The sequence below is a fragment of the Medicago sativa genome, chromosome 7 (genome assembly GCF_051527215.1).
Source record: "Medicago sativa cultivar Bolivia chromosome 7, Bolivia_mono, whole genome shotgun sequence".
NCBI lineage: Eukaryota > Viridiplantae > Streptophyta > Magnoliopsida > Fabales > Fabaceae > Medicago > Medicago sativa.
Window position 1 is genome coordinate 35,090,690 of NC_140755.1, and position 59,482 is coordinate 35,150,171.

At 32.5% G+C, this 59,482-nt stretch overlaps 1 protein-coding gene and 1 pseudogene across 1 annotated transcript; both read right to left on the bottom strand.

The window, feature by feature from the left end:
• Positions 1-42,843: 42,843 nt before the first annotated feature.
• LOC146905898 (uncharacterized) lies at positions 42,844-44,166 on the bottom strand (annotated as a pseudogene).
• A 2,104-nt stretch (positions 44,167-46,270) lies between these two features.
• On the bottom strand, positions 46,271-46,732 carry LOC146905899 (uncharacterized). The gene has a single exon (XM_085728673.1). The coding sequence runs from the start codon at positions 46,730-46,732 to the stop codon at positions 46,271-46,273; it is 462 nt and encodes a 153-aa protein (XP_085584799.1).
• Positions 46,733-59,482: the final 12,750 nt, after the last annotated feature.

Below are 59,482 nucleotides of genomic sequence, written 5' to 3' on the forward strand. Positions count from 1 at the left end.
CCCTAGGGGCAAAACTGGCATAAGAATGACTTCAAATGCAATTTTTAAAATGGATTTTGACATAGAATGAAACAGAGACTCATTCAAATCAAATGAAAAGACTCAAACAAATTTTTTAAAAGACTGAAAGAAATTTTAACATGGGAAATGACTAAAATGCCCCTAGGGGCTAAACTGACTAAAAAAATGACTCAACTGATATTTTTTGAAATGAATTTTGACATGAGATTGAAACAAGGACTTATACAAACCAATTTAAAAGACTCAAACAATTTTCAAAGATTAAAATGAGTTGAATGCAGGAAATGACTAAAATACCCTTTTATGTGAATTTTGCAAATAACATTGAAATAAAATGCAGGGAAAGATGCAATTGATCAGAGACAGTTCAAATGACTTATAATGCAAGAAAAAAAAAGAATTGAATAAGTATTTTTAGGTCCAAAATTAGGGTATAACAATAGTTGATGTATTATTTGACTAAGTGTAATTTGTGAATTATTTGATGATATGAAATTGATGTGTTAATTGATGATGTATAACTGAAGTGCTATTTAATGATGTGTATTTGATAATGATGCTATTTAAAGATGTGTTATATAATGAAGTGCTATTTGGAAGATGTGTGATTTAAATATGTGTTATTTATGATGCTTATGTTGATGCGATGTTTAAGATGTTGATGTTTATCGTTTGATGTTGTTGACCATTAATGTCATAAAGTTGTAAGTGTCGGTCTAAGTTGTGAAGTCGTAAGAAGTTGTCCAAATTATTGGAATCATATAAGTTGTTTAAGAAGTTCAAGATGTCTAAGTTGTAGGAGTTGAGTCCATTGCATACTCATTAAAGATGGGGGCTTTAGGCCCGGCAGCTTTATGCTCAAATTACGTTGGGGGCTTTAAGCCCGGCAGCTTTATGCTCACTTGTTGAAGAGCCTAATTACGCTCATATATGTTGCTGAATGGTACCACATGCATTTGCATATCAAGAAGTTTCACGATGATTTGAGTCGTTAAGTTGTTAAGAGTTGCATTGTCAAGTTGAGTCGCATTGTCGAGTCAAGTATCAAGTTGTATATGATGTTTGATGTTGATTTAAAAGATGTTTGAGTATGATTTAATGATGATATTTTATGGTGATATGTGACGATGAATGTGACTGCTATATGATGATATATTGCTAAGATGAAATGATGATGTCTATGTATTTGATTATAATTGTTAAATTATAAGATGTTTATATTGTTAAATATAATTTATGATTTATAAGCTTAATATCATTGTTTGAGAAATCTCACCCCTTCTGCTTGAAAATGTTGCTCTTCGTATGAGTAACTTGCAGGTAATCATGATTAGATGCAGTCGTGGGTGACTATCTCTCACTGTGTCCTTAGGTGCTCTGATACGTAACAGGATGGGGATTTTAATACTATTTTCCGTTCCTTTACGTATTGCTTTTGAAGTTTAAGGATTATTATTGAACTAAGATTTATGAGACTTTTATGATGAGGCCTGCGTGCCGAGACTATTTCTATTGTTAAACTAAATCCGCTGCGAAGTTTTTTAAATATTATGTTGATGAATTTTTGAAGGATATATTATTATCTATTTTGTTAAGATTTTATGATAAAGAGACATAGCATTCCGTTTTTGTGAATTACTCTGATAATTTATTATGAAATTTTCACGTTGGGAAAACGGGGTGTTACAATTGGTATCAGAGCAGGTCGGTCCGTCCAGCCAAGTAGATGAGTCGTTGTGTCGTGTTGTCATGTTTTCTAGTTAGTAGTTATGTTTTATTATGTGATCATGTTTAACTGACTAACTTTGATGTGGTTTTGTGTTTTGTTTGAAGAAGCAATAACTAAATTTATTTTTTCTTGTGCTTTGAATTTCGAGGACGAAATTCTTTTAAGTTGGGGAGAGTTGTAACGCCCTCCTTTTATTTAATTATTTTTTTATTAAGTTAGAATCTATTTATGTGATTTATTTATATATATGAGGTGTTAGTATTTTATTATGTGGCATTATTCTATTATTTATTAGAATATGAGAATTATTAGTGTAAGTAGAATTGGAGGTTAGAATAGAAATAAGAATAAGTTATTGGGCCTAAATAGATTTAGGAAGAGTGATTAGTATTATAAATAAGAAAGCTTTAGGTTAGAAAGAGTTTTTACGTTAAACCGCTTTTTGGAGAAAGAGGAGAACTCAGAGAGAGAGAACCTCAGGAACGAAGAACGCTGCTTTTGATTTCAGAAAAACAATCTAAGGTAAGGGTGAGACTATCTTTCACTAATATTAGGTCTTTGAATCATTAGATTGCATCTAACATGTTTTAGGATGAGTTTGTAAGGGGGAGTCTCTATTCACCATAAGGGTTGTGTAATCATGTGGATAGTGTAGGGTTGTTAATTTTCGTTGTTTTCTTATTCCTTTGATGAATCTCGGATTAAATTTGTGTTTTTATTCAGATTTGGATTTAATTATTTCCTGGTTATACTATGCGATGAAGTAAATATTTGATCTTTTGACTGTTCACATTTTTTTTTTGAAACTGATCGGTTGTTACTCTTTTTAGACTTTTTTGTTTTAATTAAAATTGCTTATTCCATTCGATCTAGTTGTCCAACTGCTTTCAGATAATATACAAATTGATTCACATACAGTGGACTCACATTTTAGTTTATCATCAATTTGTTACTTTTCATATACCTTGCTTGCTTAATGGCTAGTGTGTTCCTAAACTACAGTACAGAACCGATAGCTCATTGAAATCACTTTGTGTTATATATTTGATATATATATATATGTTGCTTATTTTAATATTGCTAATAGCTTTTTCGGTTGGTGCATGTTATATGTAGTTGTTGAGCTTTTTTTTATAGACAAATAAAATAAATTATAAGATGATGAAAGATGAAATTATTTGATAATGTGTGATTTAACGATGTGAATTAAATGTATTATTTGACTATATGTTATATAAAGATGTGTTATTTGAAGATGTATATGATTTAAAGATGTGGTATGTAAAGATGTGATATTTAAGAAGTATAGTTGATGTATTATTTGACTAAGTGTAATTTGTGAATTATTTGATGATATGAAATTGATGTGTTAATTGATGATGTATAACTGAAGTGCTATTTAATGATGTGTATTTGATAATGATGCTATTTAAAGATGTGTTATATAATGAAGTGCTATTTGGAAGATGTGTGATTTAAATATGTGTTATTTATGATGCTTATGTTGATGCGATGTTTAAGATGTTGATGTTTATCGTTTGATGTTGTTGACCATTAATGTCATAAAGTTGTAAGTGTCGGTCTAAGTTGTGAAGTCGTAAGAAGTTGTCCAAATTATTGGAATCATATAAGTTGTTTAAGAAGTTCAAGATGTCTAAGTTGTAGGAGTTGAGTCCATTGCATACTCATTAAAGATGGGGGCTTTAGGCCCGGCAGCTTTATGCTCAAATTACGTTGGGGGCTTTAAGCCCGGCAGCTTTATGCTCACTTGTTGAAGAGCCTAATTACGCTCATATATGTTGCTGAATGGTACCACATGCATTTGCATATCAAGAAGTTTCACGATGATTTGAGTCGTTAAGTTGTTAAGAGTTGCATTGTCAAGTTGAGTCGCATTGTCGAGTCAAGTATCAAGTTGTATATGATGTTTGATGTTGATTTAAAAGATGTTTGAGTATGATTTAATGATGATATTTTATGGTGATATGTGACGATGAATGTGACTGCTATATGATGATATATTGCTAAGATGAAATGATGATGTCTATGTATTTGATTATAATTGTTAAATTATAAGATGTTTATATTGTTAAATATAATTTATGATTTATAAGCTTAATATCATTGTTTGAGAAATCTCACCCCTTCTGCTTGAAAATGTTGCTCTTCGTATGAGTAACTTGCAGGTAATCATGATTAGATGCAGTCGTGGGTGACTATCTCTCACTGTGTCCTTAGGTGCTCTGATACGTAACAGGATGGGGATTTTAATACTATTTTCCGTTCCTTTACGTATTGCTTTTGAAGTTTAAGGATTATTATTGAACTAAGATTTATGAGACTTTTATGATGAGGCCTGCGTGCCGAGACTATTTCTATTGTTAAACTAAATCCGCTGCGAAGTTTTTTAAATATTATGTTGATGAATTTTTGAAGGATATATTATTATCTATTTTGTTAAGATTTTATGATAAAGAGACATAGCATTCCGTTTTTGTGAATTACTCTGATAATTTATTATGAAATTTTCACGTTGGGAAAACGGGGTGTTACAATTGGTATCAGAGCAGGTCGGTCCGTCCAGCCAAGTAGATGAGTCGTTGTGTCGTGTCGTCATGTTTTCTAGTTAGTAGTTATGTTTTATTATGTGATCATGTTTAACTGACTAACTTTGATGTGGTTTTGTGTTTTGTTTGAAGAAGCAATAACTAAATTTATTTTTTCTTGTGCTTTGAATTTCGAGGACGAAATTCTTTTAAGTTGGGGAGAGTTGTAACGCCCTCCTTTTATTTAATTATTTTTTTATTAAGTTAGAATCTATTTATGTGATTTATTTATATATATGAGGTGTTAGTATTTTATTATGTGGCATTATTCTATTATTTATTAGAATATGAGAATTATTAGTGTAAATAGAATTGGAGGTTAGAATAGAAATAAGAATAAGTTATTGGGCCTAAATAGATTTAGGAAGAGTGATTAGTATTATAAATAAGAAAGCTTTAGGTTAGAAAGAGTTTTTACGTTAAACCGCTTTTTGGAGAAAGAGGAGAACTCAGAGAGAGAGAACCTCAGGAACGAAGAACGCTGCTTTTGATTTCAGAAAAACAATCTAAGGTAAGGGTGAGACTATCTTTCACTAATATTAGGTCTTTGAATCATTAGATTGCATCTAACATGTTTTAGGATGAGTTTGTAAGGGGGAGTCTCTATTCACCATAAGGGTTGTGTAATCATGTGGATAGTGTAGGGTTGTTAATTTTCGTTGTTTTCTTATTCCTTTGATGAATCTCGGATTAAATTTGTGTTTTTATTCAGATTTGGATTTAATTATTTCCTGGTTATACTATGCGATGAAGTAAATATTTGATCTTTTGACTGTTCACATTTTTTTTTTGAAACTGATCGGTTGTTACTCTTTTTAGACTTTTTTGTTTTAATTAAAATTGCTTATTCCATTCGATCTAGTTGTCCAACTGCTTTCAGATAATATACAAATTGATTCACATACAGTGGACTCACATTTTAGTTTATCATGAATTTGTTACTTTTCATATACCTTGCTTGCTTAATGGCTAGTGTGTTCCTAAACTACAGTACAGAACCGATAGCTCATTGAAATCACTTTGTGTTATATATTTGATATATATATATATGTTGCTTATTTTAATATTGCTAATAGCTTTTTCGGTTGGTGCATGTTATATGTAGTTGTTGAGCTTTTTTTTATAGACAAATAAAATAAATTATAAGATGATGAAAGATGAAATTATTTGATAATGTGTGATTTAACGATGTGAATTAAATGTATTATTTGACTATATGTTATATAAAGATGTGTTATTTGAAGATGTATATGATTTAAAGATGTGGTATGTAAAGATGTGATATTTAAGAAGTATAGTTGATGTATTATTTGACTAAGTGTAATTTGTGAATTATTTGATGATATGAAATTGATGTGTTAATTGATGATGTATAACTGAAGTGCTATTTAATGATGTGTATTTGATAATGATGCTATTTAAAGATGTGTTATATAATGAAGTGCTATTTGGAAGATGTGTGATTTAAATATGTGTTATTTATGATGCTTATGTTGATGCGATGTTTAAGATGTTGATGTTTATCGTTTGATGTTGTTGACCATTAATGTCATAAAGTTGTAAGTGTCGGTCTAAGTTGTGAAGTCGTAAGAAGTTGTCCAAATTATTGGAATCATATAAGTTGTTTAAGAAGTTCAAGATGTCTAAGTTGTAGGAGTTGAGTCCATTGCATACTCATTAAAGATGGGGGCTTTAGGCCCGGCAGCTTTATGCTCAAATTACGTTGGGGGCTTTAAGCCCGGCAGCTTTATGCTCACTTGTTGAAGAGCCTAATTACGCTCATATATGTTGCTGAATGGTACCACATGCATTTGCATATCAAGAAGTTTCACGATGATTTGAGTCGTTAAGTTGTTAAGAGTTGCATTGTCAAGTTGAGTCGCATTGTCGAGTCAAGTATCAAGTTGTATATGATGTTTGATGTTGATTTAAAAGATGTTTGAGTATGATTTAATGATGATATTTTATGGTGATATGTGACGATGAATGTGACTGCTATATGATGATATATTGCTAAGATGAAATGATGATGTCTATGTATTTGATTATAATTGTTAAATTATAAGATGTTTATATTGTTAAATATAATTTATGATTTATAAGCTTAATATCATTGTTTGAGAAATCTCACCCCTTCTGCTTGAAAATGTTGCTCTTCGTATGAGTAACTTGCAGGTAATCATGATTAGCTGCAGTCGTGGGTGACTATCTCTCACTGTGTCCTTAGGTGCTCTGATACGTAACAGGATGAAGATTTTAATACTATTTTCTGTTCCTTTACGTATTGCTTTTGAAGTTTAAGGATTATTATTGAACTAAGATTTATGAGACTTTTATGATGAGGCCTACGTGCCGAGACTATTTCTATCGTTAAACTAATTCCGCTGCGAAGTTTTTTAAATATTATGTTGATGAATTTTTGAAGGATATATTATTATCTATTTTGTTAAGATTTTATGATAAAGAGACGTAGCATTCCGTTTTTGTGAATTACTCTGATAATTTATTATGAAATTTTCACGTTGGGAAAACGGGGTGTTACAATTGGTATCAGAGCAGGTCGGTCCGTCCAGCCAAGTAGATGAGTCGTTGTGTCGTGTCGTCATGTTTTCTAGTTAGTAGTTATGTTTTATTATGTGATCATGTTTAACTGACTAACTTTGATGTGGTTTTGTGTTTTGTTTGAAGAAGCAATAACTAAATTTATTTTTTCTTGTGCTTTGAATTTCGAGGACGAAATTCTTTTAAGTTGGGGAGAGTTGTAACGCCCTCCTTTTATTTAATTATTTTTTTATTAAGTTAGAATCTATTTATGTGATTTATTTATATATATGAGGTGTTAGTATTTTATTATGTGGCATTATTCTATTATTTATTAGAATATGAGAATTATTAGTGTAAGTAGAATTGGAGGTTAGAATAGAAATAAGAATAAGTTATTGGGCCTAAATAGATTTAGGAAGAGTGATTAGTATTATAAATAAGAAAGCTTAGGTTAGAAAGAGTTTTTACGTTAAACCGCTTTTTGGAGAAAGAGGAGAACTCAGAGAGAGAGAACCTCAGGAACGAAGAACGCTGCTTTTGATTTCAGAAAAACAATCTAAGGTAAGGGTGAGACTATCTTTCACTAATATTAGGTCTTTGAATCATTAGATTGCATCTAACATGTTTTAGGATGAGTTTGTAAGGGGGAGTCTCTATTCACCATAAGGGTTGTGTAATCATGTGGATAGTGTAGGGTTGTTAATTTTCGTTGTTTTCTTATTCCTTTGATGAATCTCGGATTAAATTTATGTTTTTATTCAGATTTGGATTTAATTATTTCCTGGTTATACTATGCGATGAAGTAAATATTTGGTCTTTTGACTGTTCACATTTTTTTTTTGAAACTAATCGGTTGTTACTCTTTTTAGACTTTTCTGTTTTAATTAAAATTGCTTATTCCATTCGATCTAGTTGTCCAACTGCTTTCAGATAATATACAAATTGATTCACATACAGTGGACTCACATTTTAGTTTATCATGAATTTGTTACTTTTCATATACCTTGCTTGCTTAATGGCTAGTGTGTTCCTAAACTACAGTACAGAACCGATAGCTCATTGAAATCACTTTGTGTTATATATTTGATATATATATATGTTGCTTATTTTAATATTGCTAATAGCTTTTTCGGTTGGTGCATGTTATATGTAGTTGTTGAGCTTTTTTTTATAGACAAATAAAATAAATTATAAGATGATGAAAGATGAAATTATTTGATAATGTGTGATTTAACGATGTGAATTAAATGTATTATTTGACTATGTGTTATATAAAGATGTGTTATTAGAAGATGTATATGATTTAAAGATGTGGTATGTAAAGATGTGATATTTAAGAAGTATAGTTGATGTATTATTTGACTAAGTGTAATTTGTGAATTATTTGATGATATGAAATTGATGTGTTAATTGATGATGTATAACTGAAGTGCTATTTAATGATGTGTATTTGATAATGATGCTATTTAAAGATGTGTTATATAATGAAGTGCTATTTGGAAGATGTGTGATTTAAATATGTGTTATTTATGATGCTTATGTTGATGCGATGTTTAAGATGTTGATGTTTATCGTTTGATGTTGTTGACCATTAATGTCATAAAGTTGTAAGTGTCGGTCTAAGTTGTGAAGTCGTAAGAAGTTGTCCAAATTATTGGAATCATATAAGTTGTTTAAGAAGTTCAAGATGTCTAAGTTGTAGGAGTTGAGTCCATTGCATACTCATTAAAGATGGGGGCTTTAGGCCCGGCAGCTTTATGCTTAAATTACGTTGGGGGCTTTAAGCCCGGCATCTTTATGCTCACTTGTTGAAGAGCCTAATTACGCTCATATATGTTGCTGAATGGTACCACATGCATTTGCATATCAAGAAGTTTCACGATGATTTGAGTCGTTAAGTTGTTAAGAGTTGCATTGTCAAGTTGAGTCGCATTGTCGAGTCAAGTATCAAGTTGTATATGATGTTTGATGTTGATTTAAAAGATGTTTGAGTATGATTTAATGATGATATTTTATGATGATATGTGACGATGAATGTGACTGCTATATGATGATATATTGCTAAGATGAAATGATGATGTCTATGTATTTGATTATAATTGTTAAATTATAAGATGTTTATATTGTTAAATATAATTTATGATTTATAAGCTTAATATCATTGTTTGAGAAATCTCACCCCTTCTGCTTGAAAATGTTGCTCTTCGTATGAGTAACTTGCAGGTAATCATGATTAGCTGCAGTTGTGGGTGACTATCTCTCACTGTGTCCTTAGGTGCTCTGATACGTAACAGGATGAAGATTTTAATACTATTTTCTGTTCCTTTACGTATTGCTTTTGAAGTTTAAGGATTATTATTGAACTAAGATTTATGAGACTTTTATGATGAGGCCTACGTGCCGAGACTATTTCTATCGTTAAACTAATTCCGCTGCGAAGTTTTTTAAATATTATGTTGATGAATTTTTGAAGGATATATTATTATCTATTTTGTTAAGATTTTATGATAAAGAGACGTAGCATTCCGTTTTTGTGAATTACTCTGATAATTTATTATGAAATTTTCACGTTGGGAAAACGGGGTGTTACAATTGGTATCAGAGCAGGTCGGTCCGTCCAGCCAAGTAGATGAGTCGTTGTGTCGTGTCGTCATGTTTTCTAGTTAGTAGTTATGTTTTATTATGTGATCATGTTTAACTGACTAACTTTGATGTGGTTTTGTGTTTTGTTTGAAGAAGCAATAACTAAATTTATTTTTTCTTGTGCTTTGAATTTCGAGGACGAAATTCTTTTAAGTTGGGGAGAGTTGTAACGCCCTCCTTTTATTTAATTATTTTTTTATTAAGTTAGAATCTATTTATGTGATTTATTTATATATATGAGGTGTTAGTATTTTATTATGTGGCATTATTCTATTATTTATTAGAATATGAGAATTATTAGTGTAAGTAGAATTGGAGGTTAGAATAGAAATAAGAATAAGTTATTGGGCCTAAATAGATTTAGGAAGAGTGATTAGTATTATAAATAAGAAAGCTTAGGTTAGAAAGAGTTTTTACGTTAAACCGCTTTTTGGAGAAAGAGGAGAACTCAGAGAGAGAGAACCTCAGGAACGAAGAACGCTGCTTTTGATTTCAGAAAAACAATCTAAGGTAAGGGTGAGACTATCTTTCACTAATATTAGGTCTTTGAATCATTAGATTGCATCTAACATGTTTTAGGATGAGTTTGTAAGGGGGAGTCTCTATTCACCATAAGGGTTGTGTAATCATGTGGATAGTGTAGGGTTGTTAATTTTCGTTGTTTTCTTATTCCTTTGATGAATCTCGGATTAAATTTATGTTTTTATTCAGATTTGGATTTAATTATTTCCTGGTTATACTATGCGATGAAGTAAATATTTGGTCTTTTGACTGTTCACATTTTTTTTTTGAAACTAATCGGTTGTTACTCTTTTTAGACTTTTCTGTTTTAATTAAAATTGCTTATTCCATTCGATCTAGTTGTCCAACTGCTTTCAGATAATATACAAATTGATTCACATACAGTGGACTCACATTTTAGTTTATCATGAATTTGTTACTTTTCATATACCTTGCTTGCTTAATGGCTAGTGTGTTCCTAAACTACAGTACAGAACCGATAGCTCATTGAAATCACTTTGTGTTATATATTTGATATATATATATGTTGCTTATTTTAATATTGCTAATAGCTTTTTCGGTTGGTGCATGTTATATGTAGTTGTTGAGCTTTTTTTTATAGACAAATAAAATAAATTATAAGATGATGAAAGATGAAATTATTTGATAATGTGTGATTTAACGATGTGAATTAAATGTATTATTTGACTATGTGTTATATAAAGATGTGTTATTAGAAGATGTATATGATTTAAAGATGTGGTATGTAAAGATGTGATATTTAAGAAGTATAGTTGATGTATTATTTGACTAAGTGTAATTTGTGAATTATTTGATGATATGAAATTGATGTGTTAATTGATGATGTATAACTGAAGTGCTATTTAATGATGTGTATTTGATAATGATGCTATTTAAAGATGTGTTATATAATGAAGTGCTATTTGGAAGATGTGTGATTTAAATATGTGTTATTTATGATGCTTATGTTGATGCGATGTTTAAGATGTTGATGTTTATCGTTTGATGTTGTTGACCATTAATGTCATAAAGTTGTAAGTGTCGGTCTAAGTTGTGAAGTCGTAAGAAGTTGTCCAAATTATTGGAATCATATAAGTTGTTTAAGAAGTTCAAGATGTCTAAGTTGTAGGAGTTGAGTCCATTGCATACTCATTAAAGATGGGGGCTTTAGGCCCGGCAGCTTTATGCTCAAATTACGTTGGGGGCTTTAAGCCCGGCATCTTTATGCTCACTTGTTGAAGAGCCTAATTACGCTCATATATGTTGCTGAATGGTACCACATGCATTTGCATATCAAGAAGTTTCACGATGATTTGAGTCGTTAAGTTGTTAAGAGTTGCATTGTCAAGTTGAGTCGCATTGTCGAGTCAAGTATCAAGTTGTATATGATGTTTGATGTTGATTTAAAAGATGTTTGAGTATGATTTAATGATGATATTTTATGATGATATGTGACGATGAATGTGACTGCTATATGATGATATATTGCTAAGATGAAATGATGATGTCTATGTATTTGATTATAATTGTTAAATTATAAGATGTTTATATTGTTAAATATAATTTATGATTTATAAGCTTAATATCATTGTTTGAGAAATCTCACCCCTTCTGCTTGAAAATGTTGCTCTTCGTATGAGTAACTTGCAGGTAATCATGATTAGCTGCAGTTGTGGGTGACTATCTCTCACTGTGTCCTTAGGTGCTCTGATACGTAACAGGATGAAGATTTTAATACTATTTTCTGTTCCTTTACGTATTGCTTTTGAAGTTTAAGGATTATTATTGAACTAAGATTTATGAGACTTTTATGATGAGGCCTACGTGCCGAGACTATTTCTATCGTTAAACTAATTCCGCTGCGAAGTTTTTTAAATATTATGTTGATGAATTTTTGAAGGATATATTATTATCTATTTTGTTAAGATTTTATGATAAAGAGACGTAGCATTCCGTTTTTGTGAATTACTCTGATAATTTATTATGAAATTTTCACGTTGGGAAAACGGGGTGTTACAATTGGTATCAGAGCAGGTCGGTCCGTCCAGCCAAGTAGATGAGTCGTTGTGTCGTGTCGTCATGTTTTCTAGTTAGTAGTTATGTTTTATTATGTGATCATGTTTAACTGACTAACTTTGATGTGGTTTTGTGTTTTGTTTGAAGAAGCAATAACTAAATTTATTTTTTCTTGTGCTTTGAATTTCGAGGACGAAATTCTTTTAAGTTGGGGAGAGTTGTAACGCCCTCCTTTTATTTAATTATTTTTTTATTAAGTTAGAATCTATTTATGTGATTTATTTATATATATGAGGTGTTAGTATTTTATTATGTGGCATTATTCTATTATTTATTAGAATATGAGAATTATTAGTGTAAGTAGAATTGGAGGTTAGAATAGAAATAAGAATAAGTTATTGGGCCTAAATAGATTTAGGAAGAGTGATTAGTATTATAAATAAGAAAGCTTTAGGTTAGAAAGAGTTTTTACGTTAAACCGCTTTTTGGAGAAAGAGGAGAACTCAGAGAGAGAGAACCTCAGGAACGAAGAACGCTGCTTTTGATTTCAGAAAAACAATCTAAGGTAAGGGTGAGACTATCTTTCACTAATATTAGGTCTTTGAATCATTAGATTGCATCTAACATGTTTTAGGATGAGTTTGTAAGGGGGAGTCTCTATTCACCATAAGGGTTGTGTAATCATGTGGATAGTGTAGGGTTGTTAATTTTCGTTGTTTTCTTATTCCTTTGATGAATCTCGGATTAAATTTGTGTTTTTATTCAGATTTGGATTTAATTATTTCCTGGTTATACTATGCGATGAAGTAAATATTTGATCTTTTGACTGTTCACATTTTTTTTTTGAAACTGATCGGTTGTTACTCTTTTTAGACTTTTTTGTTTTAATTAAAATTGCTTATTCCATTCGATCTAGTTGTCCAACTGCTTTCAGATAATATACAAATTGATTCACATACAGTGGACTCACATTTTAGTTTATCATGAATTTGTTACTTTTCATATACCTTGCTTGCTTAATGGCTAGTGTGTTCCTAAACTACAGTACAGAACCGATAGCTCATTGAAATCACTTTGTGTTATATATTTGCTATATATATATGTTGCTTATTTTAATATTGCTAATAGCTTTTTCGGTTGGTGCATGTTATATGTAGTTGTTGAGCTTTTTTTTATAGACAAATAAAATAAATTATAAGATGATGAAAGATGAAATTATTTGATAATGTGTGATTTAACGATGTGAATTAAATGTATTATTTGACTATGTGTTATATAAAGATGTGTTATTAGAAGATGTATATGATTTAAAGATGTGGTATGTAAAGATGTGATATTTAAGAAGTATAGTTGATGTATTATTTGACTAAGTGTAATTTGTGAATTATTTGATGATATGAAATTGATGTGTTAATTGATGATGTATAACTGAAGTGCTATTTAATGATGTGTATTTGATAATGATGCTATTTAAAGATGTGTTATATAATGAAGTGCTATTTGGAAGATGTGTGATTTAAATATGTGTTATTTATGATGCTTATGTTGATGCGATGTTTAAGATGTTGATGTTTATCGTTTGATGTTGATGACCATTAATGTCATAAAGTTGTAAGTGTCGGTCTAAGTTGTGAAGTCGTAAGAAGTTGTCCAAATTATTGGAATCATATAAGTTGTTTAAGAAGTTCAAGATGTCTAAGTTGTAGGAGTTGAGTCCATTGCATACTCATTAAAGATGGGGGCTTTAGGCCCGACAACTTTATGCTCAAATTACGTTGGGGGCTTTAAGCCCGGCATCTTTATGCTCACTTGTTGAAGAGCCTAATTACGCTCATATATGTTGCTGAATGGGACCACATGCATTTGCATATCAAGAAGTTTCACGATGATTTGAGTCGTTAAGTTGTTAAGAGTTGCATTGTCAAGTTGAGTCGCATTGTCGAGTCAAGTATCAAGTTGTATATGATGTTTGATGTTGATTTAAAAGATGTTTGAGTATGATTTAATGATGATATTTTATGATGATATGTGACGATGAATGTGACTGCTATATGATGATATATTGCTAAGATGAAATGATGATGTCTATGTATTTGATTATAATTGTTAAATTATAAGATGTTTATATTGTTAAATATAATTTATGATTTATAAGCTTAATATCATTGTTTGAGAAATCTCACCCCTTCTGCTTGAAAATGTTGCTCTTCGTATGAGTAACTTGCAGGTAATCATGATTAGCTGCGGTCGTGGGTGACTATCTCTCACTGTGTCCTTAGGTGCTCTGATACGTAACAGGATGGGGATTTTAATACTATTTTCTGTTCCTTTACGTATTGCTTTTGAAGTTTAAGGATTATTATTGAACTAAGATTTATGAGACTTTTATGATGAGGCCTGCGTGCCGAGACTATTTCTATTGTTAAACTAAATCCGCTGCGAAGTTTTTTAAATATTATGTTGATGAATTTTTGAAGGATATATTATTATCTATTTTGTTAAGATTTTATGATAAAGAGACGTAGCATTCCGTTTTTGTGAATTACTCTGATAATTTATTATGAAATTTTCACGTTGGGAAAACGGGGTGTTACAATTGGTATCAGAGCAGGTCGGTCCGTCCAGCCAAGTAGATGAGTCGTTGTGTCGTGTCGTCATGTTTTCTAGTTAGTAGTTATGTTTTATTATGTGATCATGTTTAACTGACTAACTTTGATGTGGTTTTGTGTTTTGTTTGAAGAAGCAATAACTAAATTTATTTTTTCTTGTGCTTTGAATTTCGAGGACGAAATTCTTTTAAGTTGGGGAGAGTTGTAACGCCCTCCTTTTATTTAATTATTTTTTTATTAAGTTAGAATCTATTTATGTGATTTATTTATATATATGAGGTGTTAGTATTTTATTATGTGGCATTATTCTATTATTTATTAGAATATGAGAATTATTAGTGTAAGTAGAATTGGAGGTTAGAATAGAAATAAGAATAAGTTATTGGGCCTAAATAGATTTAGGAAGAGTGATTAGTATTATAAATAAGAAAGCTTTAGGTTAGAAAGAGTTTTTACGTTAAACCGCTTTTTGGAGAAAGAGGAGAACTCAGAGAGAGAGAACCTCAGGAACGAAGAACGCTGCTTTTGATTTCAGAAAAACAATCTAAGGTAAGGGTGAGACTATCTTTCACTAATATTAGGTCTTTGAATCATTAGATTGCATCTAACATGTTTTAGGATGAGTTTGTAAGGGGGAGTCTCTATTCACCATAAGGGTTGTGTAATCATGTGGATAGTGTAGGGTTGTTAATTTTCGTTGTTTTCTTATTCCTTTGATGAATCTCGGATTAAATTTGTGTTTTTATTCAGATTTGGATTTAATTATTTCCTGGTTATACTATGCGATGAAGTAAATATTTGATCTTTTGACTGTTCACATTTTTTTTTTGAAACTGATCGGTTGTTACTCTTTTTAGACTTTTTTGTTTTAATTAAAATTGCTTATTCCATTCGATCTAGTTGTCCAACTGCTTTCAGATAATATACAAATTGATTCACATACAGTGGACTCACATTTTAGTTTATCATGAATTTGTTACTTTTCATATACCTTGCTTGCTTAATGGCTAGTGTGTTCCTAAACTACAGTACAGAACCGATAGCTCATTGAAATCACTTTGTGTTATATATTTGATATATATATATATATGTTGCTTATTTTAATATTGCTAATAGTTTTTTCGGTTGGTGCATGTTATATGTAGTTGTTGAGCTTTTTTTTATAGACAAATAAAATAAATTATAAGATGATGAAAGATGAAATTATTTGATAATGTGTGATTTAACGATGTGAATTAAATGTATTATTTGACTATATGTTATATAAAGATGTGTTATTTGAAGATGTATATGATTTAAAGATGTGGTATGTAAAGATGTGATATTTAAGAAGTATAGTTGATGTATTATTTGACTAAGTGTAATTTGTGAATTATTTGATGATATGAAATTGATGTGTTAATTGATGATGTATAACTGAAGTGCTATTTAATGATGTGTATTTGATAATGATGCTATTTAAAGATGTGTTATATAATGAAGTGCTATTTGGAAGATGTGTGATTTAAATATGTGTTATTTATGATGCTTATGTTGATGCGATGTTTAAGATGTTGATGTTTATCGTTTGATGTTGTTGACCATTAATGTCATAAAGTTGTAAGTGTCGGTCTAAGTTGTGAAGTCGTAAGAAGTTGTCCAAATTATTGGAATCATATAAGTTGTTTAAGAAGTTCAAGATGTCTAAGTTGTAGGAGTTGAGTCCATTGCATACTCATTAAAGATGGGGGCTTTAGGCCCGGCAGCTTTATGCTCAAATTACGTTGGGGGCTTTAAGCCCGGCAGCTTTATGCTCACTTGTTGAAGAGCCTAATTACGCTCATATATGTTGCTGAATGGTACCACATGCATTTGCATATCAAGAAGTTTCACGATGATTTGAGTCGTTAAGTTGTTAAGAGTTGCATTGTCAAGTTGAGTCGCATTGTCGAGTCAAGTATCAAGTTGTATATGATGTTTGATGTTGATTTAAAAGATGTTTGAGTATGATTTAATGATGATATTTTATGGTGATATGTGACGATGAATGTGACTGCTATATGATGATATATTGCTAAGATGAAATGATGATGTCTATGTATTTGATTATAATTGTTAAATTATAAGATGTTTATATTGTTAAATATAATTTATGATTTATAAGCTTAATATCATTGTTTGAGAAATCTCACCCCTTCTGCTTGAAAATGTTGCTCTTCGTATGAGTAACTTGCAGGTAATCATGATTAGCTGCAGTCGTGGGTGACTATCTCTCACTGTGTCCTTAGGTGCTCTGATACGTAACAGGATGGGGATTTTAATACTATTTTCTGTTCCTTTACGTATTGCTTTTGAAGTTTAAGGATTATTATTGAACTAAGATTTATGAGACTTTTATGATGAGGCCTGCGTGCCGAGACTATTTCTATTGTTAAACTAAATCCGCTGCGAAGTTTTTTAAATATTATGTTGATGAATTTTTGAAGGATATATTATTATCTATTTTGTTAAGATTTTATGATAAAGAGACGTAGCATTCCGTTTTTGTGAATTACTCTGATAATTTATTATGAAATTTTCACGTTGGGAAAACGGGGTGTTACAATTGGTATCAGAGCAGGTCGGTCCGTCCAGCCAAGTAGATGAGTCGTTGTGTCGTGTCGTCATGTTTTCTAGTTAGTAGTTATGTTTTATTATGTGATCATGTTTAACTGACTAACTTTGATGTGGTTTTGTGTTTTGTTTGAAGAAGCAATAACTAAATTTATTTTTTCTTGTGCTTTGAATTTCGAGGACGAAATTCTTTTAAGTTGGGGAGAGTTGTAACGCCCTCCTTTTATTTAATTATTTTTTTATTAAGTTAGAATCTATTTATGTGATTTATTTATATATATGAGGTGTTAGTATTTTATTATGTGGCATTATTCTATTATTTATTAGAATATGAGAATTATTAGTGTAAGTAGAATTGGAGGTTAGAATAGAAATAAGAATAAGTTATTGGGCCTAAATAGATTTAGGAAGAGTGATTAGTATTATAAATAAGAAAGCTTAGGTTAGAAAGAGTTTTTACGTTAAACCGCTTTTTGGAGAAAAAGGAGAACTCAGAGAGAGAGAACCTCAGGAACGAAGAACACTGCTTTTGATTTCAGAAAAACAATCTAAGGTAAGGGTGAGACTATCTTTCACTAATATTAGGTCTTTGAATCATTAGATTGCATCTAACATGTTTTAGGATGAGTTTGTAAGGGGGAGTCTCTATTCACCATAAGGGTTGTGTAATCATGTGGATAGTGTAGGGTTGTTAATTTTCGTTGTTTTCTTATTCCTTTGATGAATCTCGGATTAAATTTATGTTTTTATTCAGATTTGGATTTAATTATTTCCTGGTTATACTATGCGATGAAGTAAATATTTGGTCTTTTGACTGTTCACATTTTTTTTTTGAAACTAATCGGTTGTTACTCTTTTTAGACTTTTCTGTTTTAATTAAAATTGCTTATTCCATTCGATCTAGTTGTCCAACTGCTTTCAGATAATATACAAATTGATTCACATACAGTGGACTCACATTTTAGTTTATCATGAATTTGTTACTTTTCATATACCTTGCTTGCTTAATGGCTAGTGTGTTCCTAAACTACAGTACAGAACCGATAGCTCATTGAAATCACTTTGTGTTATATATTTGATATATATATATGTTGCTTATTTTAATATTGCTAATAGCTTTTTCGGTTGGTGCATGTTATATGTAGTTGTTGAGCTTTTTTTTATAGACAAATAAAATAAATTATAAGATGATGAAAGATGAAATTATTTGATAATGTGTGATTTAACGATGTGAATTAAATGTATTATTTGACTATGTGTTATATAAAGATGTGTTATTAGAAGATGTATATGATTTAAAGATGTGGTATGTAAAGATGTGATATTTAAGAAGTATAGTTGATGTATTATTTGACTAAGTGTAATTTGTGAATTATTTGATGATATGAAATTGATGTGTTAATTGATGATGTATAACTGAAGTGCTATTTAATGATGTGTATTTGATAATGATGCTATTTAAAGATGTGTTATATAATGAAGTGCTATTTGGAAGATGTGTGATTTAAATATGTGTTATTTATGATGCTTATGTTGATGCGATGTTTAAGATGTTGATGTTTATCGTTTGATGTTGTTGACCATTAATGTCATAAAGTTGTAAGTGTCGGTCTAAGTTGTGAAGTCGTAAGAAGTTGTCCAAATTATTGGAATCATATAAGTTGTTTAAGAAGTTCAAGATGTCTAAGTTGTAGGAGTTGAGTCCATTGCATACTCATTAAAGATGGGGGCTTTAGGCCCGGCAGCTTTATGCTCAAATTACGCTGGGGGCTTTAAGCCCGGCAGCTTTATGCTCACTTGTTGAAGAGCCTAATTACGCTCATATATGTTGCTGAATGGTACCACATGCATTTGCATATCAAGAAGTTTCACGATGATTTGAGTCGTTAAGTTGTTAAGAGTTGCATTGTCAAGTTGAGTCGCATTGTCGAGTCAAGTATCAAGTTGTATATGATGTTTGATGTTGATTTAAAAGATGTTTGAGTATGATTTAATGATGATATTTTATGATGATATGTGACGATGAATGTGACTGCTATATGATGATATATTGCTAAGATGAAATGATGATGTCTATGTATTTGATTATAATTGTTAAATTATAAGATGTTTATATTGTTAAATATAATTTATGATTTATAAGCTTAATATCATTGTTTGAGAAATCTCACCCCTTCTGCTTGAAAATGTTGCTCTTCGTATGAGTAACTTGCAGGTAATCATGATTAGCTGCGGTCGTGGGTGACTATCTCTCACTGTGTCCTTAGGTGCTCTGATACGTAACAGGATGGGGATTTTAATACTATTTTCTGTTCCTTTACGTATTGCTTTTGAAGTTTAAGGATTATTATTGAACTAAGATTTATGAGACTTTTATGATGAGGCCTGCGTGCCGAGACTATTTCTATTGTTAAACTAAATCCGCTGCGAAGTTTTTTAAATATTATGTTGATGAATTTTTGAAGGATATATTATTATCTATTTTGTTAAGATTTTATGATAAAGAGACGTAGCATTCCGTTTTTGTGAATTACTCTGATAATTTATTATGAAATTTTCACGTTGGGAAAACGGGGTGTTACAATTGGTATCAGAGCAGGTCGGTCCGTCCAGCCAAGTAGATGAGTCGTTGTGTCGTGTCGTCATGTTTTCTAGTTAGTAGTTATGTTTTATTATGTGATAATGTTTAACTGACTAACTTTGATGTGGTTTTGTGTTTTGTTTGAAGAAGCAATAACTAAATTTATTTTTTCTTGTGCTTTGAATTTCGAGGACGAAATTCTTTTAAGTTGGGGAGAGTTGTAACGCCCTCCTTTTATTTAATTATTTTTTTATTAAGTTAGAATCTATTTATGTGATTTATTTATATATATGAGGTGTTAGTATTTTATTATGTGGCATTATTCTATTATTTATTAGAATATGAGAATTATTAGTGTAAGTAGAATTGGAGGTTAGAATAGAAATAAGAATAAGTTATTGGGCCTAAATAGATTTAGGAAGAGTGATTAGTATTATAAATAAGAAAGCTTTAGGTTAGAAAGAGTTTTTACGTTAAACCGCTTTTTGGAGAAAGAGGAGAACTCAGAGAGAGAGAACCTCAGGAACGAAGAACGCTGCTTTTGATTTCAGAAAAACAATCTAAGGTAAGGGTGAGACTATCTTTCACTAATATTAGGTCTTTGAATCATTAGATTGCATCTAACATGTTTTAGGATGAGTTTGTAAGGGGAGTCTCTATTCACCATAAGGGTTGTGTAATCATGTGGATAGTGTAGGGTTGTTAATTTTCGTTGTTTTCTTATTCCTTTGATGAATCTCGGATTAAATTTGTGTTTTTATTCAGATTTGGATTTAATTATTTCCTGGTTATACTATGCGATGAAGTAAATATTTGATCTTTTGACTGTTCACATTTTTTTTTTGAAACTGATCGGTTGTTACTCGTTTTAGACTTTTTTGTTTTAATTAAAATTGCTTATTCCATTCGATCTAGTTGTCCAACTGCTTTCAGATAATATACAAATTGATTCACATACAGTGGACTCACATTTTAGTTTATCATGAATTTGTTACTTTTCATATACCTTGCTTGCTTAATGGCTAGTGTGTTCCTAAACTACAGTACAGAACCGATAGCTCATTGAAATCACTTTGTGTTATATATTTGATATATATATATATGTTGCTTATTTTAATATTGCTAATAGCTTTTTCGGTTGGTGCATGTTATATGTAGTTGTTGAGCTTTTTTTTATAGACAAATAAAATAAATTATAAGATGATGAAAGATGAAATTATTTGATAATGTGTGATTTAACGATGTGAATTAAATGTATTATTTGACTATATGTTATATAAAGATGTGTTATTTGAAGATGTATATGATTTAAAGATGTGGTATGTAAAGATGTGATATTTAAGAAGTATAGTTGATGTATTATTTGACTAAGTGTAATTTGTGAATTATTTGATGATATGAAATTGATGTGTTAATTGATGATGTATAACTGAAGTGCTATTTAATGATGTGTATTTGATAATGATGCTATTTAAAGATGTGTTATATAATGAAGTGCTATTTGGAAGATGTGTGATTTAAATATGTGTTATTTATGATGCTTATGTTGATGCGATGTTTAAGATGTTGATGTTTATCGTTTGATGTTGTTGACCATTAATGTCATAAAGTTGTAAGTGTCGGTCTAAGTTGTGAAGTCGTAAGAAGTTGTCCAAATTATTGGAATCATATAAGTTGTTTAAGAAGTTCAAGATGTCTAAGTTGTAGGAGTTGAGTCCATTGCATACTCATTAAAGATGGGGGCTTTAGGCCCGGCAGCTTTATGCTCAAATTACGCTGGGGGCTTTAAGCCCGGCAGCTTTATGCTCACTTGTTGAAGAGCCTAATTACGCTCATATATGTTGCTGAATGGTACCACATGCATTTGCATATCAAGAAGTTTCACGATGATTTGAGTCGTTAAGTTGTTAAGAGTTGCATTGTCAAGTTGAGTCGCATTGTCGAGTCAAGTATCAAGTTGTATATGATGTTTGATGTTGATTTAAAAGATGTTTGAGTATGATTTAATGATGATATTTTATGATGATATGTGACGATGAATGTGACTGCTATATGATGATATATTGCTAAGATGAAATGATGATGTCCATGTATTTGATTATAATTGTTAAATTATAAGATGTTTATATTGTTAAATATAATTTATGATTTATAAGCTTAATATCATTGTTTGAGAAATCTCACCCCTTCTGCTTGAAAATGTTGCTCTTCGTATGAGTAACTTGCAGGTAATCATGATTAGCTGCGGTCGTGGGTGACTATCTCTCACTGTGTCCTTAGGTGCTCTGATACGTAACAGGATGGGGATTTTAATACTATTTTCTGTTCCTTTACGTATTGCTTTTGAAGTTTAAGGATTATTATTGAACTAAGATTTATGAGACTTTTATGATGAGGCCTGCGTGCCGAGACTATTTCTATTGTTAAACTAAATCCGCTGCGAAGTTTTTTAAATATTATGTTGATGAATTTTTGAAGGATATATTATTATCTATTTTGTTAAGATTTTATGATAAAGAGACGTAGCATTCCGTTTTTGTGAATTACTCTGATAATTTATTATGAAATTTTCACGTTGGGAAAACGGGGTGTTACAATTGGTATCAGAGCAGGTCGGTCCGTCCAGCCAAGTAGATGAGTCGTTGTGTCGTGTCGTCATGTTTTCTAGTTAGTAGTTATGTTTTATTATGTGATCATGTTTAACTGACTAACTTTGATGTGGTTTTGTGTTTTGTTTGAAGAAGCAATAACTAAATTTATTTTTTCTTGTGCTTTGAATTTCGAGGACGAAATTCTTTTAAGTTGGGGAGAGTTGTAACGCCCTCCTTTTATTTAATTATTTTTTTATTAAGCTAGAATCTATTTATGTGATTTATTTATATATATGAGGTGTTAGTATTTTATTATGTGGCATTATTCTATTATTTATTAGAATATGAGAATTATTAGCGTAAGTAGAATTGGAGGTTAGAATAGAAATAAGAATAAGTTATTGGGCCTAAATAGATTTAGGAAGAGTGATTAGTATTATAAATAAGAAAGCTTAGGTTAGAAAGAGTTTTTACGTTAAACCGCTTTTTGGAGAAAGAGGAGAACTCAGAGAGAGAGAACCTCAGGAACGAAGAACGCTGCTTTTGATTTCAGAAAAACAATCTAAGGTAAGGGTGAGACTATCTTTCACTAATATTAGGTCTTTGAATCATTAGATTGCATCTAACATGTTTTAGGATGAGTTTGTAAGGGGGAGTCTCTATTCACCATAAGGGTTGTGTAATCATGTGGATAGTGTAGGGTTGTTAATTTTCGTTGTTTTCTTATTCCTTTGATGAATCTCGGATTAAATTTGTGTTTTTATTCAGATTTGGATTTAATTATTTCCTGGTTATACTATGCGATGAAGTAAATATTTGGTCTTTTGACTGTTCACATTTTTTTTTGAAACTGATCGGTTGTTACTCTTTTTAGACTTTTCTGTTTTAATTAAAATTGCTTATTCCATTCGATCTAGTTGTCCAACTGCTTTCAGATAATATACAAATTGATTCACATACAGTGGACTCACATTTTAGTTTATCATGAATTTGTTACTTTTCATATACCTTGCTTGCTTAATGGCTAGTGTGTTCCTAAACTACACTACAGAACCGATAGCTCATTGAAATCACTTTGTGTTATATATTTGATATATATATGTTGCTTATTTTAATATTGCTAATAGCTTTTTCGGTTGGTGCATGTTATATGTAGTTGTTGAGCTTTTTTTTATAGACAAATAAAATAAATTATAAGATGATGAAAGATGAAATTATTTGATAATGTGTGATTTAACGATGTGAATTAAATGTATTATTTGACTATGTGTTATATAAAGATGTGTTATTAGAAGATGTATATGATTTAAAGATGTGGTATGTAAAGATGTGATATTTAAGAAGTATAGTTGATGTATTATTTGACTAAGTGTAATTTGTGAATTATTTGATGATATGAAATTGATGTGTTAATTGATGATGTATAACTGAAGTGCTATTTAATGATGTGTATTTGATAATGATGCTATTTAAAGATGTGTTATATAATGAAGTGCTATTTGGAAGATGTGTGATTTAAATATGTGTTATTTATGATGCTTATGTTGATGCGATGTTTAAGATGTTGATGTTTATCGTTTGATGTTGTTGACCATTAATGTCATAAAGTTGTAAGTGTCGGTCTAAGTTGTGAAGTCGTAAGAAGTTGTCCAAATTATTGGAATCATATAAGTTGTTTAAGAAGTTCAAGATGTCTAAGTTGTAGGAGTTGAGTCCATTGCATACTCATTAAAGATGGGGGCTTTAGGCCCGGCAGCTTTATGCTCAAATTACGCTGGGGGCTTTAAGCTCGGCAGCTTTATGCTCACTTGTTGAAGAGCCTAATTACGCTCATATATGTTGCTGAATGGTACCACATTTATTTGCATATCAAGAAGTTTCACGATGATTTGAGTCGTTAAGTTGTTAAGAGTTGCATTGTCAAGTTGAGTCGCATTGTCGAGTCAACTATCAAGTTGTATATGATGTTTGATGTTGATTTAAAAGATGTTTGAGTATGATTTAATGATGATATTTTATGATGATATGTGACGATGAATGTGACTGCTATATGATGATATATTGCTAAGATGAAATGATGATGTCTATGTATTTGATTATAATTGTTAAATTATAAGATGTTTATATTGTTAAATATAATTTATGATTTATAAGCTTAATATCATTGTTTGAGAAATCTCACCCCTTCTGCTTGAAAATGTTGCTCTTCGTATGAGTAACTTGCAGGTAATCATGATTAGCTGCGGTCGTGGGTGACTATCTCTCACTGTGTCCTTAGGTGCTCTGATACGTAACAGGATGGGGATTTTAATACTATTTTCTGTTCCTTTACGTATTGCTTTTGAAGTTTAAGGATTATTATTGAACTAAGATTTATGAGACTTTTATGATGAGGCCTGCGTGCCGAGACTATTTCTATTGTTAAACTAAATCCGCTGCGAAGTTTTTTAAATATTATGTTGATGAATTTTTGAAGGATATATTATCATCTATTTTGTTAAGATTTTATGATAAAGAGACGTAGCATTCCGTTTTTGTGAATTACTCTGATAATTTATTATGAAATTTTCACGTTGGGAAAACGGGGTGTTACAATTGGTATCAGAGCAGGTCGGTCCGTCCAGCCAAGTAGATGAGTCATTGTGTCGTGTCGTCATGTTTTCTAGTTAGTAGTTATGTTTTATTATGTGATCATGTTTAACTGACTAACTTTGATGTGGTTTTGTGTTTTGTTTGAAGAAGCAATAACTAAATTTATTTTTTCTTGTGCTTTGAATTTCGAGGACGAAATTCTTTTAAGTTGGGGAGAGTTGTAACGCCCTCCTTTTATTTAATTATTTTTTTATTAAGCTAGAATCTATTTATGTGATTTATTTATATATATGAGGTGTTAGTATTTTATTATGTGGCATTATTCTATTATTTATTAGAATATGAGAATTATTAGCGTAAGTAGAATTGGAGGTTAGAATAGAAATAAGAATAAGTTATTGGGCCTAAATAGATTTAGGAAGAGTGATTAGTATTATAAATAAGAAAGCTTAGGTTAGAAGAGTTTTTACGTTAAACCGCTTTTTGGAGAAAGAGGAGAACTCAGAGAGAGAGAACCTCAGGAACGAAGAACGCTGCTTTTGATTTCAGAAAAACAATCTAAGGTAAGGGTGAGACTATCTTTCACTAATATTAGGTCTTTGAATCATTAGATTGCATCTAACATGTTTTAGGATGAGTTTGTAAGGGGGAGTCTCTATTCACCATAAGGGTTGTGTAATCATGTGGATAGTGTAGGGTTGTTAATTTTCGTTGTTTTCTTATTCCTTTGATGAATCTCGGATTAAATTTGTGTTTTTATTCAGATTTGGATTTAATTATTTCCTGGTTATACTATGCGATGAAGTAAATATTTGGTCTTTTGACTGTTCACATTTTTTTTTTGAAACTGATCGGTTGTTACTCTTTTTAGACTTTTCTGTTTTAATTAAAATTGCTTATTCCATTCGATCTAGTTGTCCAACTGCTTTCAGATAATATACAAATTGATTCACATACAGTGGACTCACATTTTAGTTTATCATGAATTTGTTACTTTTCATATACCTTGCTTGCTTAATGGCTAGTGTGTTCCTAAACTACAGTACAGAACCGATAGCTCATTGAAATCACTTTGTGTTATATATTTGATATATATATGTTGCTTATTTTAATATTGCTAATAGCTTTTTCGGTTGGTGCATGTTATATGTAGTTGTTGAGCTTTTTTTTATAGACAAATAAAATAAATTATAAGATGATGAAAGATGAAATTATTTGATAATGTGTGATTTAACGATGTGAATTAAATGTATTATTTGACTATGTGTTATATAAAGATGTGTTATTTGAAGATGTATATGATTTAAAGATGTGGTATGTAAAGATGTGATATTTAAGAAGTATAGTTGATGTATTATTTGACTAAGTGTAATTTGTGAATTATTTGATGATATGAAATTGATGTGTTAATTGATGATGTATAACTGAAGTGCTATTTAATGATGTGTATTTGATAATGATGCTATTTAAAGATGTGTTATATAATGAAGTGCTATTTGGAAGATGTGTGATTTAAATATGTGTTATTTATGATGCTTATGTTGATGCGATGTTTAAGATGTTGATGTTTATCGTTTGATGTTGTTGACCATTAATGTCATAAAGTTGTAAGTGTCGGTCTAAGTTGTGAAGTCGTAAGAAGTTGTCCAAATTATTGGAATCATATAAGTTGTTTAAGAAGTTCAAGATGTCTAAGTTGTAGGAGTTGAGTCCATTGCATACTCATTAAAGATGGGGGCTTTAAGCCCGGCAGCTTTATGCTCAAATTACGTTGGGGGCTTTAAGCCCGGCAGCTTTATGCTCACTTGTTGAAGAGCCTAATTACGCTCATATATGTTGCTGAATGGTACCACATGCATTTGCATATCAAGAAGTTTCACGATGATTTGAGTCGTTAAGTTGTTAAGAGTTGCATTGTCAAGTTGAGTCGCATTGTCGAGTCAAGTATCAAGTTGTATATGATGTTTGATGTTGATTTAAAAGATGTTTGAGTATGATTTAATGATGATATTTTATGATGATATGTGACGATGAATGTGACTGCTATATGATGATATATTGCTAAGATGAAATGATGATGTCTATGTATTTGATTATAATTGTTAAATTATAAGATGTTTATATTGTTAAATATAATTTATGATTTATAAGCTTAATATCATTGTTTGAGAAATCTCACCCCTTCTGCTTGAAAATGTTGCTCTTCGTATGAGTAACTTGCAGGTAATCATGATTAGCTGCGGTCGTGGGTGACTATCTCTCACTGTGTCCTTAGGTGCTCTGATACGTAACAGGATGGGGATTTTAATACTATTTTCTGTTCCTTTACGTATTGCTTTTGAAGTTTAAGGATTATTATTGAACTAAGATTTATGAGACTTTTATGATGAGGCCTGCGTGCCGAGACTATTTCTATTGTTAAACTAAATCCGCTGCGAAGTTTTTTAAATATTATGTTGATGAATTTTTGAAGGATATATTATTATCTATTTTGTTAAGATTTTATGATAAAGAGACGTAGCATTCCGTTTTTGTGAATTACTCTGATAATTTATTATGAAATTTTCACGTTGGGAAAACGGGGTGTTACAATTGGTATCAGAGCAGGTCGGTCCGTCCAGCCAAGTAGATGAGTCATTGTGTCGTGTCGTCATGTTTTCTAGTTAGTAGTTATGTTTTATTATGTGATCATGTTTAACTGACTAACTTTGATGTGGTTTTGTGTTTTGTTTGAAGAAGCAATAACTAAATTTATTTTTTCTTGTGCTTTGAATTTCGAGGACGAAATTCTTTTAAGTTGGGGAGAGTTGTAACGCCCTCCTTTTATTTAATTATTTTTTTATTAAGTTAGAATCTATTTATGTGATTTATTTATATATATGAGGTGTTAGTATTTTATTATGTGGCATTATTCTATTATTTATTAGAATATGAGAATTATTAGGGTAAGTAGAATTGGAGGTTAGAATAGAAATAAAAATAAGTTATTGGGCCTAAATAGATTTAGGAAGAGTGATTAGCATTATAAATAAGAAAGCTTAGGTTAGAAATAGTTTTTACGTTAAACCGCTTTTTGGAGAAAGAGGAGAACTCAGAGAGAGAGAACCTCAGGAACGAAGAACGCTGCTTTTGATTTCAGAAAAACAATCTAAGGTAAGGGTGAGACTATCTTTCACTAATATTAGGTCTTTGAATCATTAGATTGCATCTAACATGTTTTAGGATGAGTTTGTAAGGGGGAGTCTCTATTCACCATAAGGGTTGTGTAATCATGTGGATAGTGTAGGGTTGTTAATTTTCGTTGTTTTCTTATTCCTTTGACGAATCTCGGATTAAATTTGTGTTTTTATTCAGATTTGGATTTAATTATTTCCTGGTTATACTATGCGATGAAGTAAATATTTGGTCTTTTGACTGTTCACATTTTTTTTTTGAAACTGATCGGTTGTTACTCTTTTTAGACTTTTCTGTTTTAATTAAAATTGCTTATTCCATTCGATCTAGTTGTCCAACTGCTTTCAGATAATATACAAATTGATTCACATACAGTGGACTCACATTTTAGTTTATCATGAATTTGTTACTTTTCATATACCTTGCTTGCTTAATGGCTAGTGTGTTCCTAAACTACAGTACAGAACCGATAGCTCATTGAAATCACTTTGTGTTATATATTTGATATATATATGTTGCTTATTTTAATATTGCTAATAGCTTTTTCGGTTGGTGCATGTTATATGTAGTTGTTGAGCTTTTTTTTATAGACAAATAAAATAAATTATAAGATGATGAAAGATGAAATTATTTGATAATGTGTGATTTAACGATGTGAATTAAATGTATTATTTGACTATGTGTTATATAAAGATGTGTTATTTGAAGATGTATATGATTTAAAGATGTGGTATGTAAAGATGTGATATTTAAGAAGTATAGTTGATGTATTATTTGACTAAGTGTAATTTGTGAATTATTTGATGATATGAAATTGATGTGTTAATTGATGATGTATAACTGAAGTGCTATTTAATGATGTGTATTTGATAATGATGCTATTTAAAGATGTGTTATATAATGAAGTGCTATTTGGAAGATGTGTGATTTAAATATGTGTTATTTATGATGCTTATGTTGATGCGATGTTTAAGATGTTGATGTTTATCGTTTGATGTTGTTGACCATTAATGTCATAAAGTTGTAAGTGTCGGTCTAAGTTGTGAAGTCGTAAGAAGTTGTCCAAATTATTGGAATCATATAAGTTGTTTAAGAAGTTCAAGATGTCTAAGTTGTAGGAGTTGAGTCCATTGCATACTCATTAAAGATGGGGGCTTTAAGCCCGGCAGCTTTATGCTCAAATTACGTTGGGGGCTTTAAGCCCGGCAGCTTTATGCTCACTTGTTGAAGAGCCTAATTACGCTCATATATGTTGCTGAATGGTACCACATGCATTTGCATATCAAGAAGTTTCACGATGATTTGAGTCGTTAAGTTGTTAAGAGTTGCATTGTCAAGTTGAGTCGCATTGTCGAGTCAAGTATCAAGTTGTATATGATGTTTGATGTTGATTTAAAAGATGTTTGAGTATGATTTAATGATGATATTTTATGATGATATGTGACGATGAATGTGACTGCTATATGATGATATATTGCTAAGATGAAATGATGATGTCTATGTATTTGATTATAATTGTTAAATTATAAGATGTTTATATTGTTAAATATAATTTATGATTTATAAGCTTAATATCATTGTTTGAGAAATCTCACCCCTTCTGCTTGAAAATGTTGCTTTTCGTATGAGTAACTTGCAGGTAATCATGATTAGCTACGGTCGTGGGTGACTATCTCTCACTGTGTCCTTAGGTGCTCTGATACGTAACAGGATGGGGATTTTAATACTATTTTCTGTTCCTTTACGTATTGCTTTTGAAGTTTAAGGATTATTATTGAACTAAGATTTATGAGACTTTTATGATGAGGCCTGCGTGCCGAGACTATTTCTATTGTTAAACTAAATCCGCTGCGAAGTTTTTTAAATATTATGTTGATGAATTTTTGAAGGATATATTATTATCTATTTTGTTAAGATTTTATGATAAAGAGACGTAGCATTCCGTTTTTGTGAATTACTCTGATAATTTATTATGAAATTTTCACATTGGGAAAACGGGGTGTTACAATTGGTATCAGAGCAGGTCGGTCCGTCCAGCCAAGTAGATGAGTCATTGTGTCGTGTCGTCATGTTTTCTAGTTAGTAGTTATGTTTTATTATGTGATCATGTTTAACTGACTAACTTTGATGTGGTTTTGTGTTTTGTTTGAAGAAGCAATAACTAAATTTATTTTTTCTTGTGCTTTGAATTTCGAGGACGAAATTCTTTTAAGTTGGGGAGAGTTGTAACGACCTCCTTTTATTTAATTATTTTTTTATTAAGTTAGAATCTATTAATGTGATTTATTTATATATATGAGGTGTTAGTATTTTATTATGTGGCATTATTCTATTATTTATTAGAATATGAGAATTATTAGGGTAAGTAGAATTGGAGGTTAGAATAGAAATAAGAATAAGTTATTGGGCCTAAATAGATTTAGGAAGAGTGATTAGTATTATAAATAAGAAAGCTTAGGTTAGAAATAGTTTTTACGTTAAACCGCTTTTTGGAGAAAGAGGAGAACTCAGAGAGAGAGAACCTCAGGAACGAAGAACGCTGCTTTTGATTTCAGAAAAACAATCTAAGGTAAGGGTGAGACTATCTTTCACTAATATTAGGTCTTTGAATCATTAGATTGCATCTAACATGTTTTAGGATGAGTTTGTAAGGGGGAGTCTCTATTCACCATAAGGGTTGTGTAATCATGTGAATAGTGTAGGGTTGTTAATTTTCGTTGTTTTCTTATTCCTTTGATGAATCTCGGATTAAATTTGTGTTTTTATTCAGATTTGGATTTAATTATTTCCTGGTTATACTATGCGATGAAGTAAATATTTGGTCTTTTGACTGTTCACATTTTTTTTTTGAAACTGATCGGTTGTTACTCTTTTTAGACTTTTCTGTTTTAATTAAAATTGCTTATTCCATTCGATCTAGTTGTCCAACTGCTTTCAGATAATATACAAATTGATTCACATACAGTGGACTCACATTTTAGTTTATCATGAATTTGTTACTTTTCATATACCTTGCTTGCTTAATGGCTAGTGTGTTCCTAAACTACAGTACAGAACCGATAGCTCATTGAAATCACTTTGTGTTATATATTTGATATATATATGTTGCTTATTTTAATATTGCTAATAGCTTTTTCGGTTGGTGCATGTTATATGTAGTTGTTGAGCTTTTTTTTATAGACAAATAAAATAAATTATAAGATGATGAAAGATGAAATTATTTGATAATGTGTGATTTAACGATGTGAATTAAATGTATTATTTGACTATGTGTTATATAAAGATGTGTTATTTGAAGATGTATATGATTTAAAGATGTGGTATGTAAAGATGTGATATTTAAGAAGTATAGTTGATGTATTATTTGACTAAGTGTAATTTGTGAATTATTTGATGATATGAAATTGATGTGTTAATTGATGATGTATAACTGAAGTGCTATTTAATGATGTGTATTTGATAATGATGCTATTTAAAGATGTGTTATATAATGAAGTGCTATTTGGAAGATGTGTGATTTAAATATGTGTTATTTATGATGCTTATGTTGATGCGATGTTTAAGATGTTGATGTTTATCGTTTGATGTTGTTGACCATTAATGTCATAAAGTTGTAAGTGTCGGTCTAAGTTGTGAAGTCGTAAGAAGTTGTCCAAATTATTGGAATCATATAAGTTGTTTAAGAAGTTCAAGATGTCTAAGTTGTAGGAGTTGAGTCCATTGCATACTCATTAAAGATGGGGGCTTTAAGCCCGGCAGCTTTATGCTCAAATTACGTTGGGGGCTTTAAGCCCGGCAGCTTTATGCTCACTTGTTGAAGAGCCTAATTACGCTCATATATGTTGCTGAATGGTACCACATGCATTTGCATATCAAGAAGTTTCACGATGATTTGAGTCGTTAAGTTGTTAAGAGTTGCATTGTCAAGTTGAGTCGCATTGTCGAGTCAAGTATCAAGTTGTATATGATGTTTGATGTTGATTTAAAAGATGTTTGAGTATGATTTAATGATGATATTTTATGATGATATGTGACGATGAATGTGACTGCTATATGATGATATATTGCTAAGATGAAATGATGATGTCTATGTATTTGATTATAATTGTTAAATTATAAGATGTTTATATTGTTAAATATAATTTATGATTTATAAGCTTAATATCATTGTTTGAGAAATCTCACCCCTTCTGCTTGAAAATGTTGCTTTTCGTATGAGTAACTTGCAGGTAATCATGATTAGCTACGGTCGTGGGTGACTATCTCTCACTGTGTCCTTAGGTGCTCTGATACGTAACAGGATGGGGATTTTAATACTATTTTCTGTTCCTTTACGTATTGCTTTTGAAGTTTAAGGATTATTATTGAACTAAGATTTATGAGACTTTTATGATGAGGCCTGCGTGCCGAGACTATTTCTATTGTTAAACTAAATCCGCTGCGAAGTTTTTTAAATATTATGTTGATGAATTTTTGAAGGATATATTATTATCTATTTTGTTAAGATTTTATGATAAAGAGACGTAGCATTCCGTTTTTGTGAATTACTCTGATAATTTATTATGAAATTTTCACATTGGGAAAACGGGGTGTTACAATTGGTATCAGAGCAGGTCGGTCCGTCCAGCCAAGTAGATGAGTCATTGTGTCGTGTCGTCATGTTTTCTAGTTAGTAGTTATGTTTTATTATGTGATCATGTTTAACTGACTAACTTTGATGTGGTTTTGTGTTTTGTTTGAAGAAGCAATAACTAAATTTATTTTTTCTTGTGCTTTGAATTTCGAGGACGAAATTCTTTTAAGTTGGGGAGAGTTGTAACGACCTCCTTTTATTTAATTATTTTTTTATTAAGTTAGAATCTATTAATGTGATTTATTTATATATATGAGGTGTTAGTATTTTATTATGTGGCATTATTCTATTATTTATTAGAATATGAGAATTATTAGGGTAAGTAGAATTGGAGGTTAGAATAGAAATAAGAATAAGTTATTGGGCCTAAATAGATTTAGGAAGAGTGATTAGTATTATAAATAAGAAAGCTTAGGTTAGAAATAGTTTTTACGTTAAACCGCTTTTTGGAGAAAGAGGAGAACTCAGAGAGAGAGAACCTCAGGAACGAAGAACGCTGCTTTTGATTTCAGAAAAACAATCTAAGGTAAGGGTGAGACTATCTTTCACTAATATTAGGTCTTTGAATCATTAGATTGCATCTAACATGTTTTAGGATGAGTTTGTAAGGGGGAGTCTCTATTCACCATAAGGGTTGTGTAATCATGTGAATAGTGTAGGGTTGTTAATTTTCGTTGTTTTCTTATTCCTTTGATGAATCTCGGATTAAATTTGTGTTTTTATTCAGATTTGGATTTAATTATTTCCTGGTTATACTATGCGATGAAGTAAATATTTGGTCTTTTGACTGTTCACATTTTTTTTTTGAAACTGATCGGTTGTTACTCTTTTTAGACTTTTCTGTTTTAATTAAAATTGCTTATTCCATTCGATCTAGTTGTCCAACTGCTTTCAGATAATATACAAATTGATTCACATACAGTGGACTCACATTTTAGTTTATCATGAATTTGTTACTTTTCATATACCTTGCTTGCTTAATGGCTAGTGTGTTCCTAAACTACAGTACAGAACCGATAGCTCATTGAAATCACTTTGTGTTATATATTTGATATATATATGTTGCTTATTTTAATATTGCTAATAGCTTTTTCGGTTGGTGCATGTTATATGTAGTTGTTGAGCTTTTTTTTATAGACAAATAAAATAAATTATAAGATGATGAAAGATGAAATTATTTGATAATGTGTGATTTAACGATGTGAATTAAATGTATTATTTGACTATGTGTTATATAAAGATGTGTTATTTGAAGATGTATATGATTTAAAGATGTGGTATGTAAAGATGTGATATTTAAGAAGTATAGTTGATGTATTATTTGACTAAGTGTAATTTGTGAATTATTTGATGATATGAAATTGATGTGTTAATTGATGATGTATAACTGAAGTGCTATTTAATGATGTGTATTTGATAATGATGCTATTTAAAGATGTGTTATATAATGAAGTGCTATTTGGAAGATGTGTGATTTAAATATGTGTTATTTATGATGCTTATGTTGATGCGATGTTTAAGATGTTGATGTTTATCGTTTGATGTTGTTGACCATTAATGTCATAAAGTTGTAAGTGTCGGTCTAAGTTGTGAAGTCGTAAGAAGTTGTCCAAATTATTGGAATCATATAAGTTGTTTAAGAAGTTCAAGATGTCTAAGTTGTAGGAGTTGAGTCCATTGCATACTCATTAAAGATGGGGGCTTTAAGCCCGGCAGCTTTATGCTCAAATTACGTTGGGGGCTTTAAGCCCGGCAGCTTTATGCTCACTTGTTGAAGAGCCTAATTACGCTCATATATGTTGCTGAATGGTACCACATGCATTTGCATATCAAGAAGTTTCACGATGATTTGAGTCGTTAAGTTGTTAAGAGTTGCATTGTCAAGTTGAGTCGCATTGTCGAGTCAAGTATCAAGTTGTATATGATGTTTGATGTTGATTTAAAAGATGTTTGAGTATGATTTAATGATGATATTTTATGATGATATGTGACGATGAATGTGACTGCTATATGATGATATATTGCTAAGATGAAATGATGATGTCTATGTATTTGATTATAATTGTTAAATTATAAGATGTTTATATTGTTAAATATAATTTATGATTTATAAGCTTAATATCATTGTTTGAGAAATCTCACCCCTTCTGCTTGAAAATGTTGCTCTTCGTATGAGTAACTTGCAGGTAATCATGATTAGCTGCGGTCGTGGGTGACTATCTCTCACTGTGTCCTTAGGTGCTCTGATACGTAACAGGATGGGGATTTTAATACTATTTTCTGTTCCTTTACGTATTGCTTTTGAAGTTTAAGGATTATTATTGAACTAAGATTTATGAGACTTTTATGATGGGGCCTGCGTGCCGAGACTATTTCTATTGTTAAACTAAATCCGCTGCGAAGTTTTTTAAATATTATGTTGATGAATTTTTGAAGGATATATTATTATCTATTTTGTTAAGATTTTATGATAAAGAGACGTAGCATTCCGTTTTTGTGAATTACTCTGATATTTTATTATGAAATTTTCACGTTGGGAAAACGGGGTGTTACAATTGGTATCAGAGCAGGTCGGTCCGTCCAGCCAAGTAGATGAGTCATTGTGTCGTGTCGTCATGTTTTCTAGTTAGTAGTTATGTTTTATTATGTGATCATGTTTAACTGACTAACTTTGATGTGGTTTTGTGTTTTGTTTGAAGAAGCAATAACTAAATTTATTTTTTCTTGTGCTTTGAATTTCGAGGACGAAATTCTTTTAAGTTGGGGAGAGTTGTAACGCCCTCCTTTTATTTAATTATTTTTTTATTAAGTTAGAATCTATTAATGTGATTTATTTATATATATGAGGTGTTAGTATTTTATTATGTGGCGTTATTCTATTATTTATTAGAATATGAGAATTATTAGGGTAAGTAGAATTGGAGGTTAGAATAGAAATAAGAATAAGTTATTGGGCCTAAATAGATTTAGGAAGAGTGATTAGTATTATAAATAAGAAAGCTTAGGTTAGAAATAGTTTTTACGTTAAACCGCTTTTTGGAGAAAGAGGAGAACTCAGAGAGAGAGAACCTCAGGAACGAAGAACGCTGCTTTTGATTTCAGAAAAACAATCTAAGGTAAGGGTGAGACTATCTTTCACTAATATTAGGTCTTTGAATCATTAGATTGCATCTAACATGTTTTAGGATGAGTTTGTAAGGGGGAGTCTCTATTCACCATAAGGGTTGTGTAATCATGTGGATAGTGTAGGGTTGTTAATTTTCGTTGTTTTCTTATTCCTTTGATGAATCTCGGATTAAATTTGTGTTTTTATTCAGATTTGGATTTAATTATTTCCTGGTTATACTATGCGATGAAGTAAATATTTGGTCTTTTGACTGTTCACATTTTTTTTTTTGAAACTGATCGGTTGTTACTCTTTTTAGACTTTTCTGTTTTAATTAAAATTGCTTATTCCATTCGATCTAGTTGTCCAACTGCTTTCAGATAATATACAAATTGATTCACATACAGTGGACTCACATTTTAGTTTATCATGAATTTGTTACTTTTCATATACCTTGCTTGCTTAATGGCTAGTGTGTTCCTAAACTACAGTACAGAACCGATAGCTCATTGAAATCACTTTGTGTTATATATTTGATATATATATGTTGCTTATTTTAATATTGCTAATAGCTTTTTCGGTTGGTGCATGTTATATGTAGTTGTTGAGCTTTTTTTTATAGACAAATAAAATAAATTATAAGATGATGAAAGATGAAATTATTTGATAATGTGTGATTTAACGATGTGAATTAAATGTATTATTTGACTATGTGTTATATAAAGATGTGTTATTTGAAGATGTATATGATTTAAAGATGTGGTATGTAAAGATGTGATATTTAAGAAGTATAGTTGATGTATTATTTGACTAAGTGTAATTTGTGAATTATTTGATGATATGAAATTGATGTGTTAATTGATGATGTATAACTGAAGTGCTATTTAATGATGTGTATTTGATAATGATGCTATTTAAAGATGTGTTATATAATGAAGTGCTATTTGGAAGATGTGTGATTTAAATATGTGTTATTTATGATGCTTATGTTGATGCGATGTTTAAGATGTTGATGTTTATCGTTTGATGTTGTTGACCATTAATGTCATAAAGTTGTAAGTGTCGGTCTAAGTTGTGAAGTCGTAAGAAGTTGTCCAAATTATTGGAATCATATAAGTTGTTTAAGAAGTTCAAGATGTCTAAGTTGTAGGAGTTGAGTCCATTGCATACTCATTAAAGATGGGGGCTTTAAGCCCGGCAGCTTTATGCTCAAATTACGTTGGGGGCTTTAAGCCCGGCAGCTTTATGCTCACTTGTTGAAGAGCCTAATTACGCTCATATATGTTGCTGAATGGTACCACATGCATTTGCATATCAAGAAGTTTCACGATGATTTGAGTCGTTAAGTTGTTAAGAGTTGCATTGTCAAGTTGAGTCGCATTGTCGAGTCAAGTATCAAGTTGTATATGATGTTTGATGTTGATTTAAAAGATGTTTGAGTATGATTTAATGATGATATTTTATGATGATATGTGACGATGAATGTGACTGCTATATGATGATATATTGCTAAGATGAAATGATGATGTCTATGTATTTGATTATAATTGTTAAATTATAAGATGTTTATATTGTTAAATATAATTTATGATTTATAAGCTTAATATCATTGTTTGAGAAATCTCACCCCTTCTGCTTGAAAATGTTGCTCTTCGTATGAGTAACTTGCAGGTAATCATGATTAGCTGCGGTCGTGGGTGACTATCTCTCACTGTGTCCTTAGGTGCTCTGATACGTAACAGGATGGGGATTTTAATACTATTTTCTGTTCCTTTACGTATTGCTTTTGAAGTTTAAGGATTATTATTGAACTAAGATTTATGAGACTTTTATGATGAGGCCTGCGTGCCGAGACTATTTCTATTGTTAAACTAAATCCGCTGCGAAGTTTTTTAAATATTATGTTGATGAATTTTTGAAGGATATATTATTATCTATTTTGTTAAGATTTTATGATAAAGAGACGTAGCATTCCGTTTTTGTGAATTACTCTGATAATTTATTATGAAATTTTCACGTTGGGAAAACGGGGTGTTACAATTGGTATCAGAGCAGGTCGGTCCGTCCAGCCAAGTAGATGAGTCGTTGTGTCGTGTCGTCATGTTTTCTAGTTAGTAGTTATGTTTTATTATGTGATCATGTTTAACTGACTAACTTTGATGTGGTTTTGTGTTTTGTTTGAAGAAGCAATAACTAAATTTATTTTTTCTTGTGCTTTGAATTTCGAGGACGAAATTCTTTTAAGTTGGGGAGAGTTGTAACGCCCTCCTTTTATTTAATTATTTTTTTATTAAGTTAGAATCTATTTATGTGATTTATTTATATATATGAGGTGTTAGTATTTTATTATGTGGCATTATTCTATTATTTATTAGAATATGAGAATTATTAGGGTAAGTAGAATTGGAGGTTAGAATAGAAATAAGAATAAGTTATTGGGCCTAAATAGATTTAGGAAGAGTGATTAGTATTATAAATAAGAAAGCTTAGGTTAGAAATAGTTTTTACGTTAAGCCGCTTTTTGGAGAAAGAGGAGAACTCAGAGAGAGAGAACCTCAGGAACGAAGAACGCTGCTTTTGATTTCAGAAAAACAATCTAAGGTAAGGGTGAGACTATCTTTCACTAATATTAGGTCTTTGAATCATTAGATTGCATCTAACATGTTTTAGGATGAGTTTGTAAGGGAGAGTCTCTATTCACCATAAGGGTTGTGTAATCATGTGGATAGTGTAGGGTTGTTAATTTTCGTTGTTTTCTTATTCCTTTGATGAATCTCGGATTAAATTTGTGTTTTTATTCAGATTTGGATTTAATTATTTCCTGGTTATACTATGCGATGAAGTAAATATTTGGTCTTTTGACTGTTCACATTTTTTTTTTGAAACTGATCGGTTGTTACTCTTTTTAGACTTTTCTGTTTTAATTAAAATTGCTTATTCCATTCGATCTAGTTGTCCAACTGCTTTCAGATAATATACAAATCGATTCACATACAGTGGACTCACATTTTAGTTTATCATGAATTTGTTACTTTTCATATACCTTGCTTGCTTAATGGCTAGTGTGTTCCTAAACTACAGTACAGAACCGATAGCTCATTGAAATCACTTTGTGTTATATATTTGATATATATATGTTGCTTATTTTAATATTGCTAATAGCTTTTTCGGTTGGTGCATGTTATATGTAGTTGTTGAGCTTTTTTTTATAGACAAATAAAATAAATTATAAGATGATGAAAGATGAAATTATTTGATAATGTGTGATTTAACGATGTGAATTAAATGTATTATTTGACTATGTGTTATATAAAGATGTGTTATTTGAAGATGTATATGATTTAAAGATGTGGTATGTAAAGATGTGATATTTAAGAAGTATAGTTGATGTATTATTTGACTAAGTGTAATTTGTGAATTATTTGATGATATGAAATTGATGTGTTAATTGATGATGTATAACTGAAGTGCTATTTAATGATGTGTATTTGATAATGATGCTATTTAAAGATGTGTTATATAATGAAGTGCTATTTGGAAGATGTGTGATTTAAATATGTGTTATTTATGATGCTTATGTTGATGCGATGTTTAAGATGTTGATGTTTATCGTTTGATGTTGTTGACCATTAATGTCATAAAGTTGTAAGTGTCGGTCTAAGTTGTGAAGTCGTAAGAAGTTGTCCAAATTATTGGAATCATATAAGTTGTTTAAGAAGTTCAAGATGTCTAAGTTGTAGGAGTTGAGTCCATTGCATACTCATTAAAGATGGGGGCTTTAAGCCCGGCAGCTTTATGCTCAAATTACGTTGGGGGCTTTAAGCCCGGCAGCTTTATGCTCACTTGTTGAAGAGCCTAATTACGCTCATATATGTTGCTGAATGGTACCACATGCATTTGCATATCAAGAAGTTTCACGATGATTTGAGTCGTTAAGTTGTTAAGAGTTGCATTGTCAAGTTGAGTCGCATTGTCGAGTCAAGTATCAAGTTGTATATGATGTTTGATGTTGATTTAAAAGATGTTTGAGTATGATTTAATGATGATATTTTATGATGATATGTGACGATGAATGTGACTGCTATATGATGATATATTGCTAAGATGAAATGATGATGTCTATGTATTTGATTATAATTGTTAAATTATAAGATGTTTATATTGTTAAATATAATTTATGATTTATAAGCTTAATATCATTGTTTGAGAAATCTCACCCCTTCTGCTTGAAAATGTTGCTCTTCGTATGAGTAACTTGCAGGTAATCATGATTAGCTGCGGTCGTGGGTGACTATCTCTCACTGTGTCCTTAGGTGCTCTGATACGTAACAGGATGGGGATTTTAATACTATTTTCTGTTCCTTTACGTATTGCTTTTGAAGTTTAAGGATTATTATTGAACTAAGATTTATGAGACTTTTATGATGAGGCCTGCGTGCCGAGACTATTTCTATTGTTAAACTAAATCCGCTGCGAAGTTTTTTAAATATTATGTTGATGAATTTTTGAAGGATAAATTATTATCTATTTTGTTAAGATTTTATGATAAAGAGGCGTAGCATTCCGTTTTTGTGAATTACTCTAATAATTTATTATGAAATTTTCACGTTGGAAAAACGGGGTGTTACAGGTTCTGCTATGTTGAATAGGATTTTTTAAAATGTTGATTGCACTTAGGTTCTCACAATATAAAGTCAGAACATCTTGCTCCACATTATACTCCTGCAGCATCTGCTTCATCCAAACAAGTTGAGAGCAGCTACTTCCAGCTGCTATGTATTCAGCTTCAGCAGTGGATAAAGACACACAATTTTGTTTCTTACTGAACCAGGAAATCAGATTATTTCCTAGAATGAAACATCCTCCAGAGGTACTTTTTCTGTCATCAGCACTTCCAGCCCAGTCAGCATCACAGTATCCTATCAGCTTAGTATTTTCACAGGATGAGTACAAAATTCCATAGTCACTGGTGCTATTGATGTACTTCAGAATTCTCTTCACCTGGGTAAGATGACTCATTTTTAGGTCAGCTTGATACCTTGCACACACACCTATAACAAAGGTGATGTCTGGCCTGCTTGCAGTAAGGTATAGTAAACTTCCAATCATGCTTTTGTACATGCTTTGATCAACGGATATGCCTCCTTCATCTTTTGTCAACTTCAAGTGAGTGGCAGCTGGAGTTCTTTTGTGACCACCATTATCTAACCCAAATTTCTTCACAATGTTCTTGGCATACTTACTCTGAGAAATGAAAATTGTGTCCTCCATTTGTTTAACTTGAAGTCCAAGAAAACAGGTCAGTTCACCAACTAAGCTCATTTCAAATTCTGACTGCATCTGATGAATGAAATGTTGAACCATCTTGTTCGACATTCCACCAAAAACAATGTCATCAACATAAACGTGTGCAATCATCAGTCTCCCATTGTCCTTCTTTACAAACAAAGTCTTGTCTGTACCTCATTTCCTGTATCCTTGTCCTACAAGAAATTGAGTTAGTCTTTCATACCAGGCCCTAGGTGCCTGTTTCAATCCATACAGAGCTTTCTTCAATCTGTACACATGATTGGGAAAGCTAGGATCAATAAATCCTTTGCGCTGCTCAACATAGACTTCCTCATTTAAGTACCCATTCAGAAAGGCACTCTTAACATCCATCTGAAACAGCTTAAATTTGAGAATACAAGATACACCTACCAGTAATCTTATAGACTCCAATCTAGCAACAGGAGCAAATGTTTCATCAAAATCCAGACCTTCTATCTGGGTGTAGCCTTGAGCTACTAGTCTTGCCTTGTTTCTGGTCACAGTCCCATGTTCATCAGACTTGTTCTTGAAGATCCACTTGGTGCCTATCACATTTACACCTTCAGGTCTTGGAACTAAATCCCACACTTCACTTCTTTTGAACTGATTCAGTTCCTCTTGCATTGCTTCAATCAAGAACTCATCTGTTAGAGCTTCTTTGACATTTTTTGGCTCAATCTTGGACACAAAACAAGAGTTGGCAATGACTCCAACTGATCTTCTGGTAGTGACCCCTTCATCAGGATTCCCAATAACAAGTTCTAGTGGATGATTCTTCTGAACTCGTGTGGAAGGACCCTTCATAGTGGACATTTGATCTGGTTCAGTATCATTATTTTCATCTTTCTCTGGTTCAGGCTCAACCACTTGAGTAGGTGCATTTGTTTCTCCAGTAGGTGTTGCAACATCATCATCAACATCAGGAACCCTCTCTTTAGGCACATCATCAATCACTACATTGATTGACTCCATCACAGTTTGATCTCTTCCTCTTTGCTCAAGAGACATGTTGAGATGAAAGATTCTTCCTGAGATACCCATAAATAGCAATTGTCTTTGGATCTTGTACCTCTCATAAGAACTTCTCCTTTCTCATCTGAAATCTGACATTCTGGTTTGGTGAAGTTTACTCTCAGACCTAAATCACACAGCTGGCTGATGCTAATCAGGTTTGCAGTTAGTCCTCTGACTAGCAACACATCATCAAGTCTTGGTAACCCATGTTTTATTAGGTTTCCAATTCCCACAATCTTTCCTTTAGCTCCATCACCAAATGTGACATAACTGGTTACATAAGGTCTCACATCCTCCAGATAAGTTTCAACACCAGTCATATGTCTTGAGCAGCCACTATCAAAATACCAATCTTCTTTAGATGATGCTCTCAGGGAAGTATGAGCAATCAGACCAGCCTTAGCATTTCTGTGATTCCACTCATTCCTGGATAAATTCTGCTGAGAATGCATGAACTCACCTTTCAGTTTGAAGCAGTAGGGTCTGATGTGTCCTCTTTCTCTACAGTGATCAGAAACCCATATCTTTGATTTCTTCTAAGTGGGATGTTCCTCAGAATGTTAGAACACCGACTCAGCTGACTCCATCCCAGTCTGTTCATTAATATGGATCAGTTGTAGGTTCAATCTTGACAGTTCATCATTGAGTTCTGAGATATGGGCCAGATTATCAAACCTTTCATCCTGCAGTTGTGCTATCTCCCTTGCTTGTTCTTCAAGTTTTTGAGTCAGCTCACTGTTTTTGTTCATTAGGTCATGATAGGACATAGCAAGCTCTTCATAAGACATTTCTTCCTCACAAGACTCAGTGTCTGACATAATTCTACCAGCTAAGGCAGAGACATGATTGGCAGATTCAGCTTTAACCTCATCATCTGAGTCATCCCCATCTGACCAAGACACAGCCAGACTTTTCTTCTGTTTCTTAAGAAAAGTGGCACACTCTGTTCTGATATGACCATATCCTTCACATTCATGACATTGTACCCCTTTGTATTGAGAGTCTGCTTCATCAAGTCTTGTCATCTTCTCTTTACTTGATTGACTGTCAATGTTGGGTCGGATGTTCTGCCCATTTGGTCTGGATCTTCTGTCAAATCTTTTGAAGATCTTCTTAAACTGTCTCCCAAGTAGTGCCAGAGACTCTGCCATGTCTCCATCATCTTCAATGTCTACTAGTGCATCATCAGTATTCATACTAGAAGCAAAAGCAATACCTTTGCCCTTTTTGTCAGTTTTGCTGTTGACAGTTATTTCAAAGTTTTGCAGAGACCCTATCAACTCATCAACCTTTAAACTAGATATGTCCTGAGCCTCCTCAATAGCAGTGACCTTCATGTCAAATCTCTTAGGTAGAGATCTGAGAATTTTCCTCACAAGCTTTTCTTCAGAGACTTTCTCTCTAAGAGACTCAAAAGAGTTTGCAATGTCTAGGACATTTAGATGATAATCCTGAATGCTCTCATCTTCTAACATTTTCAGATTCTCAAATTTAGTGGTAAGAAGTTGGATTTTAGCACTTTTTACCTTAGTTGTGCCTTCATGTGCAGTTTTGAGAATCTCCCAAGCATCCTTAGCCACAGTGCATTGCTTGATTAATCTGAACATATTTTTGTCAACACCATTAAACAGAGCATTCAAAGCCTTTGAGTTTCCAAGAGCCAATTCATCTTCATCAACACTCCATTCTTCTTCTGGTTCAACACATCAGTCCTGTTGCCATCAGCATCAAGTTGTACAGGATGTTCCCAATCTCTCAGAACTGCCTTCCATGTTTTGCTGTCAATAGATTTGAGAAAGGCACTCATGCGTGATTTCCAGTAATCATAGTTTGACCCATCCAACAGAGGGGGGCCTATTTACAAAACCACCTTCCTTGTCCATAGTGCTAGAATAGTACTCCCTGGAGCTCACCCTAAAACAGGCAGGGTGCCTGCTCTGATCCCAAATGAAATTCTAGCGTACTTGTTTTTATTAGGTTATGTCAGATGTTTAAACGTTCGTGATGTTCCGATTAATGTTTCAATATCATGCGATAAACAGAAAATAAAACAAAAAAATAAAGTGCAGAAAAATAAAGAACAAAGGAAGTTTGTTGACCCAGTTCAGCACAACACGCTTACATCTGGGGGCTACCAAGCCAGGAAGGAAATCCACTAGTGTAGTCCTTATTCAATAGCTCTCAGAAAACTCCTCGTTTACACTATATGACCTTGGACCTACCCGTCTAGACTTCAACCTAGGAACTCCTAGATCTGAGATCCCATCTCACTATCCTAATGGTCAGTCACTACCCCAGTGACCTATCAGACCTCAAACACAAAAAGATAGAAGTTACCTTCCAACACAAACAACCAAACCTTGTTTCACAACTTCGGTTTGATGCACAAGAGTATCAATACTCACAAAACTAGTCCTAAACAAGTATCAAAACACGACACTAGCAAGAACACAGTAAAGATCCTAAACCTGCATCACAATCGATACAAGAGTAGAATACATGAAGACTCAAACCCTAAAAATCTAAACTTTTAGCGTGACGGCTTGAATAAGCAATTAGGTCTTCAAGTCTTCCTTTTATACTGAAGCAGCTTGGGCTAAATAATCATTGGGCTTCAGTAAACTTGCAGATCGGTTCAGCAAACCTGCAAAATAGAATTAGATACAAATCTGGAAAGTCCTAATATGTCGGAACCTATATTAAAACATTCCAAATCGTACCAAATATTTCCTAAAATAAAATGTCTATTTTAGTAATATTCCACAACTGATTCTAATAAGATATGCGCGTTACTTGGTCAGTAAGTAAAGGAAATATGGTTTCCTTAATGGATAAACTACGCGCGTACAGATAAGGCAGAACCCAGGCACACTGAACCATGCCATGATGTTGGAACATTGTATCCAACATCTCACAGAGCTGCCTAACCAAATGCTGGAACATTGGTTCCAACTTACAGAACAAGGATATTTGTTTTAGCAATAATGCAGCCAATACAAATACCCAACATGATGAATAATATGTTTGACAATGTTTAAGTGCAAATGTGAGTTGTTGAAAATGAGCTACCACAATGCATCTATTTATATGCAAAAATGAAAAGCTAGCCGTTGGACAATTTAATTAAGAAATAGCCGTTGCATAATAGTGCCTCTTTAAAATGTAGAATCAAAACAAATATGCAGATATTACATTGTAATCAAATCGGCCATAATCAAATTATGAAAAACAAGTTGACATATGCAGCTGCTATAAATAAGATCCAATATGCCATTTCAATAAAATAATTGATTACTAGTCGTTGCAAAGATATACCAGGCCATTTTGAGAACCACGTAATCAATTATGTTATGAAAATATTATATGCAAAAGTCAAAGCCATGATAATTTGATTTATGAAATATTTCAAATCATGCTCAAATATATTTTTAATGTAAAAACCAATTATGCAATTTGTAAAATAAATTATGACTTTTCATGCAAAAATATTTTCTTGTAAAACCACTTTAAAAACATTGTGAGTGTGTGATTTATTTTCTTGAGAGCATTTTCTACTACTTACAAATAGTCCTAAAATAAATAAAAATAAAAATCAAGACTTGAAAGCTTGATTCTTCTTTTCCGCTTTTTGCATCTTTGTTCTTCTAGGACTTCATTTGTCAATCATAAAAACCAAAGTGTTCCTGTCAAGGCATATATTCACAAAATACGTAAATACTCCTGTTGCTTGGGAACCAAGCAACCAAAGCCCAAGCCCATAGCAGGCTATAAATACCTCTCCTGAGAGCATTCTCAGGGCATCCAATAATCAGTCTAAACCCTAGAATCCTAGTATTCCTTACCGTACTTTTTTCCAAGTACAATACTTAATGTCTCTTAAAACTCTATTTTTTGGATGGTAGTCAACCTTGGTGACATAGTAGGACTGATGTAGTATGACTGATGCATTATGGCTCTTTTTTTTTTTTGAAAAAAAGACGAATAACATTAATTCAAAATGTCAAGAAAATACAAAGAGTTGATTGCCAGAGGCACCTCTTCCATCCATATCATATTTGGGTTGGAATGGGCTAGTTGGGCCAAATTGTGAGCCACTTTGTCACCGTTCCTAGAGATAAAAGAAAACAGACACTTGTCAAAGACTAATTTGGTTTTAAGGATTTCCTGAACCATTAATCCTAGATAAGATCTATCCTGGCTCAAACCCTCCTTAATCATGCGAATAAGCCGTTCGTTGTCACCTTCAAAAACCACTGAACGGAAACCACACTCAGCTGTAAATCTCATCGCCGTCAACATTGCAAAAGCTTCAGCTTCCATAGCGTGGTCGTTGCCAGGAACAAGCCAAGCCCCATCAGCCATAACCAAACCCTCACTGTCTCTTATGATACCACCCAAGCCCCAAACTCCATTGATTTGAAGGTAGGCGTCAAAGTTGATTTTAACCATGTCTGTATCTGGTTTGACCCAGTTGGATGAGCGTTGAGCAGAACGAGAAGATTGGGATCAGGAATTTACTGCAGCTGGAGAAGAAGGTTTAGCTAGATTTGCGCTTTTGTATTCAGCCACACATTTGGAGGCTCGCTGGATAATAGTGTCTTCAGGTAACATGATTCCTTCAAAAATACTTAGATTACGAGCATGCCATAGATTGTAGATGATTGCTGCTGTTTGAATGATAATCTGTTCATCCTTGTTAAGAATAGTCTCATATAGCCACTCTCTAAAGTCTGGGTTAGGAATATTAGTTATATTCAGAGATAATCTCGAACCAAACCAGACTTTACAAGAATAGGGACAAGTCATAAAAGTGTGAGTTAAGGTTTCAATTTTGGAATGGCATCTGGGACAAAGGTCATAGCAGTGAATCCCTCTTTTGCCTAATTCACTCCTGACAGGGAGAGAGTTGTGTAGGATTCTCCAAAGAATCATTTTGTGCCTGGGTATAGTATGAAGGGACCAGATCTTCTTCCAAACAGGGTTGTCATCATTACTGGTAGAGGGGTGATGTTTATTATTGGTCTGCCATTCCTTAATGGCCCTGTACCCACTCTTGACAGAGTATACTCCAGTAGGATCCTACATCCACATGAGGATGTCTGGTGTAGAAGTATTTACAAGGGGTATTTGCTGGATCTTGTCCTTGTCAATGTTGAGAAATTGACCCTCTAGGCATTCATTATCCCAACAAGGTTCATTGAAATTGATTAGGTCTTTAAACTTAGTGGCAGCCTGATTGTCAGGTCTCTTAGATAGGATCTTAAAGTCCTTATAGCTGGGGATCTAGTTGTCTTGTCAAATGTCCACTGTATTTCCATCCCTTATGCGCCAGCAGCTGCCTTTATTGATAACCCAAATGGAGTTTTAAATACTCCTCCAAGCATAACTAGAGTTGTTGCCAGTAGTAGCTTGTAACACATCTGAATTAGGGTGATATTTGGCCTTGAAACATCTGGATATTAGAGTAGTGGGTGCAGTATGGAAACGCCAGACTTGTTTGGCCAACATGGCCAGATTAAAATCCCTAAGGGTTTTAAACCCTAGCCCTTCTGAGTGTTTGGATTTGAAGAGGTTTTCTTAAGCTGTCCAGTGCATTTTCCTCTTAGTATCAGTTGACCCCCACCAAAAGGAACACACAGCCTTTTCAGTTGTATTGCACAAACCTTTGGGCAACAGAAAACAGCTCATGTAATAAGTAGGGATGGCCTGAACCATTGCCCTAATTAGAACCCCCTTCCTTCAAAGGATAAGCATTTTTCCTTCCATCCTTTGAGCTTCTTCCAAATTCTATCCATAATAAAATTAAAATCCGGCTCCTTAGACCTCCCAAAATGAGTAGGCATTCCAAGGTATTTGGAAAGGTTCTCACTTATTTTAACAGGAAGGGATTCCTGAAAAAGCTTCCTGTAGTCTTGTGATATGTTTGGGCTAAAAACCATCTCAGACTTGTCTAGGTTAATTTTTTGCCCAGAGAGAGCTTGATAGGTTTGTAAAATACCCATGATGGCCTTGCCTTCTTCTGGTTTGGCCCTACAAAATAGAATACTGTCATCAGCATAGAGAAGGTGAGAAATGGCAGGGGCATTAGTGGCTATAGCTATACCCTTAATCTGGCCATCTTTCTGAGCTTTATCTATCATAACAGATAAAACCTCTGCACATATTATGTATAGGTAAGGGGATAAAGGGTCCCCTTGCCTGAGGCCTCTGTTAGGAGAGAAAGTATCAGAAGGATGGCCATTAATAAGAATAGAGAAGGTCACTGTCCTAATGCATTGCATGATAGTGCTAATCATATTGTTAGGAAAACCCATGGCCCTAAAAGTAAGCTCAATAAAGTCCCATTCAAGGCTATCATAGGCTTTAGCAACATCTAGCTTAATGCCTACATATCCATTGTTTTTCTTCCTGGGATTTCTGATATAGTGGAAAGTTTCAAAAGCTATCAGAGAGTTATCAGTTATGAGCCTTCCAGGAAGAAAAGCACTATGGAATTCATTTATAATATTAGGAAGAATTTTCTTTATTCTGTTGGCCAGAGTTTTGGTAACAATTTTGAGAATAACATTACATAAACTAATAGGTCTGAAATCAGAAGGTAGGTTAGGAGAATTAATTTTGGGAATCAGACATATTAGAGTATGATTAATATTTGCAATACTGCCTCCTTTGTTAAGAATATTCAGCACAAAATCTAAAATATCAGTCTCAATAATGTCCCAGTATTGTTGTAAAATAAAGTTGAGATTCCATCTGGTCCTGGAGCAGAGTTGCTCTTGAGGGACCTTATGGTATCAAAAACCTCATTTTCAGAATATTCTTTGTTAAGCAACTCATAATCAGAGTTAGAGATCCTATTTTTAACCATACTAAGGGAATTGAGACTGATACTAGGATTGTTGCTAGAAAAAATATTTTTAAAATAATCTAAAAAAACATAGTGAATATGGGCACTATCCTTCCAAATGTTGCCACTGACATCTTGGATGTTGTATATGTGGTTTCTTCTGTTTCTTTGGCTAGCTTTGTGATGGAAGTATTTTGTATTTAGATCTCCCTGTTGAAGCCAATGAACCTTAGCCCTTTGTGCCCACCAAGTTTCTTCTTCCTTAAGCAAGTCATCTAGGTGTCTTTCCATGTCTTTAATTTGAAGGATACAAGTCTGAGTAGGGATTTTGTTCTTCAAATTAGCTAAAGCTTCCTGTTGCTTTTTAATCTAAAGAGGGATAATTCCAAACTTATTATTACCCCAATTAGATATCTGCTTCATAGAGTGCTTAAGTTTCATGATGTTGTTGCCAGCATAATGCCCCCAAGCATCCTTTATGACTTTGTGGCTTTCTTTATCTTGAGCCCATATGTTCTCAAACCTTTGAATTTTATCTTTAGTGTTGTGGCCCCTATAGTCCTCTACCTCTTGGAATTCTAGAAGGATGGGACAGTGATCAGAGGTATATCTGAGCAAGTGTTTATTAATGTATCTGAGAAAAAAGGAAATCCAGTTAGCATTAGCACAATATCTATCTAGACTTTCTTTAATATGGGATTGGTTAGCCTGATTATTAGCCCAGGTGTATTTAGAACCATGGTACCCTAAATCATGAAGATCACAAACATTAAGGGTCTCATTAAACATGCTGGTCAGATTATAATCCAGGTTATTACCTCCCATTTTTTCAGAACTATTGAGAATAAGGTTAAAATCTCCAAATAAGAGCCATTTGGAATCAGTTCTCTGTTGATAGAGATCCTTGATGGTATTGCAAGTAAGATGTTTTATGAGGTAATAGGGTACCCATAGATCCCAGTAGCATACCAAGAAGTTTTAAATTACTAGAAGTAATATAGGTATCAATGAGCATTTTATTAGAATGAATTATATCAACATGAATTACATCTGACCACAAAATAGCAAGCCCACCTGACCTATGACCCTTATTTAAACTACAATCTACCATGAACAAATTAGATAGGGGACCACAGACTAATTTCAACTTAACTTTTGGGTCAGACTCCTTTAACCTGGTCTCCATAAGAAAAACTACATCTGGACAATGTTGTCTTAAGAGCTTTATCAAAGCCCTTACTGCAGAGGGCCTCCCAAGCCCTCTGCAGTTCCAAGCTAGAAACTTCATTGTTGCTGGCTGGCCTTGAATTCAAGGCCTGCCATTTCATCATTTTGGTGCTCCTTTGGATCTGCCTGTTGAATTGCTATATCCTGCTTCCTTTTCATACTTTTTTGAGTGGTCTTCAGTTCCTGACTTTGAGAATAGGAAACAACCATATTTCCTGGGCTGCTGCATGATAGCATATGTCCTGTACCTTATCTTGGGCGGTAGTAATGGGTAGATTGCTGTTGTGGACTGCTTTTGAAGTTGCTTTGTCCTGTCTGATTACCCTCTTTCTTGTTAAGACTCATAAATGCCATTTGGCTCAGTAGCCCCATAGGAATTGGGCTAAACTGGCCACCACTAATGGATTTAAGGGGGTTACTGCTGAAGGTTTTATCACTCCTTTCAATGATTCTCCTGCCATAAGTTCTTGACCTCAGCCAAGCTCCTCTAGGATTGATGCCACCTTCAAAAGGAAGCATATGATTCCTGCAAGCCTCTAAATTATGTCCCACCAATCCACACCCAAAGCAAAACATGGGTAAGTTTTCAAACCTAAAGTCTACCTAGTTGATTCCATCCCTATCATTACCAATAAACATGCCTGCCCTAATGGGTTGGTTAATGTTGAACATCACCTTCACCTTTATTGTCTTAGCATGCTTTGTAAACTCATAGAGTCCCACATCTAGAATTTGGCCAAGCTGACTTCCCATCTCTTTCCCCATAGCTAAAGACTTACAATGTAAAGGTAATCCCCAGAATTGGATCCATAGTGGAACATGAGAAAAATCCAATTCTTTTATATCCATATTGCGTTTCCATTGATGAAGAACTAACCAACAGTTTCTAATGGTCCAGGGACTCCCTTTAAGAATTCTTTGCAAGTCTTCTTCTTTATCCATCCTAATATGGAATATTTTGCCTTCCAATTCACTTATCTTGAGACCTTGAGGGTTACACCATATCCCAGCTAGAGTATTATGCAAAACTTGAGTAGAGATAGGTTTGTCAGATAAAATTTTACCAATGAGATTGTTTTCACATTGCTTAAGGCTTTCTTGGACATGATCTTCTTGATAGTAGAGGAAGGGGTCTTCAGAGATCTCTTCAACATTGCCATCTTCTTGCTGGAATTCTTGTTCTTGTGCAGATGTGGAGTTTCCTTGATGCTGACTGTGATGTAGGCCACTTGTTCCAGCACCAGTAGACTGGAAATACTCTTGAGGGATATCACTTAGGGACGGGTGAGTGATTTGTAACTTCTGAATCTTGAAAGGTCTAGTAACAGAGGGTGAATGTTCGGGTTTAGAAGGAGAGGTATTGGTGTCTGAGATAACACCTTTGCCTTTGTTAGCAGATATGTTGAGGTAAGGAAAGGAGAGGGCAGAAATATTGAAGGGGACAAGGAGTAAAGAGATGAAGCAAAGAGGATGACAGGAACATAGAAAGAACAACAACCTAGCAAGGGAGAAAAAGAAGGATGAACCAGGGAGGAACACAACCACACCAGAAGGTGGGAACACAGTCCAATAAAGGAGATAACTTGTGGCAACTATCAATCAATCTACGTTAAGATTGATGAAGGAAAACAAAGGAGGATGGAAGAGATTAAGAAGAGTTCATCGAAGAGAGAGAACTGACGATGAATAGGGATCTTGGAATTCTTGGAGGGTTTTTTTGGAGCGATCGCCCAATTGCGATTTGCGATTTCCACTTGTGATGACTTCTGATCCCCATTTGCCCTTATGAGTATCATTACCTGATGCATTATGGCTCTAGTTAGATGGTAACTATGTTTTATTAATATTAGGTCTCATGAAGAGTTATGGATCACTGTAAAATATTCGCTATGATGACTTTAACATTATGAGCATCAGGCTTAGACCGAATGATATATATATATATATATATATATATATATATATATATGAGTTAGGATTCGTTGACACCAGATGTCAATGGATTGGTTGATGTAACGCCCTAACTCTATTAAAGCAATAAAACATGCGAATATAGCAAATATTCAAGAATTAGACGCTACGTCTAAACCAAAATAACAACAGTCATGCATATATAAATAATATCTCATCAGTCACAGCGAATAATATCATACATCTCCAAAATCAAAACAATACATATGCCATGGTCATACATCAACATCAACATAAAATCCTCCAAAGTCTCAACAATGAGTACACCTCAACAATACAATAAGCCCAACACAACAAAAGACACTGACTCAACCTAATCAGAGCCCTATACTATAACTCCAAAATGATAACGTAGGCTAGCTCCCGCTATCCAAACATCCAACAAGCAACTCACCAAGCGACTAATCCTGTACAACGTCTACCCATCCATACAGACAGGTAGGCGGTCGAAACCACTGGGGGTAAGCATTACATTAATCATAATCAACATATGAAAACATAAGCATTCAAGGATTCATACATATCACATATACATAACCATCCCTCCTAGAATACTAGCATCACATGATCATTATCCCCCATTACTTGCACCTCAAGCTATCATAGCATAACAGACATGTTCAATCTCTAATCAAGACATTGACACAAGCTCATCATTTATCAATAACAATCAATGAAAGGATTACTCACCTCATTCTTCACTTAGCATACTTAACTTAACAAGTACAGTTCGTCATTTCAAAGTTATAAGCAAGTAATCATCATCATCAAAGAAATCACTACATCATATGCGTATATACATATACAAATCTCACATCATCATTAATATCAAAATAATTATCTTCAATTGATTCACCAAGTGTATAAGCACAAACAAGTGAGACATGCAATTAGAACATAGTTCAATTATTCACAACCGTCAACAAAATCCACCTATGTACATATACACCAATCCACACAATCTCAACATTAACCAAATTTCACCAATACACAAATTCATCAAGTCACATATTCAATTATGTCACAACTCATCAACCATTAAATTCCAAATGTCACAAGCATGTATTCATCAAACACACTTATCATCAACAATCACCATTCACATGCAACAACAAGATAACATTTCAATATGCAATGCGCCTATACTCGACACATATATGCATGTGGTACCATAACAACAGTCATTAGATGCCAACCGCACATCTATGTAAGAGTACACCTCCTCTTACATGTAAGAGTACACCTCCTCTTACAACAACTATGTAAAAGTACACCTCCTTTTACATTTCAACATATGACTCAATATGATATGATGCATGGACATACAACAACGACCCGATAATGCACAACTTCACCACAACAACGACAATGTAAAAGTACACCTCCAATTACATTGACTATCTCAACAACATTGCATTATCAAGTATACATGTCCACACATTCAACAATCATAATACACATAAGAGTCATCATCACATAAATCATCATCAACTACACAATATCCCACAACAATCCCACATATTTCTTATAAACCAAGCAAAGTGTAGTAATACAACATTTATGATAAACATCATATTCAACCTTCAACAACCATTCATACATCATCTCATCATCATATTAATCTATTCATAAAGGGATCATAAGTAATTAGCTCTCAAAAATCATTTTCTACCAAGTTCGTCTCCAAAAATCACAACATTGAAAATAATTGAGCACCTAAGCCAAAACCAAGTAAACGAGCTCAATTGCCTATGCCATGTATCCTCACAAGTCACATATACATGCAGTAGAGGTTACATAAGCATTTCATCGGCCAAATACGATGAATTCATAAAAATCACAAAGTTCGTCTCACCGAAACACTTTTCAAGAAATTTTCCATTTTGAAATCAAAACAAGTTAGACCCCTCACATCATAGTTTAAATACTACTAAACACCTTAATTGGACTCATAAATCATAAGTTTGAAGTTTGGAACCAATCCATAAGGTTTGGGTCGACTTAAGAGTAGTTATGCGGAATTTTTGTAAAATTTCACCAAGACCACCTTGGAGTATTTTCATCATAACTCAAAAACCAAAAATCATTTTCAAGTCAAACCAAAGCCTCTGGAAAGCTAACAAAATTATCTACAACTTTCATGTTTACACCGAAAACCAATTCAAAACAAAAACATGCGAAAAAGACACAAGAACGCGAAACAGGGAGTTCTGTCCTATGCAACTAGCAACTGCGAGTGATTTACTTGCAACTGCAAGTTATGACAGTCCAGTCTCGGGAAAAACCTCATTTTCACCCCAAAACTCCAATTTTGACTCCCCAAAGCTCAAATTTGATCCCAAAGTTTGTTTAAACATTTCTAAACATGAAAAGACACTCAATTCCATAAAATTTGCACTACAACATCCTCTTAACAAAAATCATCATTTGACCCATTTTTCATCAAAACCACAAAAACAACACAAAGTCATGGTAAACCCCACAATTATGATTACCCAAGGTTCAATTCATCAACAACACCACCTCACAACATCAACAACAACCAATCATGAATTCATCACAATTCATCAACAACAACATCTCATATCAACAATTTTTGGGTAAAACACAAAGCATACATATGTACATGATTTAAGCTTGCAATTTCATCGTCAACAACTCAATTAACATTCAATTTACATACCCAAACATTGCATCACAACATAAGCACGAATTTCACCATTAATTTCACAAATAACCAATTTTTCAAATAAGCACTTATGTAGGAATTTAGGGTAGAAGCTACAACTAAGTGATTATGAGTAAAGACTACCCCCTTACCTTAATTCTCCACAAACTCAAGCTAAGGCTTCACTCTATCTCCCAAAGCTTGGACCTCTAGCTCTCTCTAGCTCTCCTCCTTCAAACCCTTTCTCTTCTCTTGTCTCTATCTCTTTCTTCCTCTTCTCCCAAATGACAATTGTTGGCAAAAACCCTATTTCACTACTAACACTAGTGTTTAAATAGGTTTTACTTAATTGGGCTTAACTCACCACACCTTAATGGGCCTAACCCATTTCTATTATAACCCAAAATGTTACTACTCACTTAACGGTAAAATATAATACTAACGGTCACTTACCGGTAAATAAAATAATTACTACACTCTCTCTAGTACTTAGTAAAATACTCACTCTCACTAAGCACTAAAAATAATTCTCAACAAAACTACAAAATTACCCCTACTCGTAAAATGACCAAAATACCCCTGAGCCCAAAATGACTAAAATACCCCTCTAACACCGAATTCTACAATTCCCAACCAAAAATACACACAGAGACAATTAATCACGTAAGAGCACATATAACACACATAAATAAATAATAAAATAAATCTAACGAAAATCGGGCTGTTACAGTTGACACCTGTCATACCCCAATTTTTGACCTAAGATTATATAGTGGGGGTGTATCTTTAATTAATGGGGGTACATAATTGTGTGAATGAAGTAAGCACTAGAAAAATATTATTTGGAAATGATAAGTTAAAATAATTAATTTGGTCATTATCAAAAAGTGCTTTCTTGGTCCCCAAGTTTTGCTAAATTATTTTAGAATGCAATCTAGAATATTTTGAAACACAATTTGAAATATTTTGGTAGGCAATCTAATATATTTTAGTGCTTGATATGAAATATATTTTGATACTCAATAATATATATTTATGTACTGAATAACATATTTAAGTACTGAATAATATATTTTTGTACTCAATATGACATATTTTGGTACACAATTGAGATATTTTTGTACTAGATGAATTACTTGTTTCCAAAGTTTCTCACTTACTAGTTGTGAATTTTCTCTATAAATAGAGAGCTAACACAATGTATTCTGGACACCGAAATTCATAGTTGATGCTTCCTATGCTTTTCCTCTCTTATCCTTCCTTCAACTTGTGTTTACGAGTCTTTCTTCTTTTTCTACTCTTTTTTGTCCCTTTCAGTTTCAAGGTATTTATTTTTCTATTTTTGCTCTTATGTTATACAAAAAAATGCAAAAAATTAGATTAGGTTAAGAGATTTTGTGGTGATCCAACCTCACTACAAAATTCTCATGCTTTAGTTTTAGGTTTTATTTATCATTCAAAATAACAAAAACATTCAAAATAACAAAAAAACATTCAAATAACAAAAATCACAAAAATATTTTCATAATAAATCTTGATTTTCAATCAAGCGATCGTTCCTTTTTTATTTTCTTTTTTAATCAAATTTCAAATCAATTTTAATTCTACTTCAAGTCTATTCTCTTTCAATATAAAAAAATATAAACCAATTCTTATTTGCCACTTGGCTTTTTATTTTAAAACTTTTTTAAAACTAATAAAAAACACAAAACCAATCAAACGTCAATTTCTACCCCGAACTACGAGGTTTTGATCCTTACGGGTACGTAGGCAAAGGACCATGTCCTTCCAAATCAATAAAAAATGTAAATAAAAAACTTTCTTTTTTCTTTTATTTTATCTCCACTCCATTTTCTTTTTTAAAGTAAGCAAGTTTAAGCACAAAAAGTTAAATAAAATCAAGAGGTTCTCGTAGAGTACTACGAACATAAAGGGTGCTAATATATTCCCTTTATGTAACCAACCCCCGAACCCAAAATCTTCAAAAATGGGGTCGTTTGAACCTTTTTCCCCTTTTTCTTAAAAAATAAAATGTTCAGTCGTGAAATAAATTAGTGAGTCAAAAGCTAATCAAATAGCCTTGATCTCCAAAAAATAACGCGACAACACCAAATCTCAACCGTCTAATTTATTCAATCCAATAATCCATAATTATTTGTTAAATTAATTAGCATGATCTTTTTGCCCTTGCCTCACCTGATCCCACGCTCATTTTTCTAGTTCATCGTCTTCAATAGATTAATGTTGATGGCCAACAATCAAAGGAAACCCATCCAAAATTCAACCGATCAATTACAATCCATCCAAAAATTGATTTCCATGTCAATTCACCAAGAACTTAGAAACTCAAGAACTTAATTTCAAAACAATCTTACAAAACAAATCTTCTGTTTGAATTTCTACAAGTCAATTAAAAGTGGTGAAACTGAATAAATCAATTTCAAAAACGAATTACCGTCTCAATTCATAGAACTGAAGAACACGATAAAAAGCAATTTCATAAACTCTATTTCCAAACTGAAAAACCCACCAATCAAAGAAAACTCATAGGTTCACGATTCACTAGTTTCCTCTAATTTCAAATGATTTCATGAATTTTAGATAAATTATGTGCATAGGTGATAGACTTTTAGCAAGTGTACTAAAAATATATCGTATAATTTATAAGTTCGTATCCACAGGGACTGTTTCAATTTCTACTCGACAAAGACGTTAAAATTAAGGATGTGTTAAATTTATAGGGTTGCCCTAGGCAGTTGGATTTGGTTTTATAAAACTTAAACAAAGTAAATAAAATGGTTTGATAATTGGATTAAAACAGATGATCAAGCCTTTCGAATCCTCTATTGCTCTTTGTGAGTAATTTGGCTCTCTTCTCTCTCAAAGAAATTAACCTAGCTTTACGACGGATTAACTAAGTGGTTTTGATCAATCTCTTGACTCAAAACCCTTTCCTATGTTTTCCCCTTTTAATCTCTTAAACCTATTGAATAACTGCGGAAGCATGGTGAGAACGTTAATCCATAAGTCATAACTCTCAATTTCCTATCTCTAGGTTCTTATGTTGAATTAAACAGAATTACTATTTCAGGATTAAAAGCTAGGGTTAGTAGTCATTCAATTCCCAAGATCAATTTATATGGTTGAAAGAAGCTAGGGTTAGTAGTCATACAAACAATCATAAGAAAAGCATTAGGCACAAATAATTCTGAATAAAGACTAGGTTTTCATTGATGTCAAAGAGAGTTTTTAACAAATTACATGCTCAAAGATTACAAAGATTCATCTCATGGCTTAATCAATCTAATAGCTTAGCTACTCATGTTCATAGAAATAAACAACATAAAAAGAAAACAAAACTGAGAGTTTCGTAATTGCCGACGTTGCTCCTAAATTTCTTCTCAATTGATGTTGTTGTTGGGCATACCAGCTGCTCTCTTCAATCGCACATATTGTTGTGCGTGATGCCTTTGTGCGTGTTCCTGTTCCCCAAAATGTGATTAATGCTTCTCCTTTTATATTTTTCCAAGTGACCTAGTTCCTGATTGTTTCTTTCTCCACAAAATCCTGCTCTTTACCCAAATAGTTTTGCTCACTCCCAAAGTAAAATACAAATATACCCCTACGCATGTTAACATGCGTTACGTAAGTTAACTTACGCTAGTTGTAATGTTCACGCAACTTAAGTCACACTGCGTGACTTAAGTTGCGTTGCGTGATGTTATTAGCCCAGGCAGAACCTCATTCTGCCTCATTTTCATCAAACAACACACACAAATCTCAATTTTCTCTCAAATTACCCAACTCCAAAATTCCTTCAACTTCAAATCAAACAACACTACAACAACAAGAACAAGTAAGCTTTCACTTAAACTATGTTGTTATGATAAAAAAATTCACTTAATCTAGAATTTTTTAGGTTTATTGTTTTGTTAAAATTTTAAATTTTTTTGCAAGAAATTATAGAATGCTACATGCAAATGACTTATAGTGTTTAATTCTTATGATGTTTAGATGTTTGCATGATTATGTTAGATTTTTTACACTTAGATTAGATTTTTTTAGATTTAGGGTTTGTTTAATTTTTGGTTATTTTGTTTTTTGCAATATATGATACAATGTTACATGCAAATGAGTAATATTGCTTAATTATTTTGATCTTTGCATGTTTATGTTGTAGTTATCATTTTTAGGGTTTATGTATAATTTGCACTCCAAGTGTTTGATGAAATGTTTGAATGAGTTTTTCATTGATTGTGTTTAATTTGTAATTGTGTAGATTTGAAGCAATGGCCGGGTGGATCGACGTTCATGCAAAATTCAACGGCGGAGAAACTCAGAGGTTGAAGGTTCGGTGCCTTGATGTAACGTTAAGAGGTCTCAAGGATCAACTGAATGAATTCTACCAAGGAGTCAACCCTAGAGACACAAGGAGGGTGCAAAATATTCTGTATAAACGTCCAAAGCTCGACGAGGGGAGAGTATC

Coding starts and splice junctions, on each gene's coding strand:
- LOC146905899 (XM_085728673.1), bottom strand. CDS start 46,732: ATGGTTAAAATCAACTTTGACGCCTACCTTCAAATCAATGGAGTTTGG.